Source organism: Stegastes partitus, unplaced genomic scaffold, assembly GCF_000690725.1.
Source record: "Stegastes partitus isolate 25-593 unplaced genomic scaffold, Stegastes_partitus-1.0.2 Scaffold104, whole genome shotgun sequence".
NCBI lineage: Eukaryota > Metazoa > Chordata > Actinopteri > Pomacentridae > Stegastes > Stegastes partitus.
The window spans coordinates 109,975-168,661 of NW_007577835.1; the positions used below are offsets into that span (position 1 = coordinate 109,975).

The 58,687-nt window shown below is 41.1% G+C and overlaps 1 protein-coding gene across 1 annotated transcript; it reads left to right on the plus strand.

Annotated features, from left to right (window-relative positions):
• Window positions 1–3,195: 3,195 nt before the first annotated feature.
• LOC103354314 (synaptotagmin-5) lies at window positions 3,196–12,836 on the plus strand. Its single transcript, XM_008277640.1, has 5 exons — window positions 3,196–3,284; window positions 4,978–5,978; window positions 10,195–10,366; window positions 12,274–12,440; window positions 12,547–12,836. The coding sequence occupies exons 1-5, from the start codon at window positions 3,263–3,265 to the stop codon at window positions 12,694–12,696; spliced, it is 1,512 nt and encodes a 503-aa protein (XP_008275862.1). The 5' UTR covers window positions 3,196–3,262; the 3' UTR covers window positions 12,697–12,836.
• The last annotated feature ends 45,851 nt before the right edge of the window (window positions 12,837–58,687 follow it).

Consider the following 58,687-nt stretch of genomic DNA (forward strand, 5'->3'; position numbering starts at 1 on the left):
TTCTGCTACACTTTCTAAGCCGCCTGATGGAGAGATAGTTTTGCATTCATACACCAACAACACAAGGTGGCTCATTTCTTAGCATTCACATGCACACAGATCTCTAATTTGCCCCATTGTTTTACACAATTCACAACCTGCACAGAGCGGCTCATTAAAGGTAAGTGATGAAGCCAATCAGCACATGTTCTGCTAAACTCCCGAACAGAATCAGTCCAGGGACCCCCTTCAGCCTGCCTCTGAGCTGAGAGATTATAAAGAAGGTTTGAAAGAAGTGAAGGAAATGAAGCAGAAGAAGACAATATTCATTTAGAAAGTCTTTATGGATGCAGGTTCTGCTGATTTGGAACTTCATCCTTGTGATGTGATGTGGCGAAGAGGCAAAGGTATTCAGTATCGCTTTGACTGCAGAAGTGAGATGAAAAGAGTAAAGATGAGCAAAAGAAAGACGATGTGCTGCTTACATGTGAACAGAAGCAGATCCAAACTACAAAATCCAGAGAGAAAGAGGTTTCCTGCTTCTGAGTAACTTCTACATTTTCTTCCACTGAGTTATCTTAAATATCCACATGGTTTACACCGACAGTGCATGATATTAAAGGATACTGAATACTCTGTTAGAATCATATGTACAACCTGTTAGAAGTTCACTCGCTGCAAGTTCCCCTTCTGCCCTCTAGTGGCCGTGCATAGAGGAAGCAGCTCTGATCTACTTTGAATCTGTCTTAACTTCAAACAACAGGACCATCCTTATATTTCACTTCAGGCAAAATGCACCACCTAAATCTCAGGCAGCAACGCTTAAAACATAAAGTAAGTAGATCAAAGATAGACATTTGGTGGCTGTATCACATATTATTTTGAGTACAAATTCAAAAAGACTGCGTTAAAGAGTGACAGAAAGGTCTCAAATAACATCTGTGCAGTGACTGCTGGAACCTTTCTGGAACCTCTAAGGTTGGCGGTTCGGAGTTTGGCAGAAATGCAGAACACATCACAAGTGTCTGAACCCAAACTCCTATCAAGACACCAAAACAACTCCTTAAACCCAGTTACTGGTGGTACCACACTGAGCCCCTGGTCCTCTGTGAGATCATCCAAAGAAGAGGTTATAACCATTGTTGGTCATTTATCTTTCAGAATGAAAACACTGCCTAAAATGAACATGCAGACTGCTGTGATATTATGACGTTATTCTGCTTCGGAGGGTCTTCAGCATCATGTGTTTGGAACATACATGCAGAGGGAACTAATCTATAACAAAAAAACACATAAATAAACATGAAAATCGCTGAAATGTGAGCCGCCTCTTCACTTTAAGGAGGGGCTTTTTTTCCCCAGCATTCAGTGATGAATCATTAGCTCAGATTGGTTCTGAACAAAAAGCAGTGTGTATGAAGATGTTCTCTGTAACCTACACTCCACATTTTGTTTGTGCAAAAGAAGGTGAAAGAGGAGAGAGAGCACATGTTCACAAATGTGTGCAGTAGCTTTGTATATGCAAAGAACTGACGCACTCTGTTATTGTCGTGAATGTGTAGGTGGTAGATCCCAGACGGTGATATGTGTATGAACTACAGGTCAGGGTGAATGTGCATTTGCATTTCTATATATAGACACATTTTTTACAGCACAAACATCCCCCATTCATCCTCATACAACCACGTAGTTCTGATTAAACAGAACATTTTCACACTGATTTTGTAGCAAAAATAAAAAGAAGTGTCTCGACAGTATTAAAAACACATATTAAAAAAATGTAAATAAAGAATCTGTACGTGTTTTTATGAGCTAAAGTGTGTATGATTTAGGTTTAGCTGTGGATTTAGTTAAAGCTCTTGAGCAGACTCTTCAGCATTGTCAGAATGAAACCTACTTTAAAGAACTCTGTAAACAAACTGCTGAACAAAGGAAGACTGACCCAGAACCTGCAGCCAAAAGAAAGAAACAAAATGCTGAATGGACACTGTGTGATGGTTCAACTGGGTGGGTTTCCTCAACAGAACAAGGACACTTGGACGTAGGAGTCCTTTGTTTACCTTATGCAGTTTATGTTAGGATTAACTTTCATTTAAAAAAAAAAACAAAAAAAAAAGTGAAATCTGAGTAAAAACCAGCAAAATAGCAGGAATACATCCACGAGCACAGTGTGAACGTCTTGCAGCATCTGCAGAGGAGCTGGTCGGCTCTTACTCTCAGAGTAGCGAGCATAAAGTGAAGGGCTGCTGCAGCTTCATGTGCCAAATTTCATTTTTGTCTTTGGCTACACTTTCTAAGCCACCTGATGAAAAGACAGTTTTGCATTCATGCACCAACAACAAAAGGTTCATTTAAAAAAAAAAAGAAAAAAGAAAAAAAAAGCACAACTTTACTAACTGTTCCAGGTTTTCAATGGACTGCCACATAAATAATCTTATATATATTATCTATAATTTTCAATGTACTTCTACATAGTAGTCTTGCTTAGGTAAGCAAAGTATAAGGGTAAATGACAAAAAAAAAACAAGAAAGAAAAATACTATTTGGCCAATTTCCTAAAAAAAAAAAAGAAACAAAGAAGAAGAAATAAGAAAAAAACTTATGAGACATGTCACACCTTAACTTCCAATAATTCCCATACACTTTCTTTCTCTTGACTTTGCTGAATGCATGTATATTTTTAAAGTTGGTCTTCGACATTAAATCAGTGGTAAACACCAACGTGGCTTTAAGTTACTGCTGAGATGATGAGCTACATTATTCATACCCTTCCATTAGAGAAGGAAAAACACAGCTGTTACTGAAATGTGTTGAAATTGACAAAAGTAATAATAAATAAAAATGTAATGAAACTCATGACATTGCTTTTGACTTGTGGTTTACCAGAAATATAAAAACAAACAAACAAACAAAAAACAACCAAACAAGCATGATGGGACCCGTACACTGGTATTTTGTTGAACAACTCTTTCAGCCAATCACTGCCATCAAGTGTTTTCTCTAGCTCTCAGTCAGACTGCTGTAGTTTGATCCACAATTAGCAGAGGGGATGAACAGTAAAGGCCTAACAGCTGTAATAAAATGAGAGTGCACAGTGAAACTGGTAGGCTGAGCTGTTTTAAAGAAGGCAGGACCTTTCCTGCCTCTAGTCGGTGCCGCTGACATAAAAGCTCGGTCAGCCGGTGCAGCTATTGGCTGGGAGCTGCAGGTCTGTGCGCACTGAGATGGAGAGCTCTCAGCAGCAGCGCGCACACTGAGTCCACACACACCAAACCACAGGACCATGTCGCAGTACACTCTGGGAGGTAGGACATGCTTTTGAGCTGCTTTCTTTTCATTTTGTTAGTTTGCAATCTGTATTCCCTCAGGCTTGATCTTATTTGTAGCTTAATTGCATGTTTTTCCAACAGAAAAGTCGACAATCCCAGGACATAACACTGATGTTTGTTTCTTTGTTTGCTAATTAATCCTGTTTAACTGACCTCAAACATGAGGAGTAGTTGAAGAGAAGTGGAGGAAAAAGCTGAAAGAAAGGAGGGTCTTTGCATTGAGACAACTGAGGCATGAACCATGGAGCTCACAACAAGCACAAAGACTTTTGTAGACAAAAAAAAAAAAAAGATTATTCTAGAGAAGGGGTAATTGCATGTCATTTGCCGTTACTTTATGCATGATTAGGTCTACATAGCAACCCATGCACACCACAGCAGCAAAGTGCAAATATTTCCTTCAAGAGGAAAACATTCTGCATTAAATGCTGAATTGGCAGCACTCAGATTCACCAGTACATCATTTAGTGCATAAAAACGGTCCCTGGCTGAACAGACGGAGCCACATTTTAAAGCGAGCCACCGGCCCTTATTTTACATCCCTGCAGTATGCCACCCCTTCTGCACTTTCATCTCCTAATGGAGGAGCTGCTGCTCCTGGACTGGTTCTCTGTCGGGGCTGAAATGGATCTGCACTGACAGTTAGCACCCACTTACATTGATAGTGATCTCATCTCTGTGGATCTTAAGGAGCCGAGGATGCACCTCATGCAGTGTGCTTTTATTTTGATAAGTCTGCTGTGATAAGAATTATATTGATGGGAGGGAAACACCCCCGATTAGTGTGAAATGAACTTAATCTGTTCTCAGCAAAGATGTGGTGAGTTTAAACTTAATAGTTAATACCAAAAATAACCCGTCAAGCTCTTTACAGTGAATGGTTTTCACTCTCATTGATGGTTGTTTACGCTGCAGTGGTCACTGGATGACGTTCACAGCTTTCCATTTTCGCCACTATGAGTCATCCCAGAACACCCTGATTATGTGGTGTTAAATGAGCAGCGCGCTTCCACTTTAACATCCATTCACTTCAATATTCTGTTTAAGGTTTTATGTTTTTAAAGGTGTTTATTACAATGTGCTGAAGTTAAAGAGAATCTGAATAAAATTATGCAAAAGCATTATGTTCAAGACAGTTAGTATGTTTTATTCAACTTATTGTTTTTCTTTTGTAGTAATACTAAAAACCATCGGTTTACAATCAGATGCTGGAATGATAAAGACACACACACACACACACACACACACACACATGCACACACACACACACACATGCACACACACGCGCACACACACGATCTGAAAGCAAAGCGTTGCCACCAGTGCTTGGCATGAGCACTGCTCCTGCCTTGGATCCAAACAGCAACTGCAGCAATATCATTTATACAAATATGATTATAACATTTCCTCTTTAATCGAATCAAGGACACAGAGCGCAGAGACAACAGGATAATGGTTTAGAGTTACATCTTTTGTCATAAATTTTGCTTCATTTTAAGTCAAACTCAGAAGCTGATTTGTCTGTGATGATGTTAATTATTTTAAGACTCTCTTTTCTGGTTTTTCTCTTGTCCTGCTCACTTACAGATTCACTCTGTCTCAGCTTCTCGTGCTCCTCATCAATTCCACTAACACAATATTAACCTTCGATTGTTGCTTTGTTTTCCAGTCCACCTGCAGATCCTGCTGGCTGTGGGTCTGGCTGTGTTCTGCTATTGCCTGGTCATTGGCTGCATCCTTTGCTGTCGCAGAAAGAAGAGTGTTTCATCGGATGACAAAGAGGCAGTTTTCTTGTCTCCTCATCCTGCTGAGAGGGTCACCGTGACATTGACTCCATCTCTGTGCACGCAGCCTGTCAAGCAGCAGTATGAGGAGCTGGATGGGGATGTGCTGGACTTTCCGTCCTCTAAAAGCAGCTCTTCTCCCTCTGAGGATGATCTCACTGCTCTGCCCTTTGACCGCAGCCCCACCAGGTCTGCTGAGCTGGTGCAGTCTAGATCTACTTTCCCAATGCGGCGCCTCAGCACTCCAGCTGTTCCCTGCTCACCTAACAAACCTCCAAGTCACGGCAGAGCCTCTTTGCCGTCCATCACTAAGCTGAGTTTTGTGTCTAAATCCCGTCGGGCGATGGGTCGGCGCAGCACCGTGAGTGGTGAAAGTTTAATCTACAGTGAGAGCAGCTGTTTGACTGCAGCTGCCGCCGGATCTCCTGTCCAGCAGGGGGAGTCCTGTACGTCACAGTACGGCTTGAACTCTGTCTCCATCCTCTCCAAGTCAGCTCCTCTGTTGCACTTCTCCCTGCTCTTCTCTTCTGCCGGTGGCAATCTGGTGGTCAACATCCTGGGGTTCTCGGGGGCCAGTCGAAGGCGTAGTGGTGTGTTTGTTCGGGCCAGCCTTCCTCCACTCTGTCCGTCCCCTCAGCAGATAGCCTCAAGGAGGCGCAGCCTCAGTCCAGAGCTCCATAGTCAGAGCTTTGTGCTGCAGGTGGGAAGCGTGGAAGAGCTGCGCACCTGCACCTTAAGACTGGCCGTCTACAGCAGGGACTTCTCAGGCCTGAGAGAGGCTGCGCTGGGGGTGGTGGAGCTGCCCTGTGAGCAGATGGACTGGGAGCCTGATACCACCACTACCTACACCAGGCAGCTCAGCCCAACTAAAAACAAGCTGAAAAAGGTATATGGTGATCTGATCGTTTCATTCATTTGGTTTAAACATTACAATTCAGCTTTCAAGAGAGTTTGTGGAGTAAGAATTCATAGAAAGTGCAATAAAATGTTCCAAAACAGAGCAGATTGCTAATTTTAGGTCCTCTGACTCTGACCCAAGTAGGAACTCGCGCTCAGCTCCTCCCAGGAGACAAATTGATTTGGCCCCAAGTTGGTCCAAATCGTGTGGGCTAGAGAAAAATATCTTGGCTTCGGTACACCGGCCCTAGTGTGGGTGCTAAAACTGAAACAGGTCTGCCCAAAGTCATGTCACAACACATGGTCCATAATTGCAAATATAACTCATGTGGAGGAGATCCATACACGCAAAACACAGTCAAAACTGAGCCCAAATCACCGGGATAGATGACCTGGACCTTCGCTTAAACAGGCACGAAGAACTGCACAGTCTAGTAGGAGTGCTTCCAGTTTGTTCTGAGCATACAGAGGCCTTGGTAGCTTACACGATCAAACCCAAACAAGTCTAAAAAATCTTATTGATCAGTGGTTACCTCTAAACTGCATTCAGGAGTTGAATACTGCTGAGCACACAATGAAGACAAAGGGCAGGTTAACGCCAGTGTCAAGCCTTGATTATACCGTCTTGCGGATGTAACCACAAATATCTGTGGATACCACGATTGCATCATAATTATTATACTAGCCCACTTAGAGGACTCTATCCTTAGAGTCATCGTAGATTGGCATCTATGTATTCTGCACATTCACAATGCTGGCAAGCATGAATAGCTAAACTGGGCAGCATGTAGACATCTGCAGATAGATCCATGTAGTATCAGAAATCTACATCATGCACACGTCAGAAAATCTATGATGCAACACAAGCAAGTCATTAAAAGTAATCGGTTGCCAAAGAGGCTGCCTATGCCACAACACGCATTCATAATATCCTTTTGAGTCTTGTTCATTTTTGCTTGGCCAGGTTCAGTCAGACTACACAGAAAACCAAATAAACTGCAACAGGAGAATGAGAGACGTAGTGTTTGCTGGATCAGGTCTGAGTTTATCAGGTGTCCTCCCAAGGACTTCAAGTGCAGATTAATGCAGGGTGGACTATGGGCTTTTGTGTGTGTGTGTAGGTGTGTGTGTGTTGGTGTGTGTGTGTATGTGCATATGTGCACGTGGGTGTACGTTTGTGTGTTTCTGTGTTTGGCTGATTGGGATTGTAACTCCATTGTACTTTTACACTGGTCCTGAATATACTGTATCTCTTTTTTAAAAAGTTTTCACAAACAAAGCCTTTAGTTTCAGTCAATTTAGCGGTTAGTGAACCTACGCATGCACTACGCTAACACATATCCATGAAGGAATGTAGCGTCTAATCAGCTCTCCCATTAGCCAGTTTTCCACTGTTGTCAGTCATGGTGACTTTGTTGTTGGCGACTGCTGAGCAAACAAGCCAAGTGCAACAAATTGGCGGTCTGCCCACGCCGTGCCCTCTGCGGCACTGCTGAAACTCTGCCAGAAAGCATTAATAAGAGGCTTTTGACGGGAGGTGGGCCTGATGTTTCAGTGGACATTGCTTAGTCAATCTGAGACATTCTGTGTTCTTTTCTTTTCACAGCCATCATCACATTGCTCATTTAACAGTTAAGTGAAAGTCAGAGTGACGCGTACTCACTCCGGTTCCTCCTTTCACGTCCATCTGTTTCTGTACACCTTCCTCTCTCTCGGTGACAACAGCTGCCTGGTGTGAATGTGTGTGGATGTGCAGCAGGAGGTTGCTGAGAACGAGCTGGGCGGCTCAGCATTCTGAATAATTCTTTAAAGAGTGGGTGTGAGTACAGAGGCTGTGCGCTCGTGACTTTAAATGTCATCACGTGCTGGATTGATCGTAAAACGGCAGGTTTTTTAATCAGTGGAATGGAACCAGCTGGAGTATTGATGATTATTCATCTGCATTACATTACTTGTTTTGACATTTCATAGGAATTGGGAGGCATGACGTGGCAGAAATTTAGCGAAAGCTGAGTGATCAGGCCGATGCAGCTTTACTTTAATTACAGTCATATACCCTCTTTGGCAAAAGGCCACAAACTTCTTTTTTATGGACAGTCATTGAGGGTAGGAATAAGAATATGAAAAACATTATACACTGTTCACATGACAAATCTATAATCTACATAAACTGACAAGGATTAAGTGATGTACATACAGTACATCCAAGATATCACTACATTTTGTCCGTAACAGTTTTATGCTCCGTTGCAGCATCATTCTGATCCTCCTGGAATTCACCCGCCAACTGTTCACATGTTGTTTTTTTGTCCCTGACCAATAATTGAGATAATTGTCTGGGTCTTCTTAGTCTGCTGCAGTAGATGTTCTGCTTTTATATTTGGACTCTCATTTGCTTCAATTCCACACAATTCAGGGCTTCAGTACCAGAGTGGCGTATTTCAGCTTCCGAGCTGAAAACATGCTCCCATTGATGATTAAAAAAAACCAACCCTTTTTTTTTTGCTTGGTTCACTTGGCAAAGTGGCACAAGACCTCAGAGTTAGAGTTTCATACTCAACATTACTGGCAGATATTTTACATTTTAGTCCTACAGCAGAGTGAAGAAAGTTTATAAAACTAATTCAGTGACAATATACAGCTGGAGTATGTATTCATCACTTCAGTTAGTTTCCTATTCACTGACATGCAGGCATCCTGTAAAAACCTTTGAGGTGAGGTTGCCTGGTTGATTTATGTGTGATAGACAAAGCCTGTACTAGTGTACTGAGCATGTAGCATAAATAAGCGTGAATATGGAGTTATTGCTGACGAGGTGTGAAGGTTCAGTCAGTCATTCCTGCATAAATAAATACGTTTTGAGGGAAATGTGTGCCGATCTTATATTTCTTGCTCCGCTGTCTTTTAAGGCTTCAACGCTTTGTGGATCCCTGAATGACTCATAGAATCAGTGTGTTTGAGTTGGTTATGTAACTCAAGATATCAAGAGTTCACAGAGTCACAAAATAACAACAGACTTGAGCGGCCTATTATCACGAACACTACATCGCCATTTGTTTAATTTAGACTTAAGTTTGCCTTTTTAATGCAAGTATTTTTTTAAAAATAAAAGTCAATTCTGATAAGTATATGCTTGCACAGCCTGATTGCAGAAACTAACCTCAAACCTGACAACCTCAAATTTAAAGTTGCAGTTTTGGAGAAAAAGAAAAACAGGTGAAGCAGCAATGAATCTTGACTGCTTGGTGGTTGTACCAGCTGTTGGAAACTTTCAGTCCAGAGTTGCATCAATAGCCCCATTGTAGTTGTCTCCTTTGAAACAGTCTTGTATTTGAAGGAACAACCCTCAGCCTATGAAATGACTATTACCATCTAAAGAACTTCTCGCATTGAACAAGCCTCTGTCACTTTAAGGTTTCTTCGTCTGCGGAATAACGTCTCTCCTTCTAAAAGGCGGTGTAAGCGATGCTCTCTGAGGTGAAGTGTTAGTGACAGACAGAGGCAGTGAACCGGAACCCACTTGCTGGACAAAACCGTCTTCACACTCCGCTCCTTGGCCTCGGCGAGTCGCTGGCGGGCGAACGCTCAGCCAGCTGACAGCAGAATGTGACTCACCGGACCCCAAAAACAATACAAGCTAATGAGAGCTGACGTGAAATCAGATGGAAATTACCATCAGCTCACACATGAGCTTTGCCTTTTACACAGAGTGACTAAGAGCATGAATGTTTCTATTATTGTAGGACGGGAGGTCAAATGAAATCCGTAAACCTGGCAGCTACATGTGAAGACAGCCTATATCACCGGTTAGCTCTAAGTGACTGAAGATGTGATACAGATTTAGCCATGCTGAGCTCCTCGAGTCAAGAAGCCTTGCAGTTATTCTGTAGTGAGGAAGAAAAATTGATTTAACTCTTACTTTGACTGGCAGTGACTCACAGTGAAACCCTTTGATGGGGAACGAAACATTGACTCGGAGTATCGGAGTCTCATTCACTGACAAAAGCACAATCATGACCAATGAGATTTCTGTGCTTTACTGCTTGAATCAGCTCTTTCCTTGGTTTTATTTTATTCCCAGCCTCTTAAAGTATGAAGTTAACATCTGCTGAGTAAAAGAAAAAAAAATCTTTTTCCCTTTTCGCTAAATCTATAACATTTTTTCTTAATCTTCTGTTGTTCTTTGTTCTCTTTCCCACCCTCAGAGTGTGAGTTCTCAGGAAACGTTGGGCCGCAGGAAGAGCTCGGTGTGTGTGCCGCGGGCTTTGGGGCAACTCTTCATCCTGCTGCAGTACCAGACGCTGGCCCAGCGCATCAAGGTGATGGTTCGAAAGGCTGAGAATCTGGCCAAGCTCACACGGATCCCAGGAGCTCCAGGTGAAACAATGCATCATATCTAAGGAATGGAATAAACTGGTGGTCATTGTCTTATTTAATGCATTAGTTTTTCCAGATCTCGTACACCTAACAGTCACTTTTATGATAAAGGTCTGGTTAAATGTTATAAGAAGCTTAGGAAAGGTTTATGGTAATAATTAAAAGAAACTAACATAGTTTTTTGTTAACACTGGTTTGGGTGTTAAAATAAGAAAACAATGGGTTAGGAATCATTTCTGCAGAAGTTACCACCAGTTATTAAGCACCATCACTCAAAATAACACACACAGGCAGCACAAAGGCACTTTCTTTGACAAGTTAACAGTCAACTCAGTTTTTTTCCCCAGAAGAAGTATTTTATGCTTGTAATCTGCTGCATTAACAATAGTCCTTGATCAGTGGACCTGGTGGAGTTTAATCTCTACAAGTTTTTCTGCAAAAGCCTCATTGGAAACTCACATTATGTCCACGGTTCTTTAAACGTATTAAATAGAAGTATAACCTTCAGACACATCCAGCAGATACATTAGCATTAATCTGACTCTTTTTGTAGTGCTATTCACTCTCCACTAATCACCGTGGGACATATCTGACTCCTTAGCTGCTAAATGCTTCATTACTTTCACCAGATAATTGCTGTCTTCGTCAGGTGTTTGATACTGAATAAGCAGCGTACAGTCAAGTTATTTTCTTGCTGGACACAAAGTTGATGCAATCAGTCAACCAGGATGTGGACTTAAGAACCAACACAATGAGCTGAAAGCTGCTGTGAATCTCTGTAGAGATGAGGTGAAGTGCTGCGTCATGTGATAAGTCTCTTTGGTGTTTTCCTCTACTTTCATAAAGAGGTATTCATGTGGTTTGTTGCGACTATAAAATATTGAGTAAAGCAGCATTAAGAATGGACTTAAATTTTACTTTATTACTACATATTTTAATACTTTGTCATTTCAAACATTTGCAGAAAGCTCATCTCCCTCTCACCACGTCCCTCCATAAATCTATGTAACTTGATTTGGGATAGTCTGAATTTCCAGATAAAATAACAACACAATCAGAACACAGACATTTCATACAGCAGTCCAGAAATTCTAATGGCGTCTGTTGCCTGATCCCAGACTGGTATGTTTACCTCTACATGACCAGGGGTACCATCATCTCACTGAGTGGTTTTGTAAAGATTTCCCCTCATCACATTGTTAGTATACTTACAGTACAAGCAGCACATGCACCACTGCAGTCTGCTGTGTTCCCTCAGCTACAGTCAGACAGACCGCATCCTTGATTGGCTTGTAATATAATCAGATTAGGAGCCCATCAGCCCGGTGTCATTTCCCCTCCTGTCTGCACCATATCTCACTGCATCTGATTTAAAGCCCTGCTTTGATGATGCTGGTGAGCAAAGGAGATTCTGGAAAAAGGAAAACAACTTTGATGCTTCGGTTTCCCACACCTAACCTGACACTTTGAGGCAAATTGGTCGGTTGTGTCTTTCTTGTGAGTCAAGTGACCCCTGAAATCTGAAAATAAGTGCTCCTTGCGTGACTCTTATGTGATAGTGACACATTTTTAATTTTAGTAAATCCAATTAGCATGCTCGAATGGAAATTACATGTTGCAAGTGATGATGCAGGGAGGAGGAGGTCAGAGAGGATGTAAATCAGCATGTGTAGGTCGTTTGATGTGAATCTTAATGACACAACACTGCAGTGAGAAGTTTTTTTTTATTACTAACAACAACTGAAAATGTTAATGTAAATGATTTAGCTGCTTCTTTTGGTTTGTTGACCTTTGTAGGGGGAAACGTTTTAATCTAATTAAATGGTTTAATCTAATTATAACATGAGCAGAAAAAAATGAAATAAATACAACAAAATCATAACTGAGGATGTCGTTTTACCCAACAGAGCACTATGTTGTCATTAACTTGCGTCAGGATGGGAAAGTAATCGGTACCAAGGAGACCAAAGGGGCCAGCGGTCCAAACCCCATCTGGAACGCTCCTTTCCTGTTCGACCTGCCTCCTGGTGACATGACCGAGCTGCCATTGGTCCTTGAATTCATCATCATGCAGGTAGAAAGTTTTACATAAGCCCTGATGGTAAAAGGCTGAGATTTCTGTGACTATCTGTGATTTATAGCTCAGATTTTTTAATCTCTTTATCATCACGTGTCTACAGGGTCGTCTCTACACCAAGAGCAGCATTCTGGGCCGCGTGCTGATTGGCAGCGACGCTTCAGAGGCGGGACAGGGACACTGGAAGGAAATGTGCAGTCGGGGGCAAATCGAAACCGCTCGCTGGCACACCATCAAATCAGATGTGCTGTAGGACCAGCTGACAGACTGGGAAAGGGCTGCAGTGTGTGCTGTTTTAGTTTGGTGGATTTTTGACTGATGTGAAAACTTGACAGTTTCTATGTAACTTATCAACAGATGACGAGGATGAGTTGAACAACTGCTGTTTTAGGGGCAAGTATTCAGATGATCAATAGGCAGGTTTCCACTGCAGGAACTCAGGGCAGGCACAAGGTAGAGTGAACGTTTACAGGAACAGTCCCATAATAAACCTTTTCAGGCTCCAACAGCTGTGACCAGGACTTTAATTCAGAGTGCGCCAAAACAGCATGAAAATAGCAACGCCTCTTTAAGTTTCGATCATGAGCATCAACACCTAGCAGTTTTTCAGGGCTGCTCAAGAGTACCAATCACAGAGTAGCTGCTTTTTCTCACCTGAAAATGGCCCTGAAAGAGTTGTCGGAAATCCTGACAAAAAGTTCGTGCTGCTCTAAAATGTCCCAGAAGTTCCTGCAGTGGAAAAGCGTTTTTTTCATCTGTATTGAGCTGCAGAGAGCAAAGCATTGATCGCTGTGTGGAGTCCGGTGAGGAGGGATGTAATATAATAACAGTATTCTGCATCCCTGCATTGCCTTTGTGATTATTTCCACTGTGACTTCTTGAACTGTAGTCTGTAAAACTGTATCATTCTGGATGTACTGTATGAAACATGTGCTGATGTTGTACTGTTCGTATCGTGTCCAGAGACTACAAATGTTAATGTTGATTAGAACAAATAATTTAAGCATATACAGTGCGTTACCACTGCTTGTGGTTTGATGTGGTTTATGACTGTGCCAGTATTTGTCCGTAAACTCCGAATCCCGCTCTGTGCTAATATCTTTGAGGATGAGGCTGTTAGAGTGACTTCACTATACGCGGCATGGCTGCTGAATGATTGTTTTATTTTGTGCATTCCTAAAGAGAGAAAAAATGTTTTGTCCTCCTTTCAGACGCTGAAATATACAATTACCATGTGGGAGCGTTGTGACTCACTGTCACTGCGGCTATACAGCGGTTATGTATTGCTGGTAGTGTAATGATGCACAGCAAATGCATAATTAAAAAACAAAAAAATCCATCATGGTATAGCGCAGAGCAGATGAATATGAGAACTGTTTGTTTTTTGGAAACTTTACATTTTGTCTCTTGTGTTGCTGTGCAAAGTGAGTGACTGTGACTGCACATAATGCATTTCTCAACCGCTGTGGCTCGACAACTAGCAGTTGTTAAGATGAACACAGAGTTTAACACCGCAATGCCAGGTCGAAACAAATATATGTATGTCATTTTATTTTAAATAGCCATTTCAATTCAAAATGTGATATTTTTTTGAAAAAAATTTGACATCTGCCCGAACAGAAATAGGTCTGAACCTAACAAATATTTCTATTTATTTGACAGTATTCACATAGATAATATTGACAATGTTATTAACACTAACATGTAATGTTTTTTGGGGGTTTAGGCAAGGAACTGTTGTGTTGTGTTTGTATAGTTTGTTATGTATAGTATACTGATCATGTCAGCTGGTGGCATTTATTGTCTCAACTGTATGTGAATGTCTTTACTTTTGAAAGGAAATCATTTCAGAGTATTTAAAATAAATCATAAAAGAGTTTTGCCAAACGATGTAGGTGGCTTGTAATTTGGATAAAGTCCAAGATCAATAAAGGAAAACAACAACAACAAAAAGCTAACAAACAGCCGAACCTGTTGATGATATTCAAGGACAGCAGGACAGATCTGATCATCAACTGTTGGGATTCCAGAGCTACACTGGCCCTTTTCCTGGAAGACAGCAGGAAAAAGCAAGAAAAGCACAGCAAAAAAAAAAAAGAAAAAAGGAAGAACTCCACTTAGCTGTGACACTTTCAGGGGTCTGGCTGTTGTGCACTCTGGATCATTGTCATGGTTTCCTGAGGCCACTGGGACAGAGCTGGTAATGTTATTAGAAACACATGCTGTCCTCACTTTAACAGGTCAAAATGTCTGCTGTGAACAGGCCTGGTGGCTTTGAATTGCAACGCATTCAAACATTATTTAGGTGTTTCTGTATTTCCTTTCGTAGAAAGCAATGCTGGAACATTTCAATTAAATTTATATTTGTGGAAAGATGAGTATAAACGTGGTCATTTCATGTATTAAGAGCTGTGGGAGATCCTGTTGACCACGACATTGCTTCATCACACCAACAAAACTAATTGTGCCGACAATGGAAACCACAGCGAGCTCATAGAATCCTCTGAAGTCAGAAAATTCTCAGAGCTTCAGATGTTGGTCACATCATATTGCTGACCACTTCCTCTATTTTAAGCTACAATCGACTCTATTTAGCCGTTCAGTGATGAAATTAGACTCAGCAGGCAGCCTATTGAGTATGATGGAGGTTGTTAGTGGGAGAGACCGTGGCTGAGAGCTGTGTTACATCCTGCTGCTGTCCATTCAACATATAGAGCACGGATGCTGCCAGACAGCAGCTGCAGCACATAGACTGTACATGATGTAGGCACTGTGACGTCATCCTTCGGTTTGCAGACAACTGTTGTCTTAGTCTCTTGAAACCAGACAAACAATGGGTGGATATGATTGTCAACTTGAACACACTATGTATGCAGATAAAGTAGCATCATGTCGATCACAATTTAGCCCTGCCCTAAACCATGCGATGCTTTATCATCTATTTTACTCTAAATGCGACTATATAGAATGAACATCATGCTAAACTCAAAAAGTTTTGAAACTAGCTGTAGAGTCCATAGGCTTGTTAGGAAAATGTGACTATGGTAATAAACCAAGTGAGCACTAGGGTCTATTTCTCTTTTATCCAGTCACACATCGTTTTGCAACCAGAGGAGTCGCCCCTTGCTGGTTGTTGAATTCAGGTTTAAGGCACTTCATTCCAGACTTTACTTTTCTGACCCAGACTACTTGCATGCTCTCAGAATTTTGTTCCCAGTCTTGAGCTTTGGACCAGACTACTGGGATTGTTGGTACATTAGGCCTCTGTTGAGAGGGAGCCGATAAGCTGCTGATCAACTTTACTAAGCCAGACTAATTTGAGTTTTACATATAGGCTCCTAAAGCTACCTTAAACACAGTCATTACAATATCCTATGACGGCCTTGAATCATGATTTTTAACTGATCTTTCAACACAACTATTAAGACTTTTCCTCCACAGCCTGATTCAGATGAGCTAAACAGAATTAAACTAGGCTGATATCATTACCTGCCAGTATGTGGCTACAGAGGTGAGGCTGGAGGAGATGGGCCATACCAACAGGGGGCGCTGGAGCTGTGATGTCACTCTGGTGGGCGGAGACATCGGGCTTGAACCCGGAAGCTGTACGGCCGGTAACAGATGCTGAGGACCCTGGATGTGGGGCTTGAATTTGAGTTCATGGTGTGTGGAGGAGAGGCTGGTGGACGCCTGGAGGAGACATGACCAAAGTTTCTGATGTGGATTTGAAGTTATGAACTGGTGTAGCTGAAGCAGATCAAACATTCGTGATGACTTTTGAGGTGGGATTTGACTGCTAGAAGCTCTTTCTGGATTTTAAAATTGTCTGAGGATGACAAAAGAGATTTCCAGAGTGACGGCGTTCCAACCAACGCGCCAGATTTAGGACATGCTGTCTGTAAGTGATATTGACATAAACTTTATTAACGAGTGATGTTTACGTTTTTCGGGGAGAACACCGATGCTCATGGTTGCCTTGGAGGAAGAGTCAGGAGATCTCAAAGGTCATCAGGACTCATCCCTTGAGGAACATTAATGTTAGCTCAAAATGTAATATCAATCCTTACCTGTTCAGTATTAATGAAAGGTGTACACACTTTACATTTAATTGGCTAAAATCACTAGTACACCACTAGTGTGATCCTGAATAAATTCCTCCTGAAGCTAAACAGCCGCCTGTAGTGATGATATCACTGGGACGAACCCTGCCGCTGCTCCAGAGGTGGTGAATAACTGAGCTCAATGGACATTATGACAGTCATCATGGTGATTTTATGGGAACATGGGGACCCTTTATGCTGCACAGCCGGAGGCTCTACACTCAGTAAAATAAAGGTCAACAAAACTCAGTTGGATGTCATTTTTCAAACAACAGCTCCATGATCCCACAGACACGTTCACTTTCTGACTGAATCTGATCCAGCTCCAGAAAGTGTCCCCTGAAGATGTATTCAGATCAAGCCTCACTGCTCTGACCGGAGCTGAAACAAACTGTCCTTCATTCAAACCATTTAGCGCCGACAGAGATGTTGTGGTAAATTTCTGCTTCATGACCAGATCTTTTCGCCATTGTTTCCTGTTCACGGTGGGTGACATCCCGCTGTGGAATTATAAATATCCATAGGATGGGCAATCAAAAGGTGATGTAATCCAGCTTCCTGGGGCCATCTTATGTCATATCGGATCACCAACAAATGTGACTGCTGCCACACACAAACAGACACACACAAAGCCTCGTGAGTTGAAAAACTGTTACAGTATGTAAAATGAGGAACTTTGGGCCCAGCTGGATGGAAAACACATTCTCACACTTAATTACACTCATCGTAGCAACTCATGCTTCCTATTCAGCTTTTATTTCTTCTCTTTCAATACAAATTTTCTTTCATCACTCTCTAATTTGCAATTTGCTGCTGGCTTGAACCACTACTTCTGTCATGAGGTGAGGGCCATAAAAGTTCCAGATGTGCTTGAAATTGTGAAAGGTCCTCAGTAAAAATAAGTTTAGTTTTATTTGTTTTACTCAGTGTATTTATTTTTCAGAGAGCACAATGCGAGTGTTCACTCACCTGTGATATAAAGTCAGTCTGTAACCTTGTTTTTAGGAGATGATCTGTACCACCTGTATTGCGATGCAGACTGAGATGAGGAGACTTTGAGCAAATATTTTTCCCAAGATGCTGCTGTAATGGGAGTAAATCTTTTCAACATGAAAGCACAAAATACTGCACATCCTGTTAAGTGTAAAGGACATGAAATGAAAATCCCAGCACGAGGCTGTAAAGCATTTGATACAGACATGCTTCTCTTTCTTCATTCCTCTGATCTGCCCACTCTCCTGGGGGAGGCTAAGTAAATGAGATTTCGCTGATCTTCTCTCTGTGTGGGCCTGCAGCGACTCTACCACCGTTACAAACAGGTTGCTCTGATCAGTTGCTTGGAGACAGAACATTTGACATTGATGCTCAAACCATCAACAATTGTAGGCAGAAGACGAGAGAACAAAAAGATATGATCCTTTTACAACTGCAGGCGTGTTGATATGGATGTAAATAAATGTGAGTGCATTATTCTGATACAATCAGACAATTAAGTCTGGTTAGATCCACATTTTGCCAATATTTGTAGCTCATGAGCCTGTTAAACCATGACATCCTGTATTGCTTAGTACAGTACAGCAGAAAAGGTAAAGTCTCAGATTTTTGCCAATAGTTTTCTCAATATTAAAAAAATAAATTAAAAAAAATCACATTTTACTTCTTTCTCTGGGCCACAATTTATTTTTACCTCGACTATTACCATTATTCAAGTTTAAATTTCGATTCAGTTTATGTCAGTTTAGGTACATAAGCTAAATTTTATAAATATTGTTTTGTATCAGATGACTTGTTAACCTTTGCTGACCCATAAATAACGTAAATGAGTGCAGACCTGATGGTTTAATGCAACTCATGCTCATTCTGAGGACATCAAACTGTTGGTGTCTCAGATGCACAAGGTGTCCTAGGGTCAGGATGTTAGAGGAAGGGTTTCACATAGTTTGGCTTTATGCTGTACCCGGGTTTTAACTGATTTGGGGAAAACTACATTTTCCTACTATGCCCCATGGGATTGGAATAATCTACAGAAAGATCTTAGATTAGAAACACATATCAGTTAATGAATTTAAGAGCATCATAAAGAATGTGGTGACGGAGACATGTGATTGTTTTTCTTGAGAGGTTCACTATGTTTTAATAGTTATTCTTGTTGTTTTATTTGTATTTGTTGCATCTTAATATGTTGTGATTGACTGCTACCTTGGCCAGGTCTCTCTTGTAAAAGAGATTTTGAATCTCAATGGGGCTTCCTGGTTAAATAAAGGTTGAAAAAAAAAAAAAAAAAATCTTGTTTTCACTTGCTGTGTGTTTAGGTTTAGGCACCAAAACTATTTGGTTCGGTTTAGGAAAAGATCAGGGTTTGGGTTAAAATAGCCCTTTCACAGCATGAACCACACAATACCAGATAAACGTCTCATTGCCTAAGCTGCTAGAGTCACCACAACATTAAAGAACGTTGGTCTTATGGCATCCATTTCTGATGTTCATGGGATTTTTTTGGTCCACCAGACTGCCCTGCAATTAAATGTCACACCAAGTGGTCCTGACAAAACAGCAGTGTGTGGTCAGATTATAGTTCGCAGTTATAGTTTCTAAACTCAATTTTTAAAGATTTGATAACAAACACCAACATTTTTCATAACCTGGCAACCCAAAGTTCACGTTTTAAAAAAGATTGTCTTCTGATTTTAGAAAATTATAAATAAGTAAATAATGAAGCTTTTTACTCCTTGAAAACAAAGAGTGCCTTTTGTGAAAGTGGTAAAACATTTCTCCTATTGTTTGACATGTAAAACTGTTTCATGTTGCTGCACGAGTTTCAGAGGAAACGTGTAAAAGTGACTATTTTGCAGCACTGAATAACGCGCCACAGTGAGCACAGGGTGTTTTCAGGTTTTCTCCTGTGAGAAGTCAGTTGTGTAAAATACAGCTCTCTGCACTTTGACTGGGTTGGACACTGTTCTTTCTCATACAAATACAGGACTACATAACAAGACCTAACTGTGTCCAGTCCAGTGAGCAGCAATCCCTAACTCACAGTCCCTGAACATCCCTTCCCTGGTCTTTATTGATCTGCACGTGTCAGCTTGTCCACCTGTTGGTTCACCTCTCTGACTGCACTCTCAGTAGAAATTATTAATAGTTGAAACAGTGCACAGAACATACTGACAAAGTTTTTTTGCTTTTTGTTTTCCATTTGTGTGGGTGTTTAGGCACCACTGATGGCTTGTGTGGGGAAAAAACTTGCGTGGTTTAGCATAGACACAGTCTTGGTTAACTATTCAGTCTGGGTAATGATTGAGGAACTAATGATCTCCAGCCTTGCAGAGTCCTATCATCTTCCACACAGCGCTGCAGGACACATCAGTGACTCACTCCTTCGCTCGGTTGCCTTCAGCAGACCCACGGTCTGACATTTACTGCCTGTCACTGAGCACCTGCTTTCATCTGAAGAGACAGCACAGCCTTTCTGTTCTGGGGTAGAGGGGACGTGTTCACCGTCTCTGTGATGCGGTGCTAAATTGGATGCTGAGGCGTGCCGCCTACATGCTCAAACCAACTGTTTTATTGCGCTGCGATGACAAAAAGATTAAAAACTTTCTTCTGTATGAACACAGGAAAAGTCCACCCAGACTAAACAAAACAACTTCCCACACACTGTGTCATGACCGCAGTCACTGCTGAGTTTCTTCAAACTGCCAAGCTTTATTTAAAATAAAGCTTTAATGTTGGTCAGTTATTCCAAAACTTTAGTCCAGACATTTCTGGATGGATTGGGGATCCTTCCCCTTTTCCCTGCAACTGGAAAGTGGACATTTTTTTAATTCTATTGCACAAATATCCATGAAATTAACTGCAGACATTTATAGTCCCAATCACCGGCTTCATCTTTACAACATTAGTTTACATATTTGGTCCAAAGTTTTCATATTAATTCTTCAGTTTCACCTGAATGTATGATAAAGCTATGTTCTGGAAAAAAATATTAGATCAACTGATTGGTTGTGATTAAATATAGTGTTAGAATATAGCCCCCTTTTTTTCTATTTTTTATAAACAAGATATAACTATGAAACTTGTAAATATGTAACTTTGATACACAGAGATGAGTTTTTAGGGCTTCAATCAGCAACTTTAAAGGACTTTAAGAATATATGGTGCTGAGTGTCAAACCAATATGATAAATTATTGAAAGAAACAATTCCATCAGTTCTGTTTTCTACCTAGAAGAGGATTCCCCTCCATGTTTCTCTCCACATCTTTGCCAGATGTATTGATTGTGCTGTGCTTCCACTCACCATCCAGATCAACAGCAGCGCTACACACTTTTTGTGTTTTACAATTTCATTTAGCAGACGCTCTTATCCAAAGCAACGTACATCTGAGAGCAGATACAACACAAGCAAGGCTCTAGTCAGGAGTAAAACAATCTGGATAAGAGCCATAGAACAAGTTCAAGTGTGATGGGGCGTTGATGCCAAAAGCAGGCTGTGTGGAGGGTAATAGGATTTTTGATTGTTTGTTTGTTTTCAGTCTGTCAAGACAGTTTTCTTGTTGGTTAAAGGGCAAATCTGTGATGATTCCTGGGATCCTTTGGTAAAATGATCCATGCCAAATGTTGGCATATTTTTAAGAAGTGTGCATACAAACTACCAAAGAAGAGCAGCTGAGGAGTTATTTGGACAATATGCAGAGCATGTAGCAGCGACAATCCTGTATCCAGCAGGGTCAGAGAAAACCTCAACATTTTGTAATATCATGAGTAAAGCTTGTGCCAAGTTGATTCGATCACGATAAACAACTGTTAGTGAATCACAATATAGTAATCAGCTATTCATGAAGCAACTATTTGTGGAGCAACAACTTCAATTGTGATTTGTTTATTGCTACTTCTGAGTCACACAAACATGATGTCCTGCAATTCAAAGTAGGTCATGATCACGCTGTTAGGAAAAGTACAGGTGTAAACAATAAAATGAATGATGGCTGAATTCCGTTTAGCTGCTTCATAGTTAATGTTATTGGTGCCACATGGGCTTTTTCCACCAACACAAGTCAAAATATTTTTTTGTGAAACGACCTATTTAGTGTCCAATATGTTAAAACAGATTTAGTAATTCTGTGCCTCACTGTAAATACTTCAACATGTTTTGCACGTTTAGGGCTGCTGTTGCAGGAGCAATGAATTTAAAATGCGCTCTCCTGACTCAACTGTGAGAATGTTTGAAGATGATTCATGACACAACTATGTGGATGTTGCCATCTAGTGGAGCTCTGACGTAAACCGTCTGCCGGCTGAAACCGTAGACCGAGTGAAGACCTGTGAAACACGATTTTGTGGTTGAGAATGAGGTCACATCGGCGTTAATCAAACTCAGCAACAGAGCTGTGTGTGTCCTTGTATGTGCGTGATGAACACAGCTCTGATTCATCGGAGGAAAGCACATCACAGACACACTGTAAAGAGGGCTGTAAAATATAAAAGCATCAAAGAGTGTTGCTCTGTGTCTCCAGGTGAGAACTGCTACCTTCACCTCGGGAAAAATATGATACCTCATTTTACCTGCATTGTGTCGGAACAAACACACATGTCCATCATTGGAAAATAACCCAATCCTGCACGTGATGTTATGCACAAGGCATTTTGTGTACTTGGTAGATGTATGTGTGCGTGAATGACTCCACAGTCAGCGCTCACATCTGGACCCACTGCAGACCTGGTGGAGGATCAGAGAACCATAGCTGAGATCAGATCTGCCACCTTTTCTTTATTAGAGTTCTCTGTGACTATGATTAATGAAGGCTCTGCCACGATTAGACCAGCTTTCACGCCCCCGTGTGCCAGATCAGAACTTTAACCCCTGTGGCTCAGGTTGCTCTGGGCCTTTGGAAATCACAGCACGGTCAGAGGTCTCGAGTCCGACCACATCGGATCAAATGCCTGCTGGATCGAAGCAGACAGGAACATTGTTCAGGTTGCTGGAAATGCGGGAGACAGCCAGAAAAGAAAATGCAAACATGTTGGCACTCTTGCAGACATGGGTTTTTGCCAGACCATTTTAAGGCACCGTCCAAAAAATTGTCCTTATGGAATTATATTTAAAAAAAAACAAAAAAAAACACCCTAATCATCAACAACACCCGCCCCACTAGTCAAAAAAATATACCATTATTAAAATGGTACAGTCTGATTAATCATGAATAACTAAACATGACAGTACATTTCAGACGCTACACTTCTGGGCACCATAACGTACAGTAGTTAAATTAGCTACTGCAAAAGTCATGATGAATATAACACCATGATGCTTGTTGTTTACATAGCATTCAATCTACATTTAGCACTGCCATTTTCATCTCACCACAGCCTGGATTCAAATATTTAAAATCAGTATCAATCACATGAAGCTGCTAGGTGGCTCGGTGGTTAGCACCATCGCCTCACAGCTAGAAGGTCCCCGGTTTGTGTCCCGGTGAGGACACCCAGGATCTTTCTGCGTGGAGTCTGCATGTTCTCCCCGTGCAGCGTGGGTTCTCTCCGGGTTCTCCGGCTTCCTCCCACAATCCAAAAACATGTTGAGGTTAATTGGTGATTCTAAATCGTCTGTAGGTGTGAATGTGAGTGTGCTTGGTTGTCTGTCTCTAAGTGTAGCCCTGTGATAGACTGGTGACCTGTCCAGGGTGTCCCCTGCCTTCACCCTGAGTCAGCTGGGACAGACTCCAGCCCCCCATGAGCCTAGTGAGGATTAAGCGGTGTATAGATAATGGATGGATGGATGAATCAGATGGATTATTTTGTAACCTGATAACCTTTTCTCACCCTCTCTCCTGAACTTGAATACAGCAGTAAACAGGTATCTGCTATGTAAAAGTATATCTGTTTTTGTAGCTGGTCTGACTGTCTATTTTAATTACCTAATTTTAACTCAGTGAGACTCTTTACTGCTGTTATAAGATAAGACAATATAAGATATGGCTTTATTTATCTCACAGTGGAGAAATTCACAGTGTTGTCAGCAGCAGTACACACAGAGATACATACATACTAGATAAAAAAAAATTACATATAAGAAATAGTGCAAACATGGTGCCCGTGTAGCTCACCAAGGAAAAATAGCTCTTTGAGGGACTGAAGGAAGCTTCGTTATATCTGTGGCATATACAATATTCAGAGCCATGATGCAGTGGTCATGGGTTGGACTCCCGCTCACGACCCTTTGCTTCAGGTCTCTCCCCGTTCTTCTTCCCGTTTTCCTGTCTATCTCTACTGCTCTAAATAAAGACAAAAGCCCCAAAAATATGTTTTTAAAAAAGAAATAGTGCAAACATAAGTATAAAAATACACATATATAAAAGAATAGTGCATCCCGTCTGCTGTCTATCTTGGTGAAACAGACATAAACAGACAGCTGAAGTGAAGACAACGTTCCTCGAGCTGCAACAACTTTGGTCCAGCCATTTAATGTATTTTACAACAGTAGTGTGGACTAATATCCACTGCCTTTCTGGTTGTAAAAGAAAAACAAAGGGAGCGGGACGATGTGGCTGACATCTCTGTTAGATTTGGTCTGTCATGCTGGAGCACTAGTGCAGCCTCCAGTGGCTCTGAATATCATATATACCACAGATATAACGAAGCTTCCTTCAGTCCCTCAAAGAGCTATTTTTCCTTGAAATATTCTCTACCCCCATTACATTTTATTTTAAATAAACGCGCAACAATGACGTGATTCTATCTTCACTTTATAGAGTGAGATGATGAAAGGTCATAAAACAAATCAAAACACCAGAAATGCATCACACGTTGGACGATAAGGTGTCTTCAGATCCATGCTATACTGAAGGGTCCCTGCTGTGCGTTGAGTGGGTCAGCGTGGTGCAGGACTACAGCTGCAGGGAGGCCTGGTAAGAGCTACAATGAAGACGTGTTAAAGACAGTGAAGCCCAAATATTCCAGAGCAGCTGGACTCAGTGTGCCTCTCTCCTCTCCGTGTAAACAATGGGCCAGGCAGCGTTTAAGCAAAAACACATGAGATTCGTTTCTACTCAAACTATCTCCATTGTTGTGTTTTTTGACAGGCCCATCTGCACGAAACGCATTTTTGGACTCCACAAAATGTTGGGACGGTTTTGAGAAAGGGTGCTATTAGTGGTGTTTTAACATCGGAGAATGTGAAACCATTTGAAGACCACATTTCATGGGCTGAAGCCTTCTTTTCGAAATACTGCGTTATGGCAGAAACACAAAAGAAAAGATTAGTATTATTATTTTTAGGCATTATGGAGCCAAATCCAATGATTTTCCTCCAGTATTCCTACAAGGATTGTACATTTTGTCGTTTGATATATTATGAACATGATATTTTTAAAGCGTGTGAGAGCAGTTTAAAGGATTGTTACGACTATAATATATTAAAGAGGTTGAGTTTAATGGGATAGTTATACAAGAAAATAAAAAATATATCTGTATTTGTTTAAGAAAAGGATATTTCCTTTCTCCAAATCCTTGACATGATTTAGATGATTACAGCTGTCAGGAATGTAATTGGTCATTTAAAACCGAAGCTACGTACGTGTTCTGTTGGACACTTAAATGTAACACACAGGTAAATGATAAAAAGCAACAAGATCGATCAATTGCTTTGCTGCATATGGATGCACATGTAGCGTATCTGTACTTTTTTCATAATGAGCCATGAGACAGTTTCCTAGCTGATGTCCGAAGGCGCAGCAGGCTGCTCCGTGTACTTCCACGCCACTCCCAGCCAGCAGACTCTGTCGACTGCGTCACCTCGGCTCTGTTCGTCTGCCAGGGGAAATAAATAAATAGGAGTAAACCAATAATGGGAGTCAGATGATTATGTGACAATGATGTTACGGGAAACATTTGAGGCTCAACATGTGATGTGCAGAAGGTCAGCTGAGAGCTTCCAACATGTTACATACTGATTTGAATATTTGACTTGAGAATCTTCAAACGGTACAGTTACAGTCTGTCAGTGCTTTATGATTCACTGCCCACTACACTCACAGAATGTTGTTTTGAATTATATATATATAAAAAAATCTTTGCTTATTATGTGTCAGCCAGTTTGGCCACAATGAGTTCTTAATCGTCTCAGATGAAACTCATGGCACAGAGACTACGGAAGATGAGACAAAGGTTTTTATTTACAACGTTAATGTAACACAGAGCGTCTATGAGCCAACGATAAAAAAGCTGAAGCTGAGGCACTGACAGCACCGTGACACACTCTGTATCTATTGGCATGACTTTGATTTGAGAGTTTGTCTCAGATCTCACTGACCTCCTTCCTCTGTATTAACCTCTTCGCTGCCGTCGCTCTGCATCACGGTGGGAGGTGAACATCTGACTGCCCGGACCACACAGATGTGCCCATTCAGTCACAGTTCTGTACCACACACAAACAGGTATAATCACACAGACAACACACACATGCATACGGAGCGGACTGTTTCTCATAAGAGGCGCTGCACTCTCAGAAATAATCCTTCCTGCGATGTTTATGTAATTAACTTCACACAACACCAACCTACACATGAGAATACGATCTTACAGTTCAACAGAGGCTGGAAATTCCCCTTCGTTTCCCTTTTCCTCTGCTGTCTGACACAAAGAACCTTCTTGTAAGGCAAAGTTGGCGTGCTGCTAATAAAAGGAGAAACCAATAACAGCCAGTCGATTAGAGAGGGGGGCACAGTGTCTGGTTAGGATGCCAAAAAGCAATTTTCAGTACAATAAAATTAACTTTATAGGCTACATATTATTTCCCTACATTTGTATTCATTTAAAAAAAAAAAAAAAAAAAAAAGAGGTCTTATTGTGCTGTTTGTTGGCGCAGTACTGCACATCATACAATCCTAAGACTTTGGTACATGTTGTAAATGTAGAATATTCTTTTATATATTAGACAGTGTACATCATAGAAACTACGACTACAAACTGATGACTGATCAAGAATCGGTGGTAATGTATTATTGGCCAGAATCAGAATGCATTTTATCTGCAAAGATGTTTTGTCTCAGTTTTCTGGACACGTAGAACAAGTTTGCACCTCTCCTCTCTGAACTGTTTACTGTTGTTTTGTGAAACATGAAAGACAAACAGGTTAAGTAAGTGTTTGTAGCTGCAATATGCACAAATAAACTGTTTGGAAATACGAGGTGTGTCAGAAAAGTTTCAGGACTGGAGTCACAAAAGATATATTTCAAACCCAAACTACAAACTACCAGTTTTCCTCTTCAGACGATCAACCAGCACGTCTACAAGGGATCTTGCAGCGTTTGCTTCGTTCAGAGAAGAGGCGAGAGTTGTGGCAGGACAAGTGGTGGCTGCTTCACCATGACAACGTGCCTGCTCACAACGCCCTGAGCATCCCACAGTTCCTGGCTGAGAAGAACATCGCCGTGCTGGAGCAACCTCCCTACTCACCCCACCTGACTCCATGGGATTTTTTCCTCTTCTCCAAGTTCAAGGGGGTCATCAAGGGGACCTGTTTTGAAGACGTGGACGACATCAAGATGGCTGTGACGACGGAGCTGCGGAGGATCCTGGAAGAATCCTTCCAGGAGTGCATGGCGGCATGGCAGAGAAGGCTGGGAAAGAGTGTTAGAAAACTTGTAGTTTGTAGTTTGTATTTGAAATATATCTTTTATGAAACCAGTCCTGGAACTTTTCTAACACTCCTCGTTTACATCCTCCTGCAGCTCTCATCTCTCTGTTCTAAGCTCTTCCCACCGGATGAACATGTGTTTCAAACAAAGAAGATATTCAACCGAAAAGTCCAAATTCATTTGTGGTTTCTTCTGGCATTCAAACCAAAGTCCTCCATCTGTCCATTGCACCACTGCTGCTTTTATCACAGACTCTGTTGTAGTTTAAACTACCTCACCTGACCTGGATGAAGCCATGCAACTGGCTAAAATCCACTGGCACTAAATTTCCTAAAACCAGAAAATAGACCAATCAGGAGGGGCAGAATTCTAGCTTCCTCTCAGACTACTTGAATTACAATCAGCTGAAAGGTTATTATGGAAATCTTGCCCAATTATGCCAAAGAAAATTCTGCCTACCTCAGCTTTGAGACTGTTCAGGGGAGGACTTGGGCTTCTTGCCTTTCTCACTTCAAACACATGATTTACAGACACATGTGTGACAGAGCTCCACTGTTTCAACAACCGACATCTACCTCTTCAACACTTTCTCTCTGCAGAAGACCAACAGCCACTCCTCATCATATGGTTTCGATTAACACAATCGAATGGTTTTAATTTATCCCCAAATCATTGTTCGGTAATGACACAACTTCTTTGGTACTTGCAGTCGGCATTTTATCATGATGACGTTCTTCACATACTCTGAATTTACAGGGAATGGTAACGACAGCCGAATAATAAAACCAAACATTTACACAGAACAATTTGAGGGCTTTACCACAACAGGATTTGCCCCATGTCCCCATCTGCTCCTGCTTACTGGTACCTTTACAGTTTTAAAATTGCCAATTCACACCCATTTTCAAACTGCCTATTTTGCAGAATAAAGGCAGCCTTGTTAAAGAGGCACAATTTATTTGTTGCCTGAAGTCCAGTTTGCTCGGCATTTGTTTATATTGCATCTCACATATCTACATCGGGTCTACGAGGTTTGACCTGCAAGTCTGCAGGGACGAGAGCCTTGTCGTCCTCATAAAGGAAATTATAGTGGGGGGATTTTTACTGGGGTCAGTGACCATGGGAACACTGCAGGTCTGTCATTTTTTTTCACCATCTATTCTGTTAACAAAGCAAGCAAAAGGAAACCATAAAACAACAGGTAGTTTCAACCAAGCAGTCTGATTGGTCAAAGACGTGTTCCAGTCATACTGTTAATTCCTCATAAACAAAGCTGGTGTTGCTTTATAAACAAGAAAAGGGCTGTCATGTCAAGTCTTGTGGTAACCAGGAAACCTGTGTTGGTTTTAATGTGGACTGTAAATCCCTATTTAAGTCCGCCACCCTGTTGTGATTAGAGAGGCAGCTTCAACTGATGTGAAAGGATAAAAATGTTAACTCTTACTATCATTCACACTTTGCAGACAGGCGAACTTGTGAGTTTGCATGAATGACTGTGCTTTGTCAGAGGCTGTAGTAGTGTGACTTTGTTATAAATGATGTTCAAAAGCTGCAAATCTTTGTAGTGAAGCAATAGTGAAGCATTCATTGTCTGACTGTAACACAGGAGACTGTGGTTTGTGTGGTGTAACTTACCAGCAGTGAAAGCTGGTTTCCTTTAACTATGGCCTTTCACTTAACAAAGAAAGCAGTTTAAGTTGACTAAACTCAAACCAATGTGTAGCATTATTGTGGCAGATCAGAAAATCCCTGTGACTTGTTTTTGTAAGAGTCATAACTGGAGAGCGGTTGATGTGTGACATTTTTGGTAACAGATCTTAGAGCAGATAGGATTAAAATGACATGGTCAAAAATCAAAAGAAGTCTGTAAGAGGCAGTCAGTCAGCAAAGGCATACAATACCGATAAAAGAGTGGGCAGAAGGACTGTCAGGAAGAATAGCATAACTACAGAGGAACAATGTGGGATAGAGAACAATGCATTTGTGGTATATATAATGAAAAACTATTTAGGGAAGATTATAGGCCAGTGTGCAGCCAACCGACGGGGAAGAGGAGACGACCGACTGAGGACTGCTGCTGGACATGCAAAAAATGGACTATTCTGGCGGTGTGAACATTAAGATTAATGATGGCTGAATTCCATTTAGCTGCTTCAGTTTCAGGGTGCTGGCACCACACATGGGTCACTGTCACACTGTTGTGGATTACTGGGACACTTCAATCAAACACAGTAACTTTTAATGCTGTTGGTAACACCTGTGGTTCTCCCACTAGATGTCTGATGGTAAAAATGACCTGTGATGGAACTAATTAGAACCAGCAGATAGAAGAGCCAGAGAATGTATTATTTTAAATATAAGGGCTAGGACACCTGGGATCTTTCTGTGTGGAGTTTGCATGTTCTCCCCGTGCAGTGGGTTCTCTCCGGGTTCTCCTGCCTCCTCCCACAAGGTCCAAAAACATGTTGAGGTTAATTGGTGATTCTAAATTGTCTGTAGGTGTGAATGTGAGTGTGCTTGGTTGTCTGTCTCTAAGTGTAGCCCTGTGATAGACTGATGACCTGTCCAGGGTGTCCCCTGCCTTCACCTAAGTCAGCTGGGATAGACTCCAGCTCCCTGTGACCCTAGTGAGGGCTAAGGGGTGTATAGATAACGAATGGATGGAAGACTGACAAAACTGATTGCAATTTGTAAGACAATGACGATCCACTTTGATGTCTTGGTGTTACCACCGATTGGTGTGAAAAGGTTATAGATATAACCTTGTTGAGCAGCAGTTGACATACAAACACTATTCCAATATAAGTAAATGTCTGATTCAAAATCCAACTTTAGTACATTTTTAGAAATATAATTGGAAAACTGCCCATTAACCGATTTGGGCCTCATTTACTTCAATGAAACCATATGAGAAATTTAGATGAAATGTGTCTGGTAAGAATTCACAGACAACTGAAATATGACAGATGGTTTGGAAACCAACGGTTTAATATTTGACAGTATCTTGCATTTGACAAGATGTATGTTGTGTATGTAAAACCTCAATATGGAAACAAGACAGAACTGTAAATATGAAATGGAAATGCCTAAGTGAAACTGTACTTCGCTTGTGAGAAAGATCTGTTCGGCTGTATTCTGTCTCCATATTTCTCAATAAAGTCGAGCTTTTCCTGCTGCTCTGTTCACTTCATCACTTCTGTTTTCACCTCATTCTCAATTTCAACATCACCACTGTCACCCAATGATCTATCTACTCATGTTCTCCGAGCCAAATCCGCTAGAAGACCGTTGATGGTGCACCCCTCCTCCCCGTCTCCAGCTCATCCGGGTTGTACGGGACGTCTCAACCAGCCTCCGTCGCCCATCTGCTGACTTTGCTTCATCACCACCAGCATCTAAACTCTGGGGGGCCTTTATCTCCTGCCTTCATGTGGGACTCCACCCTATGATGTCGCTTCTCACCACAGTCTAGCTGCCAAAATATTTTGATTTAACATCCTCATGTTTCTGCAATCGTCTTTACTTCCAAATGATCTCTGCTTATTGAAATGTTCTGTTACTTTTTACCCTTGTCGAGCAGAATCATGACTCTAAGTTACTTGATTCCTCTCATGTTTGCTCCGTGTTCTCGTTGTCCCTGTTTGACATCCACGGTTGACTGTGCCCTTTAAAAAGGTTTTTTTTTTTTTCTACAAGCGCACCCCTTTTCCATGTCTTACAAATCAATGTGCTTTCTTTATTTCATTTTCCATTTTCTTCTTACTTTATGTGAAGTTTTTGAGGTACTGACAGACTGTGAGTAATAAGAAGAGATCTGATGTCAGCATTCTCTGACGTGACGGTGATAAAACACTGATACAGTGCACACAAACGCGCAGCTGTCTATAATCAATACTGTGCCAGTTATTTTTCACCTTGTTTGTCTTACACACTCACACACTTTCGGGACACATGCTAACATTGTGTGCTAACCAGACCTCACATATAGCATAAGATTTAGTGCGCAGCTCTAATTGCCTGTCAGTGTAATTCTCTGATCTGATTAGCTGTGGGTTCCTATGAGGCGCATTTAATTAAAGCACAGCAATTAACCAGGGTCGCCTGCTGCTGAGTGGACAGTGAGCAGACCTCGCTTTGGCTCAAAGTGCCATTACTGAGAGAAAAATTGGCCTGATTTCCCAAGTCGCCTGCCTGTTCCTTTGGGCAGAACGTCAACACCGCAGTCGGTTAAGACATAAAAAGTTTCCCTTGAGTGTGAATGGAATGATGAATAATCCTGTGTTTTCCATTGTGTGTGTGACTTACTGCATGCAGGGATATGTGTCCCAGGCCGCACAGCTGCAGTAGGTATGGAGCAGCTTGATTCACGACAAGAGTTTCACATTATCTTTTCAGAGCAGTCTAATTTGCAGTTTCTCTGAGATTTACACATTTTTCTCATTTTGTTCCCCACCTCATGCTGGCAGCATATAAATGAAAAGTCTGTTGGGAGAATAGAGTTCCAAGTTTTGCACACTTTTCACTGTCATATATCTGACTTCTGTCTGCATGTGGTCTGATTTAGCCGAAAGGGTAGATCGCTGCCAGGCGTCGGGCTCTGATTCCTGCTGGGACAACGAACACTTGAAATTCAGTCAGAGTGTATTTTAGAGTGGTTCGTGGAGTTTTAATTCTATTCGGTGAAGTGTTTAGTGGACACCATTATGAATGCAAAAAGCTAAACCTCTCCTCTCCATTGGGGGTCAGTCAGACTAGAGTCACTCAGAAGGACTTTGGAAACGTTGTGAACCCTGTAGGCTTGCGTGTGCAGGCAATTGTAGAGGGCAGCACCTTAAAGTCTTGCTTTTCCAGGGCACGACCCTGTGGGGTTGCTGATCAGCAGTTCTTACCGCAAGATCTGCTTGCTGTCTGAAGAAAGGTCTGTCCTCTCCCACAGCGTGTAATCCCTCTCATCCAAGGAGGTCATGGCCGTGTTGGGAGGCATTCCAGACGTAGCCACCGTTTCTACCCCATTAAACCAATCACTGGACACACACAGAGTGTCAGCTCTCTCTGCATGGCTGGGCAACGGTGCCGCTTCACCCCCCGACTGATCAGGATGAAATGTAGGGTTGACCCCCTACATAAATTTACACAGCTTTTCATTTAAGCCACTTACAATTTGAATACCACTGGAAAGACTGATGGAGGTCAGATGTGGGACAGGACTTTATTTTTAAGAAACAAGAAGATAAATTTGCTGCCAATTTCAAAAGAGTTAAACAGTGTTATCATTGGGGAGTATGTGTGCTTTTGCAACACTGGCTGCAGGTAGTTAATCTCAATAACTCAACGTGTTATCTATAACTTGAAGTTCTTTGGTAACCTTGAGGTTCGGACAAAGACTCAATATAGACAGAACAAGCGTTTTATAATCAAAGATTTTATTTACAATATTTACAACAAGACACAGGAAGCAGAAACTAGGTCAAAGGTAACAGTACAACAACGCTCATTCCTGATACCTCCTAAGGCGCGGTGGAAGAAGTGTGTTAAAACAGACGGAATTAACAAGGATCAAATATATTAACTTGACACACAACCTGAACTTGGTACCACCGAGCCAGGAAGGTATAAACAAGAATCCAGACCAACCAGGAAGTACAAAGACAGAGGGATTAACTTTGCTCAGGACTCAAAAGGAGACCGAGAGCCTACTGACAGGTGGGTGACGTGGCAGGTGAGGGGAGCTGACATGGTGGACAGATGGAGCAACCAGGTGTGGATGATACAGGAGACCATTTGTGGAGCCAGAGCGGAGATAGCGATGATGAACAGAACCAGACTTTCGGAGGCGTGTCCAGCTGAAGCAGAAACAGAACTTTGACTAGCACAAGGTAACAAGCATGGAGCACTAACTGAGTAGTAGTTTACAGTCCAGCGTCATGTCATGGTCTGAAGCCAGCTTTTATGGGAAGGTAGAGGTGAGTAGATGATTGTTGACCACGCCCCGCCGCAGGTCTGCTGAATCACTGCACCTGTCCACACCCCACACACCTGCCAGGGAGGAAGAGGAAGAGAGGGGGGAATGAACTGCCACTAGGCGGAGCCAGAGGTGGAGGGCATGACTATCTTATTTCAGTGCTGTTTTTTCACTGCACCTCTGTCACAAGCTTATTAAAACTATTGTATTATAAAGGTTGTTTTTCTGCATATATTACTGTTTAATTGTTTGTCAAGCCGTTTTGGATATGACTACAGATAAATTTGGTAAATTTGCTTGCTGTCAACATCACTCTGTCTACTTTAATTTTGATTTGGTGCAAAAGCGTTGGTTTTACTGCATTAGTATGAAAGTTCATGTCAGGGACCCCAACATCTAGACTGGTTTTTGAAATACTACTGTGAGATATAATGTGAGTGAGCTCTGAAGTTGCAAGAATGCAGAAGCAAACAAATGCATATCGTATATCAGCCTTTTCTATTAAGTTCCTAAATAAAGTCAGAGATTTATTTATTCCAAACTGCTTTACGTCCAGCAAGAACCTTTTACCCACAGAATCCATTCAGCTGGTGTTCAAACTGTAATATTCTAGTTTAAACGAACTGATTGAGCTTATCTCAACAGATCACAGCCCAGAGTCGAGGAGCATCTCACCTGTTAAAACGGCTGTAATTTGTCCCCAGAATAGTCCTTTTCTTCTGTTTTTCTTTCTTCTTCTGTAGACGACTTTATCAAGTCATCATCCGGCACCCAGAGCCAAATCCATCACAGTTGGCAGAGTTTCAGCACATGGCCGCTGTGCTGCACAGGGTGACATGTGTTGAGGTCTGAGTCATGTCAAAGCTGGACTGGCCTGTGAGAGTCTGTGTTTTCAGCTGCTGACTGCTGTGTGCACCTGTGTGTGAGAGAGAGGAACTCTCTCTTTCAAGGCTTTCTACAAACTATAAATCATACGAGTTTGTGCAGATACAGCACGGGTGGCAGAGTCCGTTGGGACCAAATGGCAGTATGAACATACAACTGAGAACACTTACAAGATTTACTGTTAGCCAGAAAACCAGTTTTTGATTATAGCAATTTATTCTGAAAGACGAGATGACTGCGTAAAGGTTAGGACAACAGCAGAGTGGATTTTTATAATTTCTCCACTATTGCTGTTATAAATGATCTTTTTATTGTTTGGCTGGGATTCTGTTACACATGGAAAGTAAAAAAAAAACAACAAAAAAACACAGCAATATTGTTGTGCATGATTTATAGACAGGTTTCCTTTTTGCAAATAATTAAGGGTGTGTGCATGTGTGTGTGTGTCTGAGAAATGTGACACGAATGTATTCCATTCAGAAACAGCAACCTTTGACAACACTATTAAACCAGAGCAGGATACACAAAGTTGGCTGCACATTTAGTGAGAAATGAATGAACCCCAACAACTAATCCTTGAACACATTAAAAAGGTAGTTGCATTGTTTCGCTAATTACTCATGTGGTAATGTGTAGCATTACTTCATATCCTCCCCTCCCACTTATCTCAACCTGTATTTAACATAAAGAAAGCAAGACACTGTGGTTTTACAAGCAGGCAGACCTGCAGTTTGGAGAGATTTACTGATTCGGTGCCCACACACAATCCTTTGGAAGCTGAGCTGTTCTCATGTCCGTCAGTTTGTCTGTATTCACTGAGATTAAACACAGTAATTTTTTATTTTTCATATAATCTAGTGAGCATTTAGGGAATGTTATTGGTTAGTAATTATGTCATTCATTCAGTCATTCAAATTTGATTCAGTGTCTTTGAAGCTCTGTCGTTGGATGTCTGTGGTTAGTGTTTCTAGATTAAAGCTGACATTGTGGAAGGAGCTAATAGAATAGAATAGAATAGAATAGAATAGAATAGAATAGAATAGAATAGAATAGAATAGAATAGAATAGAACTTTATTGATCCTTTGGTGGAAATCTCAGGGAAATTCTTCATAGTAGTTGCTGCTTGGTCAGTACAGGATTTTATATGAAGGTGTTATTGATGTAACAGTGGTGCTGGAAGAAGTATTCAGATACATCAATTAGAGAAATAAAAGTACCAACACATCAATGTGAAAATATTCCATTGCAAGTAGAGTCCATCCATCCATTATCTATACACCGCTTAATCCTCACGAGGGTCGTGGGGGGCTGGAGTCTATCCCAGCTGACTTAGTGTGAAGGCAGGGGACAACCTGGACAGGTCACCAGTCTATCACAGGGCTACACTTAGAGACAGACAACCAAGCACACTCACATTCACACCTACGGACAATTTAGAATCACCAATTAACCTCAACATGTTTTTGGACTGTGTGGGAGGAAGCTGGAGAAAGATCCCGGGTGTCCTCACCGGGACGCAAACCAGCGACCTTCGAGCTGCAAGGCAACAGTGCTAACCACTGATCCACCTTGCAGCCCACAAGTAGAGTCCTGCATGAAAAATCTTACTTAATTCCAGAAGTATCAGCAGAACAATATATGTAAAGTATTAAAGTAAAGCTACTGGTTTGGTTCCTCTGGCGGATATGTTGTAATAAATGACACCATTAGTGTTAATGGTGAAACATCAGTGTGCCATGTTACTGTTGTAGCTGCTGCAGGTGCAGCTAGTTTAGGTACAGCAGATAAATCTGAACACTCCTCACATGATTAATGAGAGAAGAAAGAAGAAAAAAAACACGTTCTGATACACCAATCTGTTTTCAGTTTTTTCTCTAATCTTTGATTTTTGGTAACATGCTGGATCAGTTTGACATTTATTGAAATGAAATCATGTTTGGCAGAAAAAATCGTTGTTTGGTGGAGCTGTGTGAGCCCGACTACACACAACTTTATTGTGAGAAGCCAGAGAAGTTGGAAACCACTTGTTTAATCGCTAACAATTTGTGTATTTGAAAAGCTTGTCATTTTATTCATTGTGTAAATAAATGTAGTGAAGCAGAAGAATAAAGTCACATAAAATGGAAATAATCAAGTAAAGTGAAAGTGCCTAAAAAGTGTCCATAAGTATAGTACTAAAATAAATGTACTCAGTTACGTTCCACTGATGCGTATCAGACACAAAATCATGAGAACTGATCTGGGCACTTGGTTGTAGTTTTTGTTTTCTCTGGAACAACACGCAGCACAACAACTTGATGCACTTTCCATCCAAAGCCAAAAGTCTGCCACTTCCAGCTGCTGTCACCAAACTGATCTCCAAAGTATTGATCATACAGTCTTCAATAATTCATGTAATAATAATAGTGTGGATTGTCTAAACGTTAAACAGGCCTTTCATTCTCAGCATTTTATTATACATCCTATCCCCCCCCTCACTGGATTCCAGGACCCTGACCAGATGAACTGTAAAAGCAGCAGTTGTGCGCTCTGAGCTGATAGAGAGGTTTCCTTAGTTTCAATCACAAACACAACTTCTGATGTTTTTCTCCCCATAACCTCATCTTGTTTTGTTTTCTGACCCTTTCATGCACACGCATCTCACTGTGATGTGGTTCCGAAACCCGTCATTAATCCACAAGAGGGATGACTTGTAGCGCTTGATATACTGCAGACGAATGGACAGCTGAGAAACTGGAGCACTTTGACAGTTTCAGGAAATATTTGTAAATGATTCATAGATGTATTTCCACTTTTTTTTTAAACCCAGAAAACCTGCAATAAAGTAATAAAAAAACAAAATTTTTCAAAAGAGGCCTTGTTCTCAAGCTAAAAGTCAGATGTTGAACAGCAGTTGGAAGGTGGAACGATAAAACCTTGTAAAGTAAACCAGGAAACCATTTTCCGTCGGCTGCGCCACATCTCTGGAGCTTTTTGTTTTATAAGATCTACTTTTTCCAGTTTAAGTTTCATTCAACAATAAGAAGTGATGTCGTTGTGTTTTTACAAGTTCCTACCTTGTCCCGGTGGAGCGCAGGTCCCAGGTTAATGTTAGAGCGAGACCACCGGAATAAGGCACAACACTGACCTCAGCTCCTGACAAAATGTAAAAATGAGACTCAGTAAAAGATTTTAAATGAAGTCTGAGGTTATTCAAGAACAGGTTCTGCAAAAACCATAGCTGTCTGTAATAATAAAACCAACAAATTATCAGAAACGACTGAAGGAAAGCAACAAAAAAGTTAGCAAAGCATTCGTCCAAAGGTCAGCCAAATGTCAATTTATTAACTTTTATCTCTGCTAAACATAAACCGACATTAAAACATGTGCGTTGTGCAATGTAAGCGCGATTACAAAAGAGGTTTTCCTTCCAAAAGATGTGTTCTGACATTGATAGATCACTCCTGTGTTATTTGGCTTAGACAGTCAGGTGTTTACTACGATAAGAGAGGCATGAAACACTCACATTTCTGAAACTCCTTCTGTTTCCAAGTAACAGAAATACAATAAAAACAACTGCAGCAACATTTCCAATTGGAAGACGTGCTTCATATGTCTCCTTGTCGGAATTTTATGACAGCCGGGGTTTAATGGGAGTGTTGCTAATGGCAGCGGAAGAGTGCATAAATGTGAATAAATCAAGCGTACAAATAAAGAGTTCTGTGTACTACATGCAGACAGGTTTTAATGATGTATTTGTCTACTGAGCACATTCGTAAAAGTAAGTGTGCAGCACTGTGACATGAGCTCATCATCTTTGTGTGATGTGTATAAAGCAATGAAGCTTTTCGTGTGTTTTTTTTGAAAATGTTACTTGTTCAGTACGGACTGTTAAGACTAAAAGCATTATGAGGAAATAGAATTAGTCACAGTCATTTTCTAACCTTGTCTTTTCTTTCACTTACAAAAGATGCCAAATGTGTCTCCAATGTCTAATCTAGTTCTGATGTGCAGGTGTTTCACTGGAATAAATATCGACACAGGCCAAAAAAGTACTAAAGCATATGAAAGATCATTTCTGTCAGCATGGCTCAGTGTAAGTGAAGTCTCTTTTTTCTCCCTATGAAACTAGACACCAGTTCTTATAATGACTGACAGAACAAAACTGGAAGAGCTGGTGGTTGTCTGAGACGATATTTGATGGTTTGAGAGTTTTTCCAAGAAAACGTTACAAAGAATACATCAGTGTGTCTGACACATAATCATTTTTACATCGGAAAAAGAAGGAATAGAAGGAGGACGGCATCATGCGTTAAGCTTATCAGAGTCACAAGCCAAAGAGGGTTGTGTTTAAAAAGAATCGCTGGATTCTCTTTGTCTTGTTGAGGGTATGCTGTCTGAGTTTGAGTGAAGGCCATGCAATGTGTGGGACAGATTCATCATGACATTAAGGGTGACAGATTGCAGGTCTGTTCTTCTGGGGCAGGACCCTGTTTAGAGATCATCCAAACTTGCAACAAAGCCAGCAGTAGATCTTGCGCTGACGTGGAAACGTGATGGAGGAACCTGAATGCCTTCTTCGTTGTGCGCTGGACACATCTGTAATGTAAGAAAGACTGACAGTGTAGCAAGCAGCTTTAGCCATGGACTTGGTCTCTCCATCCAGATACAGCAATATCAGGACAGGGATGTTTCTCATGTGAGGAATCTTTAACTCCTAAGTCCTCCATCATCAGATGTTAAGCCTCCACTTGCATGGACTTGTCTGAAAGAGAGACAAGGTTTCTAGAGTGGCTAATGTCTTAACACAGATAATATCATCAAGGGCTGCACTCCTGGAGGTAATGCAGTCTTCAGAACTCATTGCCATGAAAACCTCCAAAAGCCTGAGAGTGCATCACAAAAATGCAACATCAAGGTGAAAGGAGCAGCTGTTTTTCATGTGTTGTTGGCATCAGCCAGTACTGCTTCAACAGCTTTGCTGTCAGTTTAGGGCATTTAGCTCAGGACTACATGGCTAGCATTAAGCTGACCTTTAAAAGCAAGCTCCTGAGTCTTGGTGTGAGCAACACATTATAGTTCTTGTTTAAAAAATCCTTCTCTGGACGCTAATTAAACTCTTAAAAACTCATGTCTGTGTATCAGAGTTACATATTTAGATGTTTTATACAAAAAAAAATATTCCCTTCTTGTCTTTGAATGCCTTAGATGTAACTTTTCTTGCTTTCTTTGTAATGTCCAGATCTATGAAGTCCCTGCCTCTCTGCTTCCACCCACTCTTGCCCACTTGCTGCAGCTCAAGCACACCAACTCACCTACAACTCTGCTCAGATTGTAAAACTGATCTACTTTACACAATGGCAAGTTGAAATATTGGTGTACATATTCGAACCGGAAACAATCCTGAAGAAGAATAGCGATGTAAGTTGACAGGACTGCTTTCTTTTAGGGATGCACGATACATCGGCGACCACATCGGTATCGGCCGGTATTAGTGTTTTTTTTCCCGATATATCGGTATTGATCTGATGAACATATTTAGCCAATGTGAAAAACCGATGATTGTCTAACATCAGCGCCTTCATCTCTACATTTTCTATTGCTGTTATTTCACAAATGTTTTTATTTAATTGGTCCTGGACTTGAACACTAAATAAGTTAGAATATGTTTACATATGTTTTACTTTTGTTACGTAACAAAGACTATGTGGTCTAATTTGTTATGGGCTTCTTTTGGATAGTGCTTACTTATATTCATTTTTCATTGTCAACAAAAATTGAATATCGACATCGGTAGTATCGTTTATCTGCGATTTCAGAAATCTTAACATCGGATATTGGTATCGCACAGAAATTTTAACATCGTGCATCACTAGTTTCTATTGTTGCTGCGTGTAAATAAGCTTGGTCGTCCAAATCGGTTTCTTTGAGACTGTAATCAGTTTTAAGGCGGAAATAAGTCACTGCTTATTTCACACATGGTATGTCTTCAAGCATAACAAAAACACCATATGGACATGTGAACAAGGTTCAAATCTTGATTTTCACCAGAGGGGTTTCTCTAAGTAGAACATGCAAATGCCATTGGGAGATCAGTTCTAAAGCACTGGAGAAATGCAGTCGTGCTTGAGCTGATTACTAATAATTATTCAATGACAAAATTCCAGCCAATGTGTCAGACTTAGAGAAGCAGGCGCTATATTTTCATGTCCTAAAGGCGATAAGCATCTCAGCCATGTCCATTTTATACCACAAGTATTAAAATCCCCTCGAGCTCCTTTGGGAAGTTGAGGATAATGTCTTTGCTTTTATGTGTTTCACAATTGGGCAGTTTTATCCATGAATGACAAGGAGTTGGTAACGATGCAGAATGTGGCCTCAGCCCTCAATGAAAAACACATTTCTCCCAGCCTGCTTATATGCAGATAGACAAACACTAAATAAAAACCGCAACCAAAGTAAACGCAGAAAGGAGACTCTCCTTCGTGGGAAAAAGAGAAAGCGTGGCCTGTGTGGTCGTAATAACGAAGCGGAGGCCGCCATTTCAACAGCTGCCTTTTGCTGCGGTTCTTTAATAATGTTGCTTTATATATTTTATGAATTTATTTGATTCTGCAGGGAATGGAGCCAAAGGAGACTGCGCAGTTTAATTTGATGTGCGAGACCGAGTTACCTCGTGCATGCGTGTACACACTGCATGTGCAAGCGAGTGCATGTGTATTTCTAGCATGATTCATTTGCGGTGAATAAAACCAGCTGTTTCTATTGAACGGTGGCCAAGAACCCCATGTACCCAAGGGAATGACGGTGTAAGAGACCACTGAGTACAGAGTTACCTAACAACGCCTGACCACCCGCTGACCGCTGTGTCGTGTTTTCCTCTGAGGTGACTGTTGGTCAGATCTTCTCCCACAACAAAAGCCGAACCTTCGATTTCTTCCAGCGAATCATCACAAACTGCCCACAGGCTCTCAAGTAATGCACCATAAATAAAAACTCGCTGCAATATTTCTGTCACGTTCAGCGACAGCAAAATCCCCTCAAGTGTTTTTATTCAGACGTATGCTGTGTGTGTGAAATTATGATTAACTTACCTTCTTATACGCCATTATTAGTGTATTACACATTACTGTATGCACTGAGAGGTTTGCAGTGATGTATGTGTGTGTAATGTGATGTATAGGCGTGCAATATGTCACTAAAATGTATTACAGCATTACCAACTTTTTTTTTTTCTACCTATCAGGTTCTATAAGCGGAACATTCTAAGCAAAACTGCACAATGTGTCTCTGATTTCAATTACTCATGAGACTTTGCTTTAATTTTTATTAATGCTGTTCTATATTAGGTACATGTCAAGTAGTGCTTACCTTATACAGGAATATAAAAGACCTGTGACGGAAATGAGGAATATTCTTTTTAACACATACCAAGAGAAACTAAAATATACAGTTAACAAGGCTCACATGATTTCCCGAATGTCTTTGTTTGTAGATGTTATTGCACATATTGCAGTTTAAACCTGCACACAGTGTGCTGGGTTAATCAGATAGCACAGTTCAATGCTGAAGCCTATGGCAAACGTACAGCTTGAGCAATCAGGCTGTGATTGCAACTATGACTAAAAAAACACAAATAATGAGCATATAATTGTTATGTATAGAAAACTGGCTCCTACGTGGCGGCTATTTTTTCCTTCCTTGTTATTTTAGTCAGACATCGCTGCTACCTTTAGGATATTTTACAAAACAAACATGACAGCTGCGTGTGCTGTAACAAGGTTTAGCTTCTTTATTTGAAGAGTTCATTTGCAAAAACAGATAACTCCATCTTCACAAACCTTCAGAAAACCCACTTTCCCATCATCTACCTGAGACAATATCAATCAAACTTAAGTTATCTCTATTTTTGTCATGTCATTTCTACTGAATCAAATCCACTCAATTTCAGTTTGATTGATATTATCTCAAGCAAACAACTAAAAGAAAACGTTTTCTGAAAATCCACAAAAATAGAGTTATTTGTTTTTGTCATTTTTGAAAAAATGTGCACAATGGCACAATAAATACGCTCAATTAGATGCTCAGTCTAATTACAGAGGCCAGCTAACATGTATAAAATACTCATGTTTTTTTAATTCATCTATGTGCATAAACGTAGCAGCTACACAGCAGAGCTTCACCTTATAAACCGAGTTTGGAAACATGCGCTGAACATCTCTCGGGAGCCTGGGATGAGCACATGCTTCAGATCTGATTCCTGGCACTATCTCGGCGTTTGCGGTTCCGCTGGTGTTTTGCTAGCAACTGGACCTTACACCAAGTTTAGTCTCAGCTGACGCAACGTGTTTGTCTTTGCTATGACAACACCCTACTCTTTGCTAACTGTTACAAACATCAGACACAGTTGAGATTTCATAAATAAATAGCACGGTGGCTCTGTGGCTGTTTGGATCCTCCTGAAACAAAGTATGACAAAACCAACAAACTTCTTGGTCACGACTACGCAGACGACATTGATTTTTACATACTGTATTGTCCCCTGAGTTTATTTACTCATACATTTCCTAAATAAATCAGCATCAATTTCTGAGAGTGCCAAACTATCCTGAAATAACAATGGATTAAATGAAACTAAAACATTTTGGTGCCAAAGAGGAAAAAAAGAAGAAAGTTATTGTTCCCACTGTCGCCATGTGCTTCCTGAAAGCAAATCCAAAGTTTCCTTTGGATCTGTTGGGTTTCTCTGTTTAAAATTTGTAAGGTTACTGTGTAAAGTGCTGTGAGATGACGCATGCTGTAACTGGTGCTATGAGAATGAAATAAAATAAAATACAATCTTAAATCTCTGTCAATGAACCAGATGTAAATTTACACAGTGATCACAGTGAATTCATGTTCAGGGAAGATCTGGAGTTAATCCTGCCTTTATGTGTAGAATAATAAGCTTTTCTCTGGTCTGTCTACAGAGGCTCTCAGACAGCTGCAGCCTATTGAACGCTGTTCTAGTCCTGACAAAGACCACAAAACTGCAACTGTCAAATCTCTGGATTCCAGTCTGTCAAAGAATTGATTTCAAATTCCTGCGCTTTTGTCGATCACTAAGTGGTTTGGGAACTAAATCCATCTTGGATCCTGCTTCAGTGTTGGAACACAAAAAACTCAGACGTTGCCATCGTTCTGGTTGTTCCCAAAATGTTCTAAACGTGGCAAAACTGGACCTGACCTATATGTTTCCACTTTTTAAATTAAAGCTTAAAAGTTAGATTTATTAATTTTTTTAAAAAATTTGCCCAGACTCAAATTTTTCTAATATAGTATTTTCTTGATTTTTTTTCTTGATTTATAAAAAATGGTCACTTTGTTATTTAATGTGTTGTGCTGTCAGTTCACTAAACAAGAAGGTACTTTAGAGACTTTTTGATGTTCTGTGCAGTGGTCATTAGTCAGTCCAGTCTATTCATTTTTACTCCTCTTTAGATATTTAGTTGGTATTAACGCTGTTTTCAGATCCTCACAGCGCCGCCCAGTGCCTGGACTTCTTACCATTATAGTGTGATGTAAAATGTATTTATCTGTGAAATAAAGCAGAATACTCGTGGAAGATAAGCATCAAACAAGCTATTTGGATTAATTTCTTATTCATTCATTATTACTCTGCTATACGTCACCCCCGCCAATGGGCAGTGAGGCTGTATACTCAGTTGCTTTAAGTCTCTTCTTTAGAGGCAGGAATGTAAATCCAGAGGGATTAGTGAGAACACACTGGGCTGTAAAGCCTCCAGTAGCTCTCCAAGGGGTCTCTGCTTCAATGCGTAAAGTTGGGAAGGGGCTCTGGACGCAGCGCGCAGCTCTTATTATCCCACAGGCTCCATGTGCGTCACCTCTGCGGGATACTTGACAAGGATTTCTGATATTTTGATCCCACTACCCGCGCGGGTCACTGACAGATGAAAACAGTGGCGTTTTGCGGATGTTAAGGCGTTTTCACTCGGACAGATCATCTGTCCCGGAGCGCAAAGGGGGACATGGGTCAACTTTATGGTGCGACTCTTTTACCGTTTGGCGCAATCTGTGTTGCTTTCCTGTGGGAATCTGGTGCGAGCTCTATCAGGACGACGCTTGCAGTGGACACCTCGAAGTAAGTCTCAGGGAGCAGAGTGGTGGATGTGAAAAGATTTGTGTGTTTTGTGAATGAGCGGCTGATGAAACCATGTCAGCCTAATCCGTATTAAGTCCAACCAGGGATGAACTGTTTTGGAAATGTTGGTTTTCATCTTGAAGTAAGGACAACTTTTTTTTTTTTTTTTAAACTGCAATTCTGTATATATTTAATCTTGAACCACAACGGTTGAATGACGTTGTGCTGATGATTTGCACTTTGTTTCGGCATTTAATGTAAACTCAAGACACGCTGTCAGATGAGCGCACGGTGCCAAAAGCCATAATAGAGTTTAGTCTGTGTTTTATTGGTTTGTAGTCTTTACGACACTGTGTGAGCGGCTGTCAGAAAGGAGTCCCCTGGATGAACCGCCGCAGCGCTTCTCATCTAATGTGATTTTACAGGAAATGCACAAAGCAAAGGGGGGAAACTCCAAATGGTTGGAATCGGTCTCGGTGCAGAGAGCCAAATGTTGCTTGTGCTCAGACATAACATGACAGATGCTATTAAGGTGCCCGGAGAGAGCAGGTCAGGAGGTGAGGCGAGGATGTGAGTGCAGCACATGCTCCCAATATACAGGGGAGGAGGAGAGGGAACCCGCTGAGATGTAAACCTCCTGCAAACAGGTTAAACACCTGATAGTAAAGCAGCAGTGTCTATACTGCCACCTACAACAAACAGCGGTGCTGTGTCTTTAGATTTATGTTGTCGAGCTTCAGTGTGAACTCGGTGGATTCTGTTACAGAGGGATGAAAACATCCAGCTCTGTGATTGATGGTCCTCTGACTCAAACACATTACTGGCTGTGTTAATAATGACTGTGTAATGGACACCAAGCACTGTAGTACTGGTCTGTTTCCTTGGCTGTCAAGTTTATATATTAGATTAGTTATTTATTATATCTTCACTGTAAAAAAAAAGAAAGAAAAAAGAATGCTTTTTGACTTTAGTTATTTAAACAATTTGCTGTCTTTTACAGATTTTCTCTGTTTTGTTCAATTGCAGATAACAACTTCAGACATCACGGAAAAAAGTATAAATTTATATGTTAATTGAAAGGAAAATAGCCACAATTAGAAATCATTCCACATTATGCATCTTTACAAATAGTCATTCATTTATTTGCAGTGTTTGACCATAAAATTATAAAATTTTTACTGTATTCAAATCAGCATAAAAAAACTAATTTTAAAGATATTTGCTGTTATTTGAAAGACAAGTGATGTGTATTGAGGATTGGAAAAATGATAAATACTTTTTCTAACTGTTATTTTACAGATGTTTCCTGTTTTGTTCAATTACAGATAAAATGCAGTCAAATCGCAGAAGAAAAAAAAACATTTACATGTTAAAAAAAATGTACATGATATTCACATTAGAAAATTGTGTTTTCAGAAACAGTCATTTGTTTTTTTAACACTGTGTGACTATAAAATCATGTGTTTTATTGTATTTGTTTGCATTTAGTTGTGTTCGTAGATATTTATCAGCTAAAGATATCATTATGTTACAGATATTTGTCAGTACTTTGACATTGTACTGCAGCGTTTTTTTTGTTTTTTATTTTATTTTTTGGGCGCACTTGATGCCTTTTTCTATTGTTGTTGGTTGGGTTGCGTGTAGTATTTCATGTTGTTGTTATGGCATTTCTTGTAATTCAGACGAATAAATTACAAAGGGTGACGATGATGTTGTAAAGCAGTTATATCGGTATTAGCATGTTGTGCATTTTCATCAACAATCAACACAGAATAGTACGATCAAAGATATATTTAATTTCATTTAGTGTCCAACAGAGCAGTGGGGCGCCTCCAGAAATATTTCATCAGGATGGCAAGATAGGGCCACTGAAAACCTTGTGGTGGGACACAAAAACCAAAAGACATAGCTACATTTCAGGAATTCTATTATGCTGCTGTTGTATAGCGAACAGTTGAAAACTAGGTCAATATGAGTGATAACAAGTCACAAGCTATCTTCCATGTCTTATTTGAAAGTGAAGGTTTCTAGTGATCAGATGTAAATAGACTAATACAAGTACAGGTACCATTCAAAGTAGCTTAGGAGGCAAGTTTCTGCATAATTTCTGAGGAGAATGTGCAGCAAAAAAACGTTCAAAGTGTATTTATGATTTCAGTATTGGATATTGTGTCCATGTGTGATGAGGAATTATCTAAGGACAGCCAGTTATGCAAAATCTCCCTAATAAGAAAAAATTGATATGACAAAAAATGTTTTGACTTTAGCGAAATAATATCCAGCTGTGATGAAGCTCAGTACTCGGCTCTGTATTAGATGATGTAGCTTGTAAACTGTGACTCTGGGGGAAGAAAAAGGGGAAGAAAAGCACACATTGTCAAAATCCTGATAAATTCTGTCTCCTTATCAGGAATCATTTACAATTAGAAGTGATTAATGAAGTTACTGATGTTGTACGGAAACGTTTACTGTTCTTTCAGTTTAGAAATCCTGGTGTGTTTGATGCTGCACGTACTTAATAAACTCAGAGGAAAAACTCTTACAAACAGCTGGAAGCAACAATCCTCTTACTGTTTTACGATCTGTTTGCTGCCTTCATCAGATAAAGGCACAAACTATGTGCTCTTCTCTCTGTGATGTTTATGGACTGCTGCTACACAGAAATCATAGATGTTACAGTCAAATATCGTTGGCACTCAGACAACATAGTCGCTCTCAGTAAAATTTGGACTCCATGGATATAGACCATCCAGCATCATGACGGTCTTTAATTCATACTCAGCTCTCCACGTTTTACCATTTTGAACAGGAGTGAGGAATTCCAAACTGAATTCTTTTGGTGGTCTAAAACATTTATTAAGCGCTGTATGTGTAATATTGTATGTATACAGCTACGATGGGTTCATTTTCATGTCAGCTGAGTTTGAACTATGAATCAGGGGGAGCTCTGGTAGATTAGGGGATAAGATGCTGATTTCAAACTATAACACTTCCTGTTTACATCCAGCGCTGAATCTTTGTTTCTCGTCATTACTGTCTGCACTGTTTGCACCTCTAACTCACAACAGTTCCAGTCAGTCACATCTGCTCTTCTCACCCCATGTGTCTATCTTTTCTCAGGACGGAGTGTCCAGATAATAAAATCTTGACTGTGGAGTATCCCTGCGTCCGTGCCGGGGGGAAGAACAGCACTTGTTTCAGGTAAGTTGTGCAACTGTCCTTTGGATCGCAGCTGAGGTTTCTCCTTAGTCTAGTGAGCCTGGACCACTGAGGGAAACAACAACAACAGTTACTGTACATTATACGCTTGCATCTATCCAGTGGACTGTCTTTCCCGTAACAGTGATTTACTCAAGGATGCTTTGACAGGACAAGTGGCTGTTGATCCCTGTTGGGAGAATTAGATCTGAATTATTCTGGGGTTATGGAACGGTTTCTGCAACCACTAAACCACCCCGCTGTGTCATTTCCACCAATCCACATACTATATCCCCATTTGGAAACTCTATATATCCACTTGGGAGAGAAAAATAATAATTTCCTGTAGACTATCCCTCAGTGTCTCAGTAACGATTTTCAGGGAAGAGTCAGTCTATACATGTGTTATCATTTGCCAGCCACTGACTGATACCCTTTAAGAAGTCAAGATAAGTTTGTTTTACTTACTATGCATTCCTGTATCTTTGACAACAACACCACAGAAGAGGTGAATAACTTTAGTTTTTATCAACACAGTTATTCCTTTCCCTGCACTGCACTGAGCTGATTTGCACCGGCCTGGCTGTGTGACAGTAAAGCAGAGCTTGAACTCTCTCAGCTTGGGTCCAGAGCTGAAACACTGAGGGAAGCTTCCCCCTCAGGGAGTTAGAGCTGCATTATAACCTAAAAAGTAGAAGGATTCTGACAGGAGAGGATGTGATTCGTTATTTTTATTGCGCTGTGTCCATTCAGAGGGACAGCAGAGTAATTAACACCAAATTTGGCTGCACTTTTGAATCATCAGACTGGTTTTTTTATATAATTTGAAAAGGTCAAATACAGTACAGCCCAGACGATATATGAGAGGAATATGGGCCAGTGTTTTATATGTATGACATATCGTTTGAGGAAACGGGCCCCTTTCCTGCTATTCTTTCCCATTTACACACAGTCTCTATTGGTTTTAATTTATAATAATGTTTGATTTTATATCCTATAAGCATCTTGAATCAAAGGTCAAAACAAAACAAATGAATTCACTACTGATACTATGGCAGGTTATAAGACTTTGAGCTCATGAATACATCACAGACAGAAGGAAAAAAATCACTCTTTCTGACATTGAGATAACTTTCTGCTGAAGCCAAACTTTGGCTTGGGTTTTGGTTGATGGCGTAAGAAGATCCTTTAATAAATGAGGCACCAGGTCTGGTGTGAGGCCAGACCATGTGATCTGTTCATTGTCAAGGTTAGACTGTAACAGGCTCTGCGTCTTGTTTGATTTCTGGCTCGACAAGAGATGTGCGGTGCCGGAGGAGGTGGATTAGATGAGGCTGTATTTTCCTTGCCGTGTTTCTCTTTGTGCTCTGTTCAGCGCAGACCTGGATCAAATAGATTTTGCAAGTGACTTGAGGGGAGAACAGATTGATCCGCTGTGTCTGTTCATAAATATCACTTTCAGCATCTTGTCCAGACATGGCTGATGAACCCGCCGCCACATATTTCCATCTGTTTAGACAAATTAGGAATTTTCACAGGAGGTCCGAGGCCACTCAGTTATCTGGAAAGCATTTTTTTTTTTTTATTGTCCTTGATCCAGATTTGAGGGACTTCTGGGTTTCACTCAGCAAAGTTCTCTGTTAGGTACTGATGTTTTGCCTGTCAAGCGTTGCACAACACACATTCCACAAAGGTTACAATGAGCAGTAGATTTCTGTTTCACCTGGGTGTGGCTACAGGTCTTGAGGTCTTCTGCTGAGACACATTGTTGCTAAGCTTGGTACACTTCATTTGGTTCACTTTCTTCATCATGTTGCCACCATCTGCTGGACAGACCAGTGGAGCTTATCTGACTAATGTCATAATGGATGAGTGTGTCCTCTTCATACTGATAATACATACTGGACCTGACTTTAATTCTTAAGAGTGGAATAGAGCAACTACAGTGGTGGCTTTCCTTGGTCAATCGCCCATGGAACCTGTTTGTTTTATTGGTTTTAGGGCGAAATCTCCTGCACCCTTTTGACACCCATTTACTTGTATTAGAAGGAGGCTGAGTCCATGAACAGTGGCTGGGATGAAGCCCAGAGAAAAGAAGAGACAAAACAGGCTTATTTTTGCTGGACAGATTAATTTTAATTTAGTATCACAATAAATGCTTCAAGCGTAAAATCAAATTGAGCTCCTGATGAAAACAAGCTCTGTGGCTGGTCGCGACTGCTTGTCACAGTCGTAACACTGAAAGATTAACTGCTCAAATTTGTTAGTAATTTCTGAAACAGTGAGTCCTTGAGGACCTTGAGACAAATGTGGGCTTCACATTTCTAGTCAGCGACCATCAGTTTGCCAATTAGACAACTTTGCTGGATGATTTGTGCCGATGGCTTCTTGAGTTGGATACAAATGATGTCTGGGTAGCTACCAGATTATTATAAACTACATTCTTAGGCTTATTGTCTCTTTCACAGCTTTCTTTTCGGAGCCCTATCCCAAAGACGAGGGAACGTACGAGATGTGTCAGAAACGTTTCAGGATGGTGTCACAAAAGATATACTTCAAATACAAACTACAAGTTTTCCCCTTCGTAGTAATCCCCCTGGAGTCTAACTCACTTTCCCAGCCTTCTCTGCCACGCCACCATGCACTCCTGGAAGGATTCTTCCAGGATCCTCCACAGCTGCGTCATCACAGCCATCTTGATGTCATCCACGTCTTCAAAACAGGTCCCCTTGAACTTGGGGATGTTCTTCTCAGCCAGGAACTGTCGGATGCTCAGGGCTCAGGCACGTTGTCATGGTGAAGCAGCCACGACTTGTCCTGCCACAACTCTCGCCTCTTCTCGTGCACCGAATGAAGCAAACGCCACAGGATCTGTTTGTAGACGTGCTGGTTGATCGTCTGAAGGGGAAAACTTCAATTTGAAATATATCTTTTGTGACACCAGTCACCTGGAACTTTTCTGACATACCTCGTATGTCACACCCACGATCTGGCTTTTTTGTGCAGCGAGTCTGAGTGCTTGAAGTGAACCTCTTTAGTGCTGATGATGTCACTGTCACTGCTTTTCAATTAGCAAATCAAATAGCTGAGAGTCGTCACCCTGGTAACCAAGAAAATGGAAAAATTTGTGTAGGCCGTTGACCATCCCAACCTGTACTATGTGTCATGAAGAAAATCTTGCAAGGAGAGATGTTGCTTCATCCATCCATCATTACTGTACCCACCTTAGCCTCTGGGGGCTGAGGCCGAGTACAGCTGACACTGGGTGAGAGGCGGGCTACATCCAGGACAGACCACCAGTCCACCACAGCACTAACGCAAAGAGACAGACAACCATGTACACTCACACTGGGGCAATGCTAGTCTATCATGCAAAGGTGGAAATATGTTGCCAAAATGTTATCATAAAAGCACCCACCTTCAGCAAGGGAATGTTTTTCTGCTGAAGCACTTCCCAGACCACTGCCAGCGCATTTTATGCCAGGAAAAAACACCATATGAACCTGTTTGGTGCCTGCTTGTTCATATTTTGAAAAGTATGTTTTACTTTGATCATTGCGAGCAGAAATGACTCCAAAGCTGAAGTCTAACTAAGAGTGTTGCTTCTGGAGTGTAAACATCTCCACATCATAAAAAGAGCACAAAATAGCTGCTAACATCACCACTACCTCTGACAGCGCCTGTGGACTGCATCCACACAGTGGGAAATACTGCACGGTGGATGTTTTAGTCATGAATAAGGTTTTTTTTAAAACATGAACTTGGCAGCAATGCTTGGTTACTGTCAAACGTGGTGAGTGATTAGCAAGCCGTGCTAACAATTTTATCTTATGTAAGAGCAGATAAACACGCTGATTAATCAATTTCATGTGTTTTTGGTGTGGAAAGAGGATTGAAAAGGATTGTTTTTACTGCAACCCCATGTGAACGGCAGCACATGTGGAGAAATCCGGAGCTTGACAGACCTGCCGTGCCTGGTTACGGTTGCTAAGCTATGATTGGACAATTGAAGTTTTTAAACTGAATGTGACCCAGACCTGGTCAGTCTAACAGTCAGATCTCTACTAACAGCAGTGCAGTGTCCAGACAGGCCGTGCGTTTTCCAGTAATTTCTGATTCTCGTCTCTTATTTCTTTACCTGGCACTGCACGCTTATATTCATATAACAGAGTTTTTATTGAAGAGGACATGTTAAACATTTGGAAAAATTCACACCTTCCAAAAGAAAGTAGGTTTAGTTTCTTTCAAAACAATGAAGAAAATTATGGTATTTAAACTATGGTGGCACTGAACGTGATCTGCTTGACACAGTGGAATTACATGAAAGGGATCCTTTGATGTTTAACAGCCATATTTAACAAGTAATACACTTTTTCTTATGATGACTTTTTTACAAATAGGAATCAACTTCATAAAGCGAATACAAATTTGTCCAACCTGCTGTCAGCTCACTGAGGCTTTATCTCTCTCTTGCTGAGCTTCTCAACTTCCTCTGCTGCACTCGCGATGCTTTGTTACAGATGACATTAAATGCCTAAAATTTAAATGCACTGTCTCTGTCTCAGACGTTCTTTGTGTTGTCGTGCAGAAGTAAACCCTCATTTCTCTGACCGCCTAAACAAAGAACTGGCGGCCGCAGGTTTCCTCCTCCTCCGCCGTGGTTTCCACATTTATGGGTGAATCAGCTCCATTTCTACATTTCTATCCTTCTGCCCATTTCACGTTCCTATTCTGTCTTCACTGGAGGTCGGGTTTCAGCCATGCCAAGCAAAATATACATGTTTCGTACCCAGAATTTGAGTGATGTGAGTGTGTGCGAGCTTGCGTGTTTACGTACGAGTCTGTACGAATTGTCTCTGTGTTGTCTGTGCTGGCAGTTGCAGCAGGTTTATGATGATGAGAGTTAATTTTCTGCCCTCACTCTCTAAACACTCTCAGCTGTGCAGTCTGATAGAGAACTGATGGGCTCCGCTAAACTATGAACCGCTCTTTCACTTGATTGACATGTTCTGGTTTAAATACCCTGCAGGGCTCATTACTGCAGCAGATAACACCCATAACATCATGCTGCAGAATGTGAGCTCAGACTGTTGCTCAGACAAAGTAGGGGATGGCGATAAATCTTATGGAGACATGATTGATCTTAATTGTTTCCATACTTTATGCTACTTTTGTTGCTACAATGATCCATCCCTCCCCGTGGGATCATTATAGTTTTGTATTCCATCATATCCTAGAAGTTTATAAGTAGTGATCATCCTCTGCATAATCTCACAGAGGCCATCACTGGGCATCATAATGGTTTATGTAGGCACAGTGAGCATGTAAAATTTGTCGCTGTTGATGCAAATGTATATCATGTGCAAAGCGTGACTTTACAAAAACTGCAGCACCTCTGTAACTACTAAGTATGTTGGTTTCTTGGATGACCAGTGTCAAGCTGAGGTAACCCTGTTCTAGCTCTTGTCTCAGACTGGTTCCCACCTCCTTTACACCACACTAGTACTCCAAGGTTACAGCAGGAAGCATCTGACCGCACACGTTCTTCTCTTACGGCATTTATTGTAGTATTTCTTTGCTCCTATTCGCAAAAGGAGCAGTGAACGGCAGTTCTTAAGAATATTTAGTAGCTATTTCTTCTATAGGAAAAAGCCACTTTTTTTTTAAAGATGTTTTTTGGGCTTTTCCACCTTTAATGATAGTGACAATGAAGATAGACAGAGAAACATGGGGAGGAGAGAGTGGGGGAATGACATGCAGCAAATGAGCCGCTGGCTGGAATCGAACTGCGGCCGCTGCATCGGGGATTAAAGCCCTTATACATGGGTCTCCCGCCCTATCTGCCGAGCTATCCGGGCGCCCAGGAAAAAGCCACTTTGATCACTCACTATTTTACATGCAGTGATATATGTTTTCTTTTTCTTTTTCTTGTGACAACTTGAGAATTTATAGCAATACGCACATTTACACTTAATGCTGTCCAGCAGGTGTGGACTGTTCAGAAGTTAAAAATCTTTCTTTAAATCTTAAAAAAAAAAAGTTCTATATTAAAGATCATGATTTCCAGTCTTTGAGGGGGAGAAGAGAATGATGGAGATGAACTATCAGTTTTTGTTGTCATAATATTTTGGATAGAAAATGCATCTTGTTGCATTTGTTGCAGGTCCACAGTGGATGGAGAAATCCTACAAGAAGTAAAGGCAATAAGGGTAAACTGACCCTGTAGGGAGGCGGCTCAGGTTTATTTAAGCTGATAAAAAGTTCACCTGTGTAACCCCACTTTCATAACACAATTAAATCACTGAAGTCTAACCTTGCACACAATGACAGCCTTATCCACATAAAACTATCCTGATAGCTGTGATGGTGCTCAGGATTCATCCAAAGAAGATTTAATACAAATAATCCCACCATATAAACCTGGAATCTGTGTAGAACAGCTGACCTGTCAGGTGTGTGAAAGAACACAGAACATTATTTACAGTCAGAGCCTGTGTTCAAGACGTTCCCTCTGCTGTGCCACGTGCATTAACGCTCACATCACTCTTGGGTTCAAGAAGGCACTTATCGTGTCTGCTGTTGTGATGCTGCAGGTATTTATTAAAGGAAAAAGATCTGACACACAACAGCTGTGAGCAACAAACATGACTTCAGCAGGACTATTAACATTTCTGCAAAATCACAAATTGCATAAGATTCAGACTTTAATCTAACATGTTTCAGATCTATGTGAGTCACATTAATAGCTGACAGAATGTCAGCTTGTTATATAATAGATACCCATGGGGAACATAGCGTTACCTGGACACAAGCTGGGCACTGATCCACCCCAGCTGGGTCCTGAAACACCTGATGACCCCAAGAAACATCAATGGTGTGTCCAGGTGCGTCAACATGACGCATTTTATCTTAAAAGATGTGTGATAGATTAAAGTAAAACAAGCCAAACACATAAATTTGATTTGTGTTGTTGCAGAGCTCTGTGTGTGAACCTCTGCTGAATAAAGACATTCAAACTGAAGCTTTTGAGTTTTCTGCAGTTTTCGTTCTTCAGAATTGTGAAGAAAAGCATGAAATACTGGAAACTGCTCCACTCAATATGAACAGCAACTTCATGCCTGTAATACATCCATGGGCTGTATGCTCACTGTAATGTGCAACACTCTCCTCCTGCCTTTGACGCTCCAGGTTAAGTTACTCTCTGCAACATTAGATTTGATGAGCTTTAAATATTCAGGGCAAACAGAACCTAAAGCTTTGGCAAGTGTATAATTGTGAGGGAATGTAACACATTACAGATGGAAAAAAAAGGAAAAGAAATAGAAAAGAACAGACAGATCCATTGGTAGGGTTCTTAAAAGTAGGGCAAATTCAACATATTTCCTGCTGTATATCGGGGGCACACGACCCTCTCCAAAGAATGCATGATTATAGTCTGTATTCCTTTAGCTGGAAATCAACACCGAATAACCACAACATTAAAACCACCTGCCTTATAACAGATCTCTCTCATGCTGCCAGAAGAGCTCTGACCTGTCGGGGCTTGTACACAGGACAGGGGGGTTACATGTGAGGGTGGGGGTGTCCTGTGGTATCTGGCACTGGGACGTTGGCAGTGGATTCTTTGGGCCATGTGTTGCAAAGTTGGGCCTCTATGGCTTGTGCTTGTTCCAATGCATCCTGTGGAGTCGACATAGTCAACATCGCAGACTCTTTGTCGTGTTCCTCGAACTGTTCCTGAGGAAGACCTCAGCACCTGTCAGTGGCTTTAATGTTGTGGCTCATATGTGTATATAAGACTGTTGAAACACTGTTGACCATCTACAGAAGAATGTGAAGCAGCTGGATGTTTTTATGTAGCTCTGACGCAATGTGAGAAAAGCGAACAGCGAAGCTGTTATCAATAAGGCAAAATTGCAGTTACGTACTGCATCACTTTCCTGTGAATCTTATGTGCAATGTGAATCCAGTGTGGGAAGTGGCTGGCTCTGCCACCATTAATAAAAAATGACCATATTGAGAGGTAATTACTGAATGCAATTACATTAAAAGGCTCTTGAGGAAAGAATCACCAGTCATAACAATGATCATATTAAGTAAGGTTTGCTTTCATGAAACGATCAAATAACCTCAGATGGGAGGAACTTGCAAAGTGAGGCGTTGTAGGAGTTGGTCATGTGGTTGTGGTTGTATTTCAGAGATGAAAAGAAGGAATGCTTACAATCAGAGTTTCTTGACTTTGCCTCCAGGAATATCTAAAGACTGAGTCACACAGACTGTGGTCATTCTGGCTGAATTTTTGCCTCTGAAGCATCTTTGCAGGGGTCTCTGATATCATTACGCTGTTGGCCTCTTCCGCACATTTTTGCCTTCAAATTCACTATTCATCGTATCTATTTGTCTAAAAAACGTCCGCAGAGGTAATCTGTCACTCGCTTTCCACGCTGAAACATAGATGTATTTGACCTGGCTACATCTGTATTATCACCAGACATTAGGATTCCTAATTTTTGGCATGAAGGCTCCAACAGCGAGCCAGAAAATCCAATAGTTCTTCCCAACAAATGTTCCGTCCTAATGCTAACCCCTGTAGAAATGAAATGCATTTGATTTGACGTTTGGCTGCCATGAGGTTAGAAGTGAAGGAACTTAAGCACACACACTTTTGCCATTACTGTTGCTGTGTTTGAACCTAAGTTCAGTACAAAGCTCCACTGGTCAACATCATTACACAAACTTTAATAATTAGAGGCTTAGTCGAAGTCAACCTCGGATTTTAACCACGACGACTTCTTGTCTTGACTCATTACACTGCTCACGCTGGGTTCGCCTCTGTGATTGCGTGCTGACTGCTGTTCAGAAGGCTGCGGGACCTTTACACCTGGCATTCACATACGTCTCATATCAGATGTACTTTAGCTGCATTCAGCTTCCCTTTCCTTTGCCAAAATGCCGTTTGGATGAGAGTTCTCTTTCGCTTTAAAGCAATACATATGTAACCTGAAAATCCGTTTTTATTAAAGCTGTGATCCATCTGATGGTCTGTTTGTTCACCACGGGCTGAAATATCTCACCAGCTATGGGATTGATCACCGTGAAATTTTGTGCTGCTCACTTTGGTAATACAGTAGGTGATCCCCTTATTCTTCATGTGCCAAAAGTTTCTACTATCGTGAAGAATATTTGAAAATCATGAGCAGTCATTTATGGCTCCCAGATGATTCCAGTTCTTGTGATCATACTCTGTGACTGTCACGACATGCCTGTAGAAGGGACAGCAGTGGCTCTGTAGGTCATACACACTAGAACATCTTGCCAAACAAAGTTCAGCATGTTTTTTCTGCTTTCTACATCATTTGGTGAACGTGTTTATGTGCATGGAAACTCTCAGAGTGATCTCGAAGAGGCATAGATTCCTTCCCAAGCACCAAGTCCAAGTACAACCACCCCCACCCACAGTTGCCCTGTGTGTCACCCAGAAACGTTTAAAGTGTTCATTACTGGGACCCGACTGAGAGTGACTCAGTTCCAGGCCTGGACTCCATCTCCATCTCCACGCTACAGCTCCCCGCTTTCTAGTTGGACTCTGTTTTGGTCTTTAGAGACAGAAGCCAGGCCTCCGTCTAGTAGCCTGAGTATTAATGCTGGGGTTGAGGTCGGGTCAAATGTAATAAACAACAAGCTTCATACATGCTGAGTGTTGTTTTGCAGAACACATAATTACACAGCGCTGACAGCTTCGTGTCAACCAGATAAGTTCAGTGAGGCTAGTTTTGGGAAACTGATCCTGTCCTTGTCCTTGTCAAAAGCCTTCATGTCTGATCACTTTAGGTCCAAAAAAAAGTACGTATGACAGAAAACACTTGAGCCTGTCTTGATCTGACCCAGCAGCCTCAGTGTGTGTCCTGTTAATCCCACCTCTGAGGACCTTTGTGTCCTGCGACGGGGTGAGATGAGGCCACAGGGAGCGTCTCAGGAGTCATGGTCCCTGTGAGAGATGAGCATGTGTAGAGTTTCAGCAGTTAAACCTCTGAAACAACACTGAGCTGGGAGATGCAGAGTCTGCTTTCAGGGTGAATGACTCCCTGACTTCAAAGCTCTCACAGAGTGGATGATTCAACATCTAACAGACTGACAAATTGACTTATTGACTTGCTGCAGTGATTGATTAACTTACTGACAGCTGTTGTTAGAGATCCAGCCTGAATAGTGTATATTGTGCACATGATGCATTTGTGTGAACTTTGCTCGATTGCATCATTACTGCAGCGCCACAGATAAAGAAGTGTCGTCTTCGAGTTTTAAGCTCATCTCCTTTGAACTCACTGCGTTACATTTGCCTCTCAACTCAACTCTGGATCCTACATGGTCTTTGCACAGACTTTGAAATCTACAAACCTTTCCTACACACAATAAGGTACAGAATATTGAATAAACTAGAGCATTGTCAGCAAACACTGGCTTGACAGTGGACAAGGCTAACGAAACACTCAAAGACTTCGCTCTCACAAATGGAGAGTGTGGATCTACTCGGATTAAAGTTGAGGATCGATGAGCATCGGCTCCAAAATATCTCTGCTTCAAATAGACTCCCATCAAAAAATCCATTAGTCTCATGAAATACACTGAACAGGGGAATTGTTGGGCCAACTTAAATTATGTGCTTCAGTGCACAAGTGAATTAAATTTATCCAAATTAGGTTACCAAATGATAACAGTGCCATTGCTGGAAAGCAGTGATTGAGGTGCAGCAGAAACATGGACGTCGTTTTTATCAGATGCACAATTCTAAAGCAGGGTTAAACCTAATTTTTACATTATCGCTGATATTTAAACAGCAGTTTAAACAGACAAAGTATAATTTCAAGTTGATAGAATCCACAAAAATAAACTGCTTCCACCACAGCCAAAAATAAATGAGATTCATTCAAAACAGTACTGTAGCTCAACTACAGCTCAGTTCACAGTTGTCAATACATTTTTTGGTGCAGTTTGCCAAATTCACTCCTCCTGATCAGTGATGTGGATTTTTTATTTATTTATTTTTTAATTTAAAAAATTCGTAATTAAGTAGAAAGTCCTCAGAGATAGGTTTGGGGGTTTGGTTGGCTGGATTGGCATGTCTGGTCTGGAGTGTGTGATAAGCTGATTGGATGAGGCAGCCACCAGGAGGCTCATTCACTGGTAAACCTGAGTCCCATGCATGTTGTTTTAATTTAGCTGTGGTATGATGACTGTTATTTTGTCATCATTTCTCCATTCGGTTTGCTGTTTGTTATCTTGTTTTATTCGTGTTTCCACCGTAACTATGACTTGTTCTTTGGTTCATTGTACAAACAGACC

Coding starts and splice junctions, on each gene's coding strand:
- LOC103354314 (XM_008277640.1), top strand. CDS start 3,263: ATGTCGCAGTACACTCTGGGAG. Junction 5,979..10,194: donor CTAAAAACAAGCTGAAAAAG/GTATATGGTGAT, acceptor TCCCACCCTCAG/AGTGTGAGTTCTCAGGAAAC. Junction 10,367..12,273: donor ACGGATCCCAGGAGCTCCAG/GTGAAACAATGC, acceptor TTTACCCAACAG/AGCACTATGTTGTCATTAAC.